This window comes from Cyphomyrmex costatus, unplaced genomic scaffold (assembly GCF_001594065.2).
Source record: "Cyphomyrmex costatus isolate MS0001 unplaced genomic scaffold, Ccosl1.0 scaffold100, whole genome shotgun sequence".
NCBI classification, from domain to species: domain Eukaryota; kingdom Metazoa; phylum Arthropoda; class Insecta; order Hymenoptera; family Formicidae; genus Cyphomyrmex; species Cyphomyrmex costatus.
The window spans coordinates 1671725-1743813 of record NW_017274955.1 but is presented as its reverse complement, the minus strand read 5'-3'; the positions used below and the strand labels follow the sequence as shown (position 1 = coordinate 1743813).

At 35.6% G+C, this 72089-nt stretch overlaps 4 protein-coding genes across 5 annotated transcripts in view; 1 reads left to right on the top strand and 3 right to left on the bottom strand.

Annotated features, from left to right (window-relative positions):
- Positions 1–33793, top strand: part of if (integrin subunit alpha inflated) — an 83455-nt gene extending 49662 nt beyond the window's left edge. Inside the window, exons 4-14 of the mRNA XM_018537596.1 lie at positions 4083–4248; positions 14995–15056; positions 25249–25297; positions 25624–25701; positions 26940–27115; positions 27587–27825; positions 28064–28375; positions 28482–28785; positions 28863–29762; positions 29851–32028; positions 32563–33793. Coding sequence (XP_018393098.1) covers positions 4083–4248; positions 14995–15056; positions 25249–25297; positions 25624–25701; positions 26940–27115; positions 27587–27825; positions 28064–28375; positions 28482–28785; positions 28863–29762; positions 29851–32028; positions 32563–32655 — 4557 coding nt within the window. The 3' untranslated portion in view covers positions 32656–33793. The remainder of the gene's footprint in view (positions 1–4082; positions 4249–14994; positions 15057–25248; positions 25298–25623; positions 25702–26939; positions 27116–27586; positions 27826–28063; positions 28376–28481; positions 28786–28862; positions 29763–29850; positions 32029–32562) is intronic.
- Positions 33794–37782: 3989 nt separating this feature from the next.
- PAN2 (PAN2-PAN3 deadenylation complex catalytic subunit PAN2) lies at positions 37783–48373 on the bottom strand. Its single transcript, XM_018537767.1, has 21 exons — positions 48251–48373; positions 47103–47290; positions 46730–46899; positions 46546–46666; positions 46188–46384; positions 45883–46096; positions 45651–45787; positions 45113–45259; positions 44944–45040; positions 42749–42994; positions 42421–42660; positions 41884–42130; positions 40769–40948; positions 40244–40410; positions 39952–40120; positions 39345–39879; positions 39051–39268; positions 38777–38906; positions 38415–38636; positions 38080–38341; positions 37783–37983 (listed from the first exon to the last, which is right to left on the bottom strand). Exons 1-21 carry the CDS (start codon positions 48330–48332, stop codon positions 37969–37971), a joined length of 3984 nt encoding a protein of 1327 aa, XP_018393269.1. The 5' UTR covers positions 48333–48373; the 3' UTR covers positions 37783–37968.
- A 1897-nt stretch (positions 48374–50270) lies between these two features.
- On the bottom strand, positions 50271–51755 carry LOC108772256 (phospholipid phosphatase 6). Its single transcript, XM_018537754.1, has 4 exons — positions 51544–51755; positions 51072–51206; positions 50880–50979; positions 50271–50656 (listed from the first exon to the last, which is right to left on the bottom strand). Exons 1-4 carry the CDS (start codon positions 51550–51552, stop codon positions 50271–50273), a joined length of 630 nt encoding a protein of 209 aa, XP_018393256.1. The 5' UTR covers positions 51553–51755.
- Positions 51756–53529: 1774 nt separating this feature from the next.
- Positions 53530–58088, bottom strand: LOC108772244 (uncharacterized). Of its 2 annotated transcripts, none has more exons than XM_018537741.1 (5): positions 57244–58088; positions 56587–56737; positions 54804–55008; positions 54088–54168; positions 53530–53987 (listed from the first exon to the last, which is right to left on the bottom strand). In XM_018537741.1, the coding sequence occupies exons 1-3, from the start codon at positions 57784–57786 to the stop codon at positions 54818–54820; spliced, it is 885 nt and encodes a 294-aa protein (XP_018393243.1). In that variant the 5' UTR covers positions 57787–58088; the 3' UTR covers positions 53530–53987; positions 54088–54168; positions 54804–54817. The 2 variants fall into 2 exon arrangements, with proteins under 2 accessions (XP_018393243.1, XP_018393247.1); XM_018537745.1 differs by having other exon boundaries at positions 54088–54163.
- Positions 58089–72089: the final 14001 nt, after the last annotated feature.

Genomic DNA, 72089 nt, shown 5'->3' with positions numbered 1-72089 from the left:
CGTAAAAATTAAATTTGGATGTTCTGTCGCGAAATTATTTATATTATTATTTAATTTTTACAAAATATATATTGTTTGAAATAATTCAATTTTAATGTAAAAAATATTAGAAAAAAAATAGATATTGCAGGAATATATTTTCGATTTTGGTTTTTTATCTTTTTTTTTTTACAAATTTTTAACATGTGTATGACGTACTTTGTACAACGAAAATGGTCTGTTCTAATTTCTCGCGGTATTGTATTGAATCGTTGCCCTAAATATATATCGGGTTTCATGGAACTAATTTCCGGCTATTAGCAGTGTTTGTCCATGGCAATTTGGTTGCGCAAAAGCGGTGAGGTCGAGCTGTTTTTTCTACCAATCAAAGACTCGTCTTTAGTGGCGTATCGTTAGAGGCATTTAGATTCTTCCGTCCCCTTTAACGAACCGCGACTTATTTGCACTTTTGAAAATTGTGAAGCATGCGTTATCGAAATGCATTCTTGAAGCATTTTTAGAGATTGACGCTTCGTTGCATCCTGCGTTATCTTCGTAAATGATAATTTATTATATATTTTCCAACAAATTATTATTATTCCTAGCTTTTGAACTTTTAATTGTACACATATATATAAAGGATTCCTTTCGTAAACATTATAGAATTCCTAATGGCATATGATGGATTGGCTTTTTAGATGGACCGAATGTCAAAGGCAGAATTCGTGTTTGTTTCTTATACTAATCAAATAATTTTTATTTTCACAGTAAACAAAATTCTAGTACATATTTTTTAACACAGAGAGAATAGTTATATCGTTTAATGAACACACAATGCATAAATTAAAGTAAAAAAGAAAGAAAAAATGAAAAAAGAAAAACCTTTTTACAGTACATTAAACAGGTCGAAAAAAAAAATTAGATTAATATTTAATTAAAAATGGAGTAACAGAAAAATGTATAAAAGAGAATTCTTATTTTGTTACCTCTTGTTTCTGTTTCGTGCAAATTTCTTAAAGTATACCATGTGCGAAATAATACATTAACTTTGTCGGCAGATCAGACTTATCAGAGACCCGTATCGGTGAACTGACGATGAACGATTTCGGCGTTCACAAACGGGTAGATCGTGCGCACTAAAACGGACTTGAGCGATTGAGCTAAACTGGCGCAATGGATAAATTGCGGCACTTCGGCGCGTCTTCTTTTTCTCGTGTCCTTCGTCTTTCCTCTTCGACGATCGTCGATAGGCGGGCAGCGTGACGATCATTACATTCAATCGGTAGGCCGGCATCGTTTCAAAAGCCGTGTTCTGCCGACGTGAACAAAAACTTTCGTGGAACAATCAGTTTGGGTACTTCCTCGCGAAGTAGACCTTGTCCACAAATTTGAGGTACGTCAATAATGACGCGTCGTTTAAGTACAGTTACGTTCCTGATTTCGTCTAATTAGTCCGCTTGAAACAAAACGGATCGTCATTAAGAGCGTCTCTTTTCGATAATGTCCGGAACCTCAGATCCATCAGACCAGTCTGATTATATTTTCGCTGGATAACGACTTAATCAAGACAGAGAAGAGTCCTTTTGTAATTTTCGATTAAGATTGGGTCACGGCGACCCTTTCAAGAGGGATGCGTATAATGACGTACCATTGTAACTTGCCTTAATTGACTCGCAATTAATAATGCATGATTGCGTGAGTGCATAGTTTTGTGTGATCATTACGCCCGTATATTTTCGCTCTGCTAAGAGCTCGGCTTCGTTCACGCGATCTTCGTGCATGCGGAATCAGCGTGCGTCTTGTTAAAGCTCATTTATACAAGTAGCCTTGAAAAATAGTTAAAATGTTGGCCAGCAGTGACAAATTATGCAATCGCATAAGAAACTAACGTGCTATTTCTAAAGCCACACAACGTCTCGAGACAATTTTTAGACGAGAGAGATGAAATTTTATCAACTTTATTATAACCGCACAGTGCAGAGATATGAAACACAATACCGACGTTTTCTTGACACATTCTAGAATGTCTTACAATAATAAAAAGGACTATGTTACACAACTTCGTATGCTATGTCTATTGGTAGCCTTCAGAAACATTTAAAGTATTAGCAAGTGATACATACAACGCGGTTCTTTATTTTCTTGATGAGGCTACACCCGCGGTAGCACTCGAAGAATGTAACCGCCAGTTGCCCCCAGTTGTGATTTCAACAGATTAATCGTGCTGAGATGTGCAATGTACTTCGCGATAAGTTGTCGGGGCAGATTGCGCGTATTTCGAGAGATTTATGACGTAGACCTGAGGCATCAGGCATAAATACCGTCGTTATACGCTTGCACGTTACGTCGCGTTATTAAGGCCATCAGCTGCTTCTGGTTGGTTGGCCAAGTACAGATTGACGTAATGCGACGATCATTGTGCGTGAGAGACCTCGCCGTTGGATCGGGCCGTCTAACAAAATAGTTTCTGCAACCGTGCCTCGGACCGGTCTATCCAAAAGAAGACATCGTCAGTGATAAGATCTTGCTTGAAATTCTATCGAACAATGTTTCACAATCATTCACATGACTCTAATGTACTTTTAACGATACACGCATCAGAAATTAAATCAAGAAAAATTGTTTTTACCTTGAGCTATCAGTTATATTTTATGTCGCAACTTTAAAAGACTTTAACGCGTGTATAACTGTATGTATACATACATATATTATATATACATTCTATGTAAATATATATACATATATGTATTTATATAATGTATTATTTTTATATATAGTTTGATTTCAATTGTATCTCCAGTTATACTTATAAATATATACTAAACTTTTTAAAGTTTGATTTAAAATTGTGAATTTATGATGAATAAATATACAAATAATATGAACTCTAATTTTCCGCTAAAATTAATATTTTAAATAGCGTTTTTAATGCTATTTAAAAGAAACCGTGAGTTATATTATGCTGCAACTTTAAAGAACTTTTTATATATACATATTCAATGTAATTGAGAGTCGAGTTTGTTTTTATTATAACTGTATCTTTAATTTTACTTAGACAGATCTAAAATTTTTAAAACTTAATTTAAAATTATGAATTTACAGTAATCAAATAATAAGAATTCTAATTAATTTTCTGCAAAAGTCAACGACTTAACGTCATATTTTTTAACTGAAAGAACATTTTTTATTTCTAGAAGAAATAGATTATGTGCAATAGATTGTAAGATCGTTCGTGCATTACTGGAATGGAATCAAATTACAGGTTGTTCATGTAAGGCATATTTATGGGGGAATGCCTAAAGCATGAATTTAGTATTAATGATACTTGCCTGCAATAATCGAATGCTTGGTAATGCATAATGTTTAGCGGCAGCGAAAATTATGCAGCAGAGAAGTGTTTTTACCTCTAAGGAGTCATCAAAGTGTACGAATTGCGTGAATACATCTGTATCCCGTGGAAATCTCGTACACCTCTAAATACGGCAATGATCCGTGTGAATTGCGCAATGTGCTTCCCGCGGTTAGTAAACACGTCTGTATTCCTGCTGTACGTTTATCGTTAAATGAGCCGTTAAGCATAATAGCAATACTGCAGTCATATTTCCCCCATTGTGAGAAACGGAAAGGTATGCGAAACTAATTAACGTAAAACCTACCCAATTTATCGCAGCCTCTTTACGATTCTACAAAGAGAAGATTCTAAAATCTTGCGGTCATGCCGAGATAATTGTGAAACGGTTGTATACGGCAGAAATCTATCTTCAGCGATTTACACCGGTATTTCCACCAACACAGTTCAGAGTTAAATGGGAAGTGAGAATCGAGTCTTAATGCGCGATTTGTCGACGGTGATGCCGTCACGTATAGGTGCGACTATAAACATACCACGACATGCGGTTTTAAGTTCGTCGTACGCGCGTTCTCTTTTCTTCCCGGTGCGCAACCGCTTTTTAACGACCGGCGGAACCGGCAATCAGCTGTGTGCGTGTTTTAATTGCGATCGAAGCGATCGTTAGAAAGTACGAACAACCGCGTCTCCGTAATAAAGGCAGTCGAGAGCTCGAGTCGTTAATAGCGACGTAATCTCTGTTTTATGTTCGCAGGCATGCGCGCCCAGGTACATTTGGTTCTCGGTGTCACAACCCAAGTATGATGATAATAGATGGAATAAGGATTCTACAGTGGGCAATAGGAGAGAACCGGTAGGAACATGCTGGATCGTCTCTAATAACTTCAACGAATCACAGGAATATTCGCCTTGTCGCACGAGTAAGTTAAAACCATATAACGAATTTTAACATCCTTGGTAATATTATTAAGATATATTTTATTGATATTTTATTGATATTTATTAAGATATATTTTATTGATATTTTAGTAATAATTTCGAGAAGAATATACTAGACTAGTCTCAATCATATAATTTTTAATGTCGAATAATATCTAAATTCTAGAAGTTTATTAAATTAAGATTTGTCACGCAGTGTGGGTCTTCGGAAAACCCAGAAAGTACATTGTTACATTGCTACCGTTACAAGTTACAGTAATACTGATACATTTTTTGATAACATAACGATTACATTTTTTTGGGTAATAGTAACGAATTTTACAATTGCTTCTATCATTACTTTTTATGTATTGAATCTTCAATAATTTTTGGCAGATATTCATAATTCGTTCTTACTTCAAAACCATTTTAAAAGTAGAATCTTTATATACTACTATTTTAATATACTATAGCTCTGTGATTTAATGACGTTTTAAGAATGTCATAAATCAATCACAGAGATGTATTAACGTAAGGACAGACTTTATGAATACTAGTATTTAAATTTTGACGGAACTGATGCCATATATTACAATATTTATTGTGAAAAATATCCTCAAACGGATTGTGTTCCAAGATCGAAAATTTAATTGACCCATAGTTTGTAAAACTGAATATGTATATATAATATATATATGAACTCACTATAAAATATTATTCACCAAGTCATAGCTCGAATTCAAAAAGTATTTCTCTTTGTAGCTGTTTTCACATATCGGTCATTATTGTTTATTGCTTTATTAATATTTAAATAAAAAGTATTGCAATTTTTTTAAAACTGATCTTATTTCAGCATTTAAAAAGTAACAAAAAAAAAATAACGAATTGTTTCTTTTTAAATAACGATAATAGTAACGAATTACTTTTGAGAATTAATAACTGCTAATGATAACTAATAGTTATTTTTAAAAAGTAATTTTTTTATTTCCTGAATAGAGTATTCAGGAAGGATTGAAAAAAAGTGTTGGATAATAATGATCAAATCTTGAAAAACTAATTTTAATGAAATATTCGGTTAATATAAACAAAAAAATAGTTTTATACTTTTTTAAATATTTTATAATTACCAAATGCGGTTGGTTATATTATTATGTTTAATAATACTTGCTACATATTTAGAAAATTATTTATGTATATATTTTTTATTATATATTAATCATATATTGATTGAAATTATTTTGCTTATTATTTAAAAACTATCACCATATCTTTTTTCAATATATATATATATGCCTTTCTCTGATAGGCTTTTGACAAAATTGATCGTGATTTATTATAGGGTCTCTATTCTATATTTATTCTCAATAAAAATAACATATTGTGCACATTAATTATTTTTGTACTTACATGGCGGCCTGAAGTACGCGATTTTATCACGTGCCTTTGTCCCTTCAATTTGTTAACAAAACGAAAAACCGTTCTCTGAAAATTTCCGTTCTTGACGAAAGCTTTGCCTCGCAGTAAAATAAACAGAGTGATGCACGAGCGACTGTTTAATTTCCACTCTCACCATTCTGTCCGTTGCCGGTATCGAACTTTCCCTCAAGAGTAGTACGATTTATAGTACGCGCGTCGGCGTCGTCGTCCGGATATAGCTTGGTTTACGAGAAAGAGTGGAAAAAAAGAAAATATCTTTCGAGATTTTTGTACATCTGAAACTACCTTCGCAACGTGAGTGCTATAAACATTTGTGAAACAAGCACTCTCGAAGACGCAAGACAGAGCCGACGTGTCCTCGAAGTGCAAGAGGGTAGCTCCTCTTGTTCTTCTCGCCGAAGATCTCATGAGGACGAATTTTCTCTGCGACACGACAAGGCTCGCAGCCTTAAGGTTGTGTTCTCTAAGTATTGCGACCGTAAATACGTCACGTAACAGGATACTTCCTGTCGACGTCGTAGGTTTGCGATGTGTGGTGTCTTAATGACAAAGGACATATCGATTTTCGGCACCGCACCGTATCGCTCAACTCCTGTAACTTCAAATCGATAACACTGTGTGACCGACTTCAACTTTTAAAATTTTCCAAAGGGCGCGTGGGTTTGATTGTATCGGGAACACGGCCCACTATCATTTTTCCAAGAGATTTGGTAAAGTTAGATCGTAGAAGAATGGGGTATTGAAGTTATTAATTTCGAGGAGTACCAGTTGCGCTATTATCATGGTTTTGAGATCAAATATTATCACAAATACGTGCACATACATACACATACACTCACATTTATGCGCTCGAGCGCGAACTTTGTTTTGCAAATATATGAGATAGCATTAGATAGTAGGATCTGTGAAGCTGGCACGATATTCTGTCGATATCAAAAAAATTACAACAGTTCCAGTAGCACTTTTTATAGTTCTACAGTTCTACCTAGAAATAAAAAATAGTTTCGCAGTTTTAATATGAAAAAACTAAAATTGAAAATATGGCGTGCTATCTATGCGAATCTGGCACGTCAGATTTCCTCTAAAGTACGAGAAAAAAATTGATATTTGCACTTTTAGCAACAGTTCCCGATAGTTCTACTAAAAACCAACTATGATATGCATTTTCAAAATAAAATAACAACATTTAACAATTTTTATACATTCTATATATAGAAAATGGCACCAATATCACTTTATAACGCGTTAAATAAACGTAAGAATGTTAATTGTGATTTCAAATTTTCTCGGGAAACATCAAGTTGAAAACTACCGTATATTAGTAGATGATATGATGACCGCTTTTAAGAATATTGGCGTTCATATGTCATTGAAAATCCATTTTTTACACCACCACCTTCAATTCTTTGAAAAGCAACTTGCTACAGAGTCAGACGAACAAGGTGAAAAATTTCATCAACAAATCATGCAGATGGAATGTCGATACAAAGGAAAATCTCTACTTTCCATGATTTCTGATTTTTGCTGGTCAATTGCTGAATAATAGTACATAGTGTAACAGTGGAGGATATTTGTTTATTGCGCAGCCGAGCACGAGCGCACGAGCGTCCGTGCCGATCTATAAACAAATATGCCCCCACTCGTTACACATAAAATTTTTCATTACAAGTGCTCGTCGTAATGTGCCCTATACAGCAACGTTTTTGCTCTGGCACGACATTCTGTCGATATCAAAAAAATTATAACAGTTCCAGTAGCACTTTTCATAGTTCTACAGTTCTACCTAGAAATAAAAAATAATTCCGCAGTTTTAATACGAAAAAACTAAAATTATATATATATGTAACCTCAAATCGCGCTACCTGTATTCCTCAAAATTTATAACTATAAATTGATTCCCCATTTTTGTACGATCTAACTTTGCCAAATCCCTTGGGGAAATGGTAGTGGGCCGTGCCCCCGACATAACCAAACCCACGCGCCCTTTGGAAAATTTTTGGGGTCACACAGTGTAATTAATGTTGACTACAGTTTACATCACAAGCACAGAAGAATATAACTACAAGCATCCTTAGCAAATTAAGATGTTATACATATATTATAAGAATTTAGAAAGATGTGTGGTTGAATTAAACGGAATTTTGGTTGAAAATAGACGAATTAGAATTTTTTGGTTAATTCTACTGGATTTCTATTTATTATAAAATAGAAATCTAATTGATACTATCAGAACTTTCTGATTTGTTTATTTTCAATCAAATGTTTTTCTCATTTTTTTTACAATCAATTAGATATCTACCGTTTTCAGGAGAAATAGAAAATAAACGTGTAAATAAACATGATTTTTTTAAATTTTCTAAGATATTTTAAAATTTGCGATAATCATCTAGAATTTCTCGTAAGTTTTTAGAGCAATCGCAAACTAAACTAAAAAATTACCTTATTTTATTTTAAATATATCTATTTTAAATTCACTTTCCAGCTTCCTAGTTTATGGGTTTCGTGTTTTTATTTCTCGTGATAAAATTACTCTGGTATTTTCTGATAACATTCCTTGAAAAATGCCTTATTTAACTTTTATCTTGTGGTTATCAATATGCAGAGACAAAGACATCGTTGGACATAATAGAGAGAGAGAGAGAGAGAGAGGGAGAGGGAGAGAGGGAGAGAGAGATTAGAACATTCAAATTTGAGTCCAAATAAATATATTGCTTCATATAATAATTGCAATCGGAAAATCCATTTTTGAAGTATAAGTTTTCTCTAGATTTTTTACAGACATCAGATTGGATCCGTCAATTCACAATTTAATTAAATTCCAGAAAGTTTTTTATGTGGAAATCTTACAGCAATTTTTATGCAGCCAAAGCTATATACAGTCTACATTAGAATAATTTACGAGTTTTTCTTCGTTTATTAGGACACAAATAACGACGCGTGTTTTTAGAATCGCACTTTCCTGCAATTAAAGTCGCGCGCTTCCTCACGCGCGAACGAACATTTCGGCAACCCTCTCACTATTGCGTGCTTTATGACGCGCGAACTGACGTATTTCCGGTCGTTCGGAGGAGGACTCAAATATTTGTTTTTTGTACATATTGAATTAAACGCAAATTAAAATTGAATAATTAAACCAAATAATATAATTATAATTCTAAAATCATTAGTAAATAACTGATTATAATAATTGTTAATAACAAAATGATTATAATAATTGTTAGTAACAAAACTATTGCTTTTTAATAATTTGAAAATTAATTTAATTTTTTTAGACATAAATTTGTCAATAAATGTTAATTTTACTTTTTATTCTATTTATTATCAATTGAATTCGATAGTATGCTTATTTTTTTTCTCTTTGAGTTAATAATTTAAGTTATTTTTGTGTTTATAAAGACCCAAATTATAAATACTTTATTATTAAAAGTGTATGAAAATATATGAAAATTTTGTATTACGTTAATTAAAATTAACTTATTTCTTTATACATAAAATTTGCATATCGATAGCAATATTACAGTGTCACCCTCAACATTGATGTTCTGGTACTAATAAAATTTCTATATTATATGACAAAATATAAGATTATATATAAAGATTTATAAGCTCTTGTAAAAAGTACAAGAAGAACCTTTTTATAAAAGTGACGTTAGATGCGTATCTTGGCGACTTTCCAAATAAATATTACTAGAATTCGCCGAAGCAAAATCTTCGCGGAACACATAAGTACGGAAGCGAACCCGCAGTCTCGATGACGACGGCAACGATGATGTGAGCTCATCGTCCAGAAATTCCGCAATGACCGCGCAATTAAACAATTTGCAGAAGTCGAGACAAGCGAACGAACCGCTTGGTGCCGCTTTTCCCGAGAATCGTAGAACCTTTTTAGCGAGACGTTAGATCTCACCCAGAGTTTACAACGTCGTGTCAACGTTACTTTAATACTCGTCAGAGTTGCATCAAGTCACTCATAATCGCCTTTTCTGGAATCAAACGTCCATCACTCTGCTGTCTGTTTGTTTAACCGTTGTTGTCCACTGCGAACAAGTAGAGGCGACAATGAGGCTATCAGTAACTTTCATCTGTAATTTTCTTCGTAAGGTCATCGTAATAGATCACTCACAAGTGGTGAAAAAGCTTCCACAATAAAAAGTTTCTTTATTCTTTAAAAAGATATATACTATATTAATATAAATATTACATAGTTGTTCCATAAATTTTATTTTCACGAAAACTATATCTTTATAAATACAATAAAAACAATGAAAGTGTATACTTGTTTCATGAAATTGATTAACAATAAAATTAAAATATTACTATTAAAAATGCTCACCTTTTGCTTTTACCTTGAAGCAATCGAGCTTTAAATTCTTATAGTATACAAAATTTCAATGATTATATTAAATAAATTTTTTTTAATCTTGATATTTAAAACTAATTCTTTTCTCTGAAATGTAAACAAAAGAGCTTGTTTAATTTTATTGAAATGTAGAAATTGTGAAGGCTGATTTGAAAGCAGTACTTAGCATCGAGAGTCAACATGCTGCAAAAGTTTGAAGCTGACTGTTTGTAGAAATTTATGAAGTCAAGAGATAGAATTTTTAATAGTACTTAATTTTTCTATTGTAATTGGTTAATTCAACAAAATGAGTATACCTACACATTGTTCTGCTATTTTTAGCTATGAAATAAATTCATTTTTCTTACAAGGAAACTGACCCTCTCCGATTTTAATAAACTTAGGATATGTTAAAACATATTATATAGAAATGAAAAATAAAAATTTTAAAGACAATAAATTTGTTAAACACAAATATACTTAAACTGTTTCTCTATCTCTTACACGATACTGACAATTCTGACAAGTTAAAGAGAATAATTACGATTGTAAATTAATTTCGTCTTCGCGAAACGCAATTATGCGGAAATTAGGTGGAGTGAGTATTATACCCATGTTCTGCTTACATTTTATAAAACGACGGCTTGATTCTATTTTGAAGCTCGACTTCTGCCTAACCTGTGAAAATGTAATTTTTAATCTATATTTTCTGCAATTATACCATAATATTCATTAAAAGAAGATGTTCTATAAAGTAGAATTTACGTTTTATAACTCATTTCGTAACATTAGTTGCGGTTACTTTCTAATTAGCTACTTCTCGTAATTATTATCTTATTATCTAATAAAAGATATATTTTTTATCTTGTTGCTACACTTAATTAAGTCTCGAAATAAAAAGAGCAAGTCAGGTAGAGATGTATGAGGAAAACATTTTTCACATGCGCAATTAACAAAAGGAAGATAGCAATGGAGAATTGCAGTAAGTGCATTCCTCGATGAAAGGCGCCCACTCGCTCGAGTGGTTGAGAAGCATTGGAAAAAAAGAAAATAATAATTGGAAGGCGCCTTTCGGACCAAGGCGCTAACTCGGCACCGTTCTAACGAGGCCAATTAGCACTTAATCCTACTTGAATTACGATCGAGCTACCGATCTCCAGCAAGCGACAGCATGTTCCTTCTCTTTCACTATTGCAGTTTCATTAGAATAGTTTTTTTTTAGATATGTAATTATATATTGAACGTATCTTTTCTTGTATTAAAAGAAAGACTGAGTCGTCCGATTCTTGAAGAGAAAGGATTTTCCCTTGAATTGTCTATATAAATTTTCAATATTACTCAGTATTTAATTGTGTGACTATTGAAATTTGTATTACAAAATATGAGGAATTATATCGAACATTCATGTGAAGTAAGATTGATCGAGAAAAGTAAAAAAATTCTAGTTTCCTTTGTATTCCTTAATTGAAATTAACCTAAAATCTAATTTTTTAATTGACGTAAACTTTAATTAAAAAATAATAGAAATGAATAAGAATACATATTTTCCTTACGATCGCGATGTCGCCCCATTTTTGAATAAAAGAAATGACCCGATAATGCATGTTGCGGATACATAATCACGCACCGACGACGCATGCACACACGCACGTGTGTTCAACAAGAATTACAGTAGCTCCATTCATTCCTCGTAACTCGATTAAGGGTCGAGTCATACAACTTGGGCTCGTCTCCTGTAACGCTCCGATTTCTTTATTAAGCGCTTCATCGTCAAAATTATTCACGGCCAAAATCATCTTCAGTTTGAAATCTTTCGCCATTCCGTTTATTAAATTAGTTTCTGACTAATTACGTCTAAAGCCAATACATATAAAAAAAGATACTTGTTTTATAAATTTCGGATTATTCCATGAACACATCCTGAGGCATCTTCCTTTGACATCAGAGAAAAAAAAACATTTGCTTGTTACATGCGAAAAAATTTTTCTCTTTCTCTCTTCTTGTACTCGATGTCGACTCGAGTTTGAAAGTAGAGTGGCCTCTTACCGACGAGAATAGCACCCTTGCAAAGCTCGAGGACGAGACGGATTATAAATAGATCTACCATTGACGATATCGCGGTCGAACGCACATTCGTTGTTACTTCACGGATGATACTATTATCGCGATTCGTCGATAATAACTTTCAACGATCCAATTAGCACCGTCACGCATTAAAAGCAACTGATAAAAAGTAACTCGGTACGGACATCCTAATTTAAAGAAACATGCAAATGCTATTCGTAATTTCTATTAGAAAATAGGTTACCCAATAGATTATCTAGAATAGATTACCTAATCGAAAGGTTTAGTTAAGCTTTAGTTAAGATCGCAGATATATCTTTAAGTGAAATTATTCTCGCGAGACCCTTTTTGACAGTCGGTGATTTAAAACTTTCATCGACTTATAAGTTGAGCTCCGCCACTGTTTTGAAAGCAACATGCGTGTCACCGATGTTCGAGGAGTGGCGCTCGCTTTATATCTACTTTTTCGTTGTCGACAACGACGGCGCGCTGCGACGACGAAGACGACTGCGACCGGATTGATGTAATTGCGTGACTGACAGCTCGTCTAAAGTGACCGATTGTTTGTCAAGAGAACCCGCCGGTGCTGCTACTGTGCTGCTGCTGCTGCTGCTGCACTCATAACGTAGACGCGTATGTGCACATATGTAGAAGAAGGTCGGATTCTGCGGGTCGAGTCACCGGATATTCGCACACATACACGCGTACGCACGCATTTTCTTGCGGACGCGCTTATACTTCGCCGCAGCAGCCGAGTCTGAATGGCACTGACCCTAGCTGTCAGTCAGTTCTGGCCCGATAATTTTCTACTTGTAGTTAGCGTCGACGACTAATTACGGAACTGACCGACGCGTTAACAAGCACCCGCAAATTCCTTGCGTCTATTGTGAAGTGTCGATCTCGCTGTAAAAATTGACAAAGTTAATTAAGATACACATTAATGTAGATTAATCAGTTTCCTCAGGCGTTAAATGATCCTTTCCAGTGTGGTCGCAGATGATTCGTGACTTCCGTATAACACTGTTTCTCGTTAGGTCGAGATGTCCACAGATTTATGCCCTCGAGTTAATTGCCTAGATTTATCTTTGAGTTAGCGATGATTTACCCTCATCGATAATAATAGTGACAACAATTAATCGCAATAACATCGTAATTATGTCGACGGGATTGATCCATTATCTTTTGACTCTTATCATTTATTATATATATGCTAATATTATACGTCTCCAATTAGTGATAGTGATTAGTGATAATGATAGTTACGGACAATGAATATTGTTATGCTAAGATTTTATCTATCTCCAAGAGAATAATTACAAAGAGGCTTGAATATTATTTATCATTGCTCTGATAATTGCATTTCCATTGAAATGATTCATTTGTATTATACGGTATAATTTTCTGTCACATTCATACCTAGTTTTTTAGAGAGACAATCTAATCTTCTTAAAATATTTAATTAGGATAAACTTTCATTTTCCTTTTAATCTTACTTGTGTTAGACTCTGCGCTTATAATTAACACGACATCGTTGCTACATTAAATTTCGTCTAGCATGGAATTCCTTTTAGCAAAGTTCTTCGCGTTATCATGTAGCAATTAATCGATTTCGTTTTAACACATGATAGAACAAATAGTAAAACAAAAACACGCGGAGCCCTTTTACGTCTTAAATCGAAAGAATTTCGGTGGAATTGCCGTCGATCTCTTCGACCTGCTGTTATTACCGTCGGTCTGAAAGTGCCTATCTAAAAGTGCTATTGCGTTATCTAGTTAACGAGCGTTAGGAACTCGATGACCACATTTCCCAGACCACGTTGTTCAGATTGCTGATGTAAAACGTGCAGCTTACACTATCGACTCGTCACGGCGGTTCGAACGGAGAAAACGGATCGTGAAGGCGTCACGACGGAAGATCGATCTGGAATTAATGACGCGTGTATATACGCACTACTTTTGCTCGTGCGTGCAGCCGGTCTGCGGTGCCACTCTACTTCCTAGTCGCTAAAGTACGTGGAATTCCAAGAACGTACGCGTACACGTCTGTTTAACATGTTTACGCAGAATCTTTTAGTTTAAATCTAATTTTTTAAAAATATAAATATAATAAAAATAAATATTAGCTTTCAGTATCTTGTTTTGTTTATGTTAAGGTATGGATATATAATATTAACCCTTGTCTCTATGTATAACCGGCCACCCGGATACCCATTTCATACTTTTTGTCTTAATATCGATGATTTCTACTCAAAATAGCGCCAAATGGCTCCGGTTCCTCATTATTTAGACAATTTCACGTAAAGTTAACTGGTTGTTAAGAACTGGTTGTTTTAGAATCTATACAAATTCTGCTCCTTTTTTATTATTTTTAAATTATTTGCTTATTATGTTTTTGTTCTTTCTCAAATGTTCATTGCATTCACAAAAACGCGTGTTGTATACAATCGCTCATAAAGTTACATTAAATTTTATTGAATGATCATGTAAAAATTAGGACAGTACAAAACAGTAATTGTATTATTTTTTCACGTACACATTTTAGGATACTTGAACACACCACAAGACCAATTACAAAAATTTTATAAATTATTTTCATTTTTATATGTCAAATGTCTTTTTCATAGAACATTAACAGTATATTAATCGATAAATTTAAAAAAATCGCGTTTGGTATATAACAAATAATTTACAAAGTTTTTATCAGCTTTTATATATATATATATATATATATATATAATTGTTTTAATTTTTGATCTTTAATCAATTATATAAAAATTATTTACAATTTATATGTATATATTGTACATATTACGCAATAGGAAACAATTTATTCAAATTATACCGTCGAGATATGATGTCGCCGAAACAATCAAGGATGGGACGATATAATTGTTTGTTTCCGTTTTAGGGTACTGGGGCTATCACAGGCAGGGTTCTTGTCAGGCTGGTTTAGGAGCTGCGATGTCCAAGGTAAGTGGACAATACTTAACTTTATCGTCTATAATATGTGGAGAATGTTCCTTTTTTTTTTTATATGAGATACCACTGCACAATGTGAAAAATATTGACCTAAAAAACTCCTGTGACTTTCACGATAAAACTATATGTCGATTCAAATGTGTTTCGTGTTTCAATATTCTGCGCAAAGATCCGCGCGTAACTCGGTAGTTTATCAACCGAAAGCGCATCGCACGAATGTAAATATACGGTGACGTGTCTCGGTGGTCGCGACATCCCGAAAGAGTTAGCAGGCGACGCGAGCGGGGGCCGAATATGGCCAGGAATGTGAATTCCTATCTTACGCACCTCCGGTCGTCGTTCCGGCCATTCGTATTCGTGCCGTGGTGCATCCGCACATGGTGCAACGGGAGTTTTCTCTCTCTCGTATACGATTGTCTTGTCCAATGCTCAATTCTCCGGCAGATCGTCGGGTCCGATGGGCCAGGGGACCGTAGGCGTCTCGGGCACCTTTTGCTCCCTTTTCATTTCGAGATACATCTCCGGGTAGGCCTGCCTCTGCATGTAGGATGTTTGTTACACCTGCACAATCCCCACGCGTTGATATCCCTACTTCATCTAAACGGTGTTGCCATAAATATCGGCAGTATAGTCACCGACAAATCGGTAGCTACCGCATCTGTCTCGATGCAATGATCGTTTTTACTTTATCTAAAAATTTTGATGCAAAAGATAAATTATGGTCGCACGTATTTTATTCTTCCTCTTTGTGGCAGGAATATTTATAGACATTTACCAGAAATGGTGTGAAAGTTGTACACCTTTTATTGGGGACATATGTAATTTGAGAAAAATTGAATCTCTTATAAAGAAGATATTTTTATTTAATGCTGTATTTTTATTCTTTTTTGCGAAGAGAGAGAGCTTTAGAACAGAAAGTTCTCGTGTGTATTTTTGTACAGAAAATTTTGTAAAGAAATTCAAATGGGTCTGAACTTGCACTTTCATCTTTAATACTTGAAAAAATCATTTATATCGTGAAGCAAAATTACTTTACGTTGTAAGATCGTTTTAGATAAGACTTGCGGCAAGATCGCGGCACAAAACGCGTGATACTTTGAAGTATGTCGCGCGACATTAAAATAATTTACTTTAGATTCTTTAGAAGTATGTCGCGTCGCGACATACTTCTATCATGCCATAATCGATTTTCCGAATCGTCTGTAACTCAGCGACATCGATCTAATTTTTTTTGCGCTAAAAAATATCTCATGCGCACAATTCTCTCGTACTCGTTCGGTGCACCGAGCATCGTTTATCGCGCATCGAGACTTCGGTTATCGCCAAAGAAGCAAACGCGGTGAAACAATTCCGTGGACACTCAAGTCGGCTATCTTCGCTATACGGATGTATAATTCAGAATTGCGCGGCTATTATATGGCATATGTTTAATGCATATTGCAGACTCATACCCAACTCCTAGCTCTGTTTCAGCATTCTATGTTAATATGTCCGCCCGCGTTCAATTCCAATCGCATATGCTTGCCTATGGTGCATACCTCGTAGATGTAATAATTTTAGGTGTACTTGATAGTTTCACAGACCGATATTTCTCTATTCTTCTATAATATTTTGTGTATTTTGAAATGGAGCTTCCTGATACTATTGTATACAATTTGGACTCACGCTTATTTATATTATCTCTCACATTTCTATTTATTTTTTTACAGTGGAATTTTTTTATGTCCGCTGCGTAATGATCTTTTATTAATTTTTATCATTGCGACATCTTTGTTAAGAAGCTCCTTATCGCCTGGTCAAAGATGATTTAATATTTTGTATTCTAGACTATTATCTAACGATTATTCGAAAAAGAGTCGAAACATATTATAATATATTTTGAAAATAAATCTATTATTAGGATATTTAACTCTGCGTTCCAGCAACCACGCTTCATAATCGCAGTTTTGTCTTCTATACACATCTATATTTACATATATAATGCTAAAAAATCTATTTGAAAAATTGTTTTAATTATACCAAAATTATAAAAAAATAAACAATTTTTTTGTGAAATTTTTTATAAATCTTTTATTTTTAGAAAACTTTTAATAAATCCAGATAAATTCAATCTTTTATAAAATGTGTGTACTATTCGCGCTTATGCGTCCATTTCTCTTTTCGGAAAACAAACGCCATTGTACGACAACTCGAACAGTAGCAAAGAGTCTTTGCGTATGCTAAATCCCGATGAGCGTGATTTAGAGGCCCTCTCGACGCCATCGAGAATGGAATCGACCATCGATCTTCACGTTAAATCACCGCTGCTAGTATCAACCTCTGTCGTACCTGGGTTACCTGGGTACCGCGGCTTATCCGATGGACGATCTAGAGAAGATCGATCGATACTCGATCGCTATCAATCGATACGACCCGACTTTCCGTCCAACTCCATACTCCAATTCGACAATTGAAATATAAGCCTTCAAGCTTCTTTAGTATGAACGTATTCTTTTGTCGACCTTCTCAAAGAGAAAATGTTCTGAATTAGATTCGACGTGGATCAATTGATCAGATGATGCTGCACGATTTCTCCGTAATTCATTGCAATCTTTGATGAAATTGATTAAATAATTATTATTTGGACGACTTTTTGAATGGTAAAATATTAAACATTATTTATTATATTTATCAATTATTTATCATGTTTAACATTATTTATCATATATATATATATATGAAAACTTTTTACTATATTTTATATATTTTAAATTAGTTGTTATATTTTAGAAAAGTTTCAGTAGAGAAAAGATATTAATATGTTTAATAGTAGAAGAGAATAATTATATACTTTAATAGTATTTGACTGCTAACAAACTTTACATTTCTTTTATTTCACGTTCTTTATACTATAAATCATCATGAACATTTATCATATATAAGTATAATATAATACAAAAATCATCTTTTATGATAAATATTGATTAATTTATTAAAAAAAGAAAACGACAATCAGTTTTTTGCAATTTTATTTTAACGCCAAATTGCTCTTGTAAATTGAGATACCCGTTATATACTTGCGATTGTAGCCTGTAAAAAAAATGCAGTTTATGATTTTTCTCCATCACTCGTCTATCCACGCGTGCATTATCCCACGTTAGTCTCGCTCGCAACAGTTTCTTGCTTCATCAGGGCTTCGGGCCTCGTTTCTTGCCCGGCGTCGTCGTTGCAATCTCCCGGCTGCATTTGGCGTGCACTTAAGCGCAGCATACTTATGGGCGCGTGTGTGCACGCGTATATACTCGCTGGAATATAAATTTCACCATGGTCCTTATGCATATTCGGCTGCACGGTTATATTTCAATTTTGGATGGAGCGCCCGCGTGTTTTTTCCCATCTCCTCCGTCCCTTGTATATTCCCAACCCCTTTTCGATTGGCGCCAGAACTCGTGCCAGTCGTGTTTCGCGTAGACGGGACGCAGCCCAGCCCATTGTCTCGGTTGCAAATTTTTCGCGTGTATAAGCATCGGGACCGACCACTGCTTCATGGGGGGTATATCGTGTAGATCCTTTCTGCTCCTTCTGCATTTACCGTGTCTCTGCGTGTCACACCGACTACAACGACAAATGCACGTATTTGCTTACTACTGTCTGGCTAATCTGTTTAACGTGTAGCAATTGAAGAAAGTATGGCAAGATGAAAAATATTTGTGCAATATTAACGTAAAATTCAGTCTAAGCGAAGGTACTCTATAATATAGGAATTACTTTCTATATTCTACTGGAGAAATTAGTGAGAAGATAATCAGAATATAATAATCAGAAATATTTTTGTATTTTATAAATATATATATATATATATATATGTATAATCTTGTAAACATATGTTATAATAATATTTTATTAATAATATTTTAGCTCTTAAAATCTACAAGATAAAAATATTCATAGCAAGAGATAAAAATTATCTGACACATGCACAAATTTGTTTTTTAATCCATCATTTTCTGACTATCCTAATTACTTCCCATACAAGAAACGCATCGATCATTGTCTTCCCACTTGCATGAGTCGCGCGGTCCGAAAGACAGACCGGGACCTGAGACCGACCGGGTCGACCTCCGATTCACCTCTCGACACGTCAAAAAACGCATTCTTCAGGTTCGACGAGCAGAACGGCTCGCTTTGCGTTCTCCGTGCTTGGCTTCGCTCGGGCCCAGCTTGGTGAAGGAGGGCCCGAGAGACGGATGGCGCCCGAACACAAAAGTTACGGCTATTGCACCCGGCTGTATCCGCACCGCCAGAGTACCCTATCGGGTCGCGATGGTGTGCACGTGACTCGATTGCACGTTTGACATTGTTTGGCTGGATGAGAAGGGCCCCTATTGTTCTCTTAACGTCGGACCATGCGAATCGTTCGGTCCGACCGATGTACCGCAACTCACAAATAATAATATTTGCGAGACATAAACAAAAAATTGCGCCGAAATATGGTGAACTCATCGCACTGCGCTCATACACTTCTATGATTCTAAAGTGATTCTCGTTGCATTTAATTGAGTAATAGAATTGTTTCAAATTTTAATGGTTGACACACGTAAAACATCAGGATAAAAGTTTATCTCCATTTCATTTTGTTTAAAAACTTTAGAATAAACTATAGTCTTTAAGAAATGTAAAAAATGATTTTTTTAATTTTTCCACAAAATTAAAAGATAACATTTCATGATATATTTGATCTTTTTATTGGAGAACTGGTTCTTTAAGCCGTGCTTTTGTTAACGTGACAACTTTTTAAGCTACATCAATGGACTGAAATCTTGCAAAATATTATATATAAAAGTATTGAGCAATCAAATATTTTCTCAATAATTGCGATAGAAGTATTACAAATGGAATATGTTAATTTTACTAATCACGTTGCATGTACATCCTGATTCTCAACACCTAATGCAGTTCCTTATTTAATATCTTATCTCAAGTAACGCGCGTGACTGCCCGTACGTTAATTTGCTCAGCGAGGAGTAACGCGTTTTCTTACGCTTCATACACTCGGGTATAAAGAGGCGAGGGATTTGTGGACTGGTTTGGGCCGACTAGAAGGAATGCGGCGGATGCGTTTTCGCTTGATTCTGATAAGCAATCGCGAGATCCATTAGGACCAACGCGGTCCGCGATTACACCGGCGGTTGTGTTACAAACGACGCCACAAATGCTGTAATTCTACCGGAACGGGGAATTTACATTGCCGAGTTGCTGCATTTATATCGGGCGGTTCTCTGATCGCTATATGCTTAAGCGAATTTTTGCGGCTGTAACCGCAATACTTATTCTCCTGTGTATCCGGAAGTTTAATCATATTCGCAGATATATATATATAGATACATATAAAGATTGCGTGTAGTCCTCCATTGGCAATGTGAAATTTTTATTCTTCGTCCTCAACATGAGCCTTTGAAATTTAATGTTGATTGTTATATTGTCTCGCGGACTATATAAATTTGAAAAATTTTTACATATGAGTTTTTACTAGCATGTAGAAAATGTAGAAGATAAACTTTAGGTTTAACGTTCTCGAAGAATTCCTATTCCTCTGCTAGCAATATTGAACTTTAAAAGCACAGTCAATTTTTTGATCGTGAATTTTAAATGTGTAAAAAATAAAATACAATTCAATTTCTGTGCTAGTAAAATTTTGTTGTTAGTTTCCATTGCAAGTATATAAGAATTTTTTATTATATACAATATATAGGTATACATATATAAATAATATAGTAGTGTCATTAATTCATCTTCGACGAACTATGATACCCAAAAGTTGAGAAATGGCGCTGTCCAAATTATCTCGTCTTTTTCTATTTTCAACGTTGAGGAGAAGATAATGCATCTCATGATTTAAGAGTGACGTTGCGAAATGAATTTTCTACCAAGACAACGACACCCATGGCTGTTCGTCGATGTGTTAATCACCTCTTCGTATATATCTGTTTTCACTTCGGTATCGTCGTCGCGTAAAACTGAAGGTGGATGATCGTTCGTTATCGCGTCACTCGAGAACCCTCCGACGACGAGGCGAAAAATTGACGCCACCGAAGGGAGAGGGTCTCGCTGTCCTCACGGCGACATTATGTCCGCGCGTTTAAAGCGCGCGTATATACACATATGCGACGCAATGTCTCGTCGCCGTCGCCGTCACCGTCGGTCGCGGAGGAAGAAATCGGAGGGAAGGGGCGAGGTGGTCGCAAAGAGGCAAACAGCAGGAGAGTTTCAGGTGGCCATTTAAGGCTCGGACATTTCGTTCTGTCACCGTGTTCTGTGTTCACCGTCGTGCGACGCCGCAAGGAGGCCACCTACGCGCCGGTGAGATCGTCTCTTTACCCTCGCGGCTGCATTGTCTTATAAACGGCCACCGTTTCTCATGATAAGCAGAGTAAAACGAAACTAGACATGCTCTTTTTCTCGTGAAGCGCGCACCTTCACCACCGAGCGACAATCCGTTCGCTTTCTATTCTGTGACTCCCCCTTCTTGAGAGACAGATCCTTTGATTACTTTATTGAAGATTGTGAAAAGTTTGTTTAATTATCTCACCGTATTGACAAGTCAATCGTAACAAATTGACAAATTAATCACTAGTTAATCACCGATTGCATATATGGTATATGTTCCCGTTTTGCGTTTGAAAATTATTTTCTATTTTAAATTATTTATTATTTTACTCTACTTACTAAACTATTTACTATTATTGTTTTAAAACTTTTAAATGACACTAAAATATTTACTTCTTTTTGCTGTGGATTAATGTCGAAAAATATTAAATAACATTTTAAAAGTATATGATAATCGTGGAATGATTTGTACAATTTATCTCGTTATCACTATTGCTACTAATACATTTATTACTGTTTGTTCCAATATTATCATTTATTTCTCTACAATCTCCATTAACTCTCGCGCGTGTCTAGAGTTACAGAAAATAATAATACGATTTTATTGTCTGTACGCAAAACAACTTCGACTATAATCCGATAATTCCCCCGGCAACGTTCACCGCGATTACGAGATATCGCGTGTCGTAAAGGAAAGTGCGTCACCGTGCAAAAATGGAATCTCATGTTACACGATTTGTTCGCGTTGCTCTTCTTTCCTACTCGCATTAACGCGCGTCTCTCTGCCTGCGTGCGTTTTGTAGAAATTGTATCTTACTTCCTTGCAGCAGCGGATCCTTCACGTGGGCGAGCGAGTCCGCGCGTAGGTGCACCCTAAGAGAGTGTATAACGACATTGTCGCGCGGTTAACACTTTGATCCGAGCGCTATTTGTATGAAGTCTTGACAAATGGACTTTTCGGGAATCTACCGTTCCTGTTGTCCAACACACACAGTCCTCTTGTAAAACTGGACATTTATTTACAAAGTATTCCAGATCTTTTTTTAGTGATTTAATTTGTCTGTAAATTTATTTGTCTTCTCTAATTAATTTAGATTTGATTAATCTTGCCCTTAAAAAAAATTGCTTACTTTATGTATTGTATTTATATTTCTGTATTGTCTATTTTAATATTTTAAATGTCTTAATATTCAAACTGAAAGTTTTATTAAAACAAACTCTGCTTGAAATTTGAATTTAATCAAAAATTCATTGATTACATTTGACATAATTATATCCAAGATTATCAATTCTCATGTAATTATAATTTTAATACTGCTATATTTAATGGACATTAGCAGTCAGCTTGATAACACAGACTGCGTGATTCGATCTTAAAGTATAATCGCGTAAAAGTAGCCAATGTTTCCCGTTCCATTTTCAATCCGTTGTCATCCATATTACATGATCTTATCGTATTTGTGCATTCAGTTTCTCTCGCGATCATTCATGTAGACCGATTAATATGTATGCGAGCTGTAATCTTCATTACTTCGACACCGCCGTTAGTTGGACGCGTGGGAGTGCACCGTTACGATACGTAAAACGTATAAAATGCATCGCCAATGCACGGTCGAGTACGCTGGTTTACAGGGTCGCGACCTCGACTATGAACGAACTTCAACTTTTTTCTACAGTTATATATACACGGAAGTTACCGCAATAGTTGCAGATCTAACGATAAGGAAAAGATAAATTAATTAGCTGATTATCTCTTCACATTGTGTGATATCATCTATAATCGTCTCGTAGATTTTTCTGAAATCCGTTCTCGGCGAGTAGCGGCACTGAGTAAACGAAAGAATTCCCGTATAAGTCAATGAGTAGGCGGACTTCCGTGATTTCATTTTGATTTAGTGAACTATCGAATACATTAGTATCCGTTTCGTAAGTGCTAACTGTACAAGTACCTTCAATACGTTGCATGGGAATGACAGGCGCAAAAGGGTCAACAGCATCGAGTACGTCAACAATTTCGAGAGCCACTCGAGTTCTCACGTACCGATTCAACAGAGGTCTCATATCGCAAGAGGTGCTGTGTGTGTGAAACTCTCGAGATGGTTTCTCTCTATCTCGCGCCGGAGTGTGTTACTTTAATAATAATTCCTCTTCCCTGAGAGGATATATATTCCCGTTTCGGGAAACAAATGAAAATAAATGCAACGTGTGTAGACTCGGAGGCGATGCAAATGAAATTCTTGCTTTATTACACGGACTGTGCCACACATTCATTTTCCATTCTGCGAAGCGACTCGTTCGTTACGTCTTACCTTTCGCGGACACGTTGAAACAGTACATCGATTTTTCCACGCCTCCGCTCGGGGACCGCCGGCGTTGTGTGAGTTATACGTTTTGGAGAACGTTTAAGTCATGACGTTGACGCTCCCATTGTCGCGTATCAGTTGCATATACTATTGCGATGATTAATAATTTTTGTATGGACGCAAAAGAGCACGCTGTGCCGCGTACCGCGAGAGGTCTTTGTGCCGCGAACTACTGCGGTTCGCGTACATTTAACGCGCGAGACAGATGTTGCACGACAAAAGCATGACTGCTTTCATTACATATTGCAGTCATAAATAATGCATACTGTACGCGATGCCATTGCAGATGTCTTTTGGCGCATGTACTTATCACATTTACTACGTCGGTCCATCTTCATAAATCGACATCTTTTACATTTTGGGCTCTTTAAAAAATAACAATTTTTTGGCTCTTGTGTAAGTTTTAAATAAACAATAGCTTACATGAGACTTTATGAATAATTTTTGAATTAAAATTTTACCAAAGCAAAAACAATTCGCGAAATTTGATGAAAAGATCTTGCTATATATAATTGGATACACGGAAAGAACGGTTTTGCTGAGGTAGCAAAAAATTTAACTAGATACAATTCTGAAAATAATTTTGTTGAACCATCAAAATATAATTATCTATATACTTAAGCATAATGATGATACTGTAATAAATGTTGCCATTCTAGCAAGCAATTTTGAGGGTTCTGCATAATTATATAGATAGTTAACGAAAGTATTTTGATTTGTATCTAGCTAAATTTTTAGGTGCTTCGACAAAACTATATTCTTTCCATGTAGAATTTGATTCGTGAAAAAAATCTGTATCTTCGATCGCACGTTAGGAATCATTGGGAATGGTGAAGATATTTCGTAACGGAGCTTATAATGTACTATAGATTTATGAGAAAGTCATCGACAGCTATCGTATTCGTGGTATCTCACGATATTTTATCATCCGATCAAGATGCCATCGATCCTTCTAATCTCGCAGTTTTTCCTTGCTGTGCACATCAAGAGGCGATGGCACTTCGTACCGAGAAGTCTCTATCGTAAAGGCCACCGCAGTTTCTCGTAGGATTTAACATGCGTGACGCGGTTGTGTGCAAACGCGTGCAGTAAATGTGCGGCTTGCATATACATATACAAGCAGTTGATTTATCGCATCTCGGACTCGCGCACGAGCCCTCCCTTCTCCTATCTTCGGTATTATCTTGTTAATTAAAAAAAAAAAAGATTAGACTTTCGTGAGTGCGTCCATTTCTCGGTTATACACACCCGAGAGGCATTAAAAATCATACGTACCATTTATCGCTTCTTTTATTTTGCGAGATACTTGTCTTCCAAAGCAAAATGATATAAGAACAATTGTGTGAATGCAAGCAAAAGTGTTGCCGGAGATAAATTAGATTTTAACATCTTTCTCATGCCTGGCAACGAGAGTGAAGAAAAATTCGCTGACGGTTACTTTTCTATTATTTCAGAATGGCGAGAGACTTTTCATAGGAGCACCAGGCAGTTATTACTGGCAAGGTGAGATCCTTTATCAAATTTTTGTCTGTAAGATAACACCTGTATATCTTAGGACGTATATGTGAACCGGCCGAAAAAAATCTGTCTTTTAAGTTTGACGTAGATGTATTTATTATTTTTCTTTTTTTCAATCAAAAATTATCTGATCCACGGGGTGGTGCGACTGAACGAGAACGGAGGAACGGATGTCGATTAGCGATTAGAGAGAGAGAGAGAGAGAGAGAGAGAGAGCGAGAAAGAGAGAAAGAGAGAGATAGAGAGAAAGAGCGTCCGACTTCTAGATCTCATTAATAATTCAGAGGGGAATTTCCTTTAACAAATTGCAGGTCAAATATACTCGATCGCCGCCGCCATGAGGTTGAAGTTCGTGGCGACGATGTTAATCACCGAAGCCGAAGCATCAGGTATCGCGAACACTTGCAGGCGTTCCCCGTAATTAAAGTACTGTCCACCCTTACCCTGTCGCCCCCCCCACCCTCTCATTTCTAATAAGCTACCATTCTCTCGTATTGACGACTTCTTACTTGCCAAATTAACAACGTGTTGCTTGTCGGCTTTTTCCGAGAGTGCGAAAACTGAAGTGAAAGCCGGCAATAATAATTTGCATTTAATCGCAAAAAATCGTCCTCGGAGGCAGGTATCAAGTAACACGAGAGTATTTTCCACCCTCTTTGTACTTGCTTGGCAGTAACTCTAATCATTTATCCTTATGCTTAATATATGACACTTGTTATTAATTATATATAATCAAAATCGATGAGTACAGTAACTGTGCTTATTATAATCCGAAAATATGTGTAAATAGTTTTATTAATTTCTTTATATATATAATTTGGGTGATTTACAGTTCCTACAATTGATATTTTATGTTACTTACTTTATGTTGTTATAAATTAAATAAAGTAAAAACTTTTATATTAAATTAACAGCTGTTTTTGTGTCTCATTTTCCTGATAAATTAAAAATCAGCTGTAATTATGACAATGTACACTCTTGTTCCTTTTTAATTACTGCCAAATAAGTGGTGGGTGATCATTTCTAACAGGTGCGGGCCCGCTTTTTACAGCTTCAGCAAGCTACAGATGCAGCAAGAGCCGTGGTAATACGGATCCAACTAGAAAGCTATAATACCCTTATAATCGGCTCGAGAGTTTGCGCCAACGTTGCTATATAGTGACGATCGCTTGACATTAATAGCGAGAACAAATGCTAGATTAATAATAGAACAGCTTGTCATTCCTATGTTTATATAGTATGTTATTTTTTCACAAAATCTTATAAAATTAAATATGTACACATACATGTATAGATATGTGTGATTTCTCCTGATACATATTATTTCTTCTGGAAGTTAATTAATATTTTCAAGAATAATTTATTTAAAGAAAAATTTTAGTCTGTAGCTAATTATTTATACATCAAATTGTTCTTCATCCAAGAAAATTCAAATCGATCAGTTGTACATTTACATTTCAATGCAGTAAAAGATTTTGTGAAGCTTTTTGTGCGAGCTATTTCCTGACTGCAGCAAAGGCCGACAGCCTTTCAGAGACCTTTGACTAAAGCTGTGATCATAAAAACACTCGCATTCCCGTCACTTCCTAGGATATTTTTCTTATTAACGTCATGGAATGTTTTATAGGACAAGCGTTTTCACAACCCTTGAATAGTCGATCAAGAATCATGTTCACCAAAGAGGGTCCTGCGAAGGAGGATGATAGTTACATGGGTTACTCTGTCGCGACAGGAGATTTTATTGGAAACGGAGATAGTGGTACCGCGGTTGGCGTCCCGCGCGGTTCCGATCTTCTGGGCAAGGTGTGTAGAAGAGTATTGTATTACAGATTGAAATCTAAGGACATGACGTACAAAAAAAGTGTAACGATGAAAATGTAGAAAGGATTGAGAAGAAAGGCAAGAAAAAAATCGCAACATTAACATGTTGAAAATTCAAATATTTATCTAAATGCAAAGATTTTGATAAACGCGAGGAACATTGTAAGATAAATTCAGTCAAGTACAAATACAATGCGGTGACCTGTACAGAGTATTTAATGAATCTCTCTGATGTATTAAAAAATGCAAAGTTGTGTACGTTATATTATATGTATGCTTCCTACGAATCTAAATTATAAATATTATTAATTAAATTATATATATTACATATATTATAATTAATAAATATTGAGTTGTGACAAATATTATATACATCGCATGAAATTTAAATCGCGATGAAATTTGTGTACATCGATATTATCTCGTTATTGCAAATGTAAAATATGACCGTAGGTCTTACTTTTCACATCGAACATGACGAATCCTCGAAATCTTACTGGTGAGCAAATGGGCGCTTACTTCGGTTACGCTGTAGCTGCTTGCGATATAGATGGAGATGGGTTGGATGACCTGATAGTCGGTGCACCCATGTATACAATCCCAGATAATCCGGAAATGACCATCGAAACTGGAAGAATTTACGTTATCTATCAGGGCGATGGTGTGGAAAAGTTCCGCAAATTCGACACAAGGTAATGAAGCTTCATGAATTTTTAAGAATAAGAGAGAATAGAGAGAGGGGAAGGGGGTAATATATTATATAAATTATACGTACTATATTTATAAAAATGTATATATTTAGAGAAAATTCTTCCGTAAAACGGATATCTCTGCTGGTCCCAAGTTCATTAACTCCGACCCGAAGGGTTAAATGAGCCCTACGTCACGTAAGTTCGTTGAACCGCGGCGATAAAGCTTATCGTTATCCAGGGACGGCGAAAGCAACCGCGGACGTTTCGGTTTGTCGCTGGCCTCTCTGGGGGACATCAACCGTGACGGTTACGGTGACTTCGTTGTCGGCGCGCCCTATGCTGGTCCAAACGGTCGTGGTGCCGTCTACATTTATCACGGTTCACGGACCGGGGTCCTGGAAAAGTATTCCCAAGTAATCCACGCAGAGGATCTGGACAATCCGGTGCAGACCTTCGGATTTTCTGTAGCCGGTGGCCTTGACCTGGATGGCAATGTTTATCCAGATTTAGTAGTCGGTGCATATGAGTCGGGAGCAGCAATGTTTTTCAGGTTGTTATTAATTAATTATTCTTTGATTCTCAATGTCTTGGTTCTGGATGTAGAGAATGTTTCAAAATTGTATTTAAATTTTGAAGTTAAACTGTGCATTCTTCAGATCACGACCGGTAATCAAGATGGACTCCTATGTGTCCTTCGACTCCGAATCTAAGTTGATTTCCTTAGACAACAGAAACTGCACACTTTCGGACAACAACAGAGTCACGTGTTTTCCACTTAGAGCTTGCTTCAGGTATACGGGAGAGGGTGTCCTCATGAGGCACAATTTCAACATACAGTATGTACTCGACGTAAAGAAGACAAAGAATCCGAGACTATTCTTCCTAGAGTTGGAGAACAAGAACACGATGAATCACACGATCTCGGTAGAACGCGATCGCCAGTTCTGTCGCACAGTCCAGGTAGGTAAACGGTTGATTTCTGCAATATTCTATATACATATTTTTAAAACTTACAACTTTGGCATTATTTTTTGAAGGTCTACGTGACTCCTAATATTCGTGACAAACTGACGTCGTTGGATGCCGAGATGCGTATGAGTCTAGAGGAAGAACGGATTCCTGACAATCGTCGTCGAGATCCTAGAATGCCATTAAGACCAGTCCTTGGCGCGACGACCTCCAGGAAGGACACTCTCTCCATCAGAAAGAATTGCGGATCCGATAACATTTGTATACCCAATTTACAGCTCAAAGTGAGACCCAATGTTGGTAGATATTTGTTAGGATCTGGTAAAAGACTTGAACTCGAAGTCTTGGTTGAAAACGCAGGCGAAGATGCGTTCGAGGCAACATATAATCTGCAGCTACCAGCCGGTATTGATTACATCAAAATCGAGCGTATAGAAACCTTAGAAATTCCTGTTCATTGTTCCGCGCCCAAACAATCAAATAATAATACTTTGCGTTGTGATATCGGAAATCCACTGCCACAAAGAAAGCTGGTGAAATTTAAGGTGTTACTTCAGCCTGTAACATCTCACGGGATGAAGCCTATCTACGAGTTTAATATGCATGTCAATACTACAAACCCTGAAGATCCCAACACTATCTATGATAACAAAGAGTACTTGTCACTGCCGATCTGGATTGAGACAGATTTACGCATTGACGGTGAGAGCAAGCCCAAGGATCTGTATTATAATCCCGACAATTACACTGCCGTAAATATTACAACGGAGCTCGAATTGGGACCAGCGGTGACGCACAATTATACGATTCGCAATCAAGGTCCATCGGATATCGTCGAAGCAGAAGCGTTCCTTGTATGGCCTGCGCAGACTTTATCTGGAAAGACACTGATGTATTTATTGGAGCAACCGGAGACTGCGGGGCCGATCGCTTGCGAATCTGCCAATTCAAATTATCTTAGTTTGAAGGTACGTATAAAATGGAAAATTATTTTTTATATTACATCATATAAATGTACATATATATAGCAATGTAAATCATAATAATATATTACAGTTGGATCAACGCAGAAAAGCACACCTAAATTATCCCGATTATTCTGGCGTAATCTTAGATGAGTCGCAGTCAGGTAGAACAATCAATGTTCAAAGAGGCTTCGAGATAGATCGTAACAAAGTGAATCAGAAGGAAGAAGCTGAGATTAGTAGTGGCGATAGTTCGAATATTCAGAAATCACGACACTCTTCCTCCTCATCATCGTCGTCTTCTCCCTCTTCTTCCAGTATTACCGAGACTAGGAGGATTCAACTAAACCCAACAGGAGAAAAACCCGAAGTACTCACTACAACATACACGCACAATTCTTCTGGAACTAGCTCGATCAGTAGCAGTAACTTATCTAGCAATCGCGGTGGCGTTGTTTTTCATACGGAATCAAGTGGTAATTACGGTTCTACAACTTTAGGCGGGGGATTTCGTGAATCTGAAGAAGGAACCTTTAGTTCGAGATTGCCCGATCTCGAACAGTCCTATGGAACACGCACGAACCAATCTGTTAGGGTAGAAAGTCGTTGGAAAGAGAGCGGTGAAGTGCTAGGACATACAATTTCACCTCCAGGAAGGTACGATTCGATTATGACAGAAAGCGAGAGAAGATACCAGGAACTACTGAGAGAACAAGAGGAGGCTCGTCTGCGTCAGGAGGAGGAGACCCAACAGAGGAAGCTTCAGGAAGAAACTCGTCTACATCAGGAGGAGGAGACTCGACAAAGGAAGCTTCAGGAAGAACTTCGTCTGCGTCAGGAGGAGGAGACTCGACAGAGGAAGCTGCAGGAAGAGCAAGAACGTAACTTTGCTCTACAACGTCACCGAGAAGAGATAGAGCGACGTCGACAGGAAGAAGAACGAAGAGAGGAATGGCGAAGAGAAGAAGAAGAAAGACGAAGACAGCAAGAGGAAAGACACCTGCAAGAAGAGAGAGAACATAAATACGACGAGGAAAGACGCTATGGAGTGACCACGGGTAGTCACCATCCATCTACGGATGATGATTTCATCACTAGCGACCATGAAGAAACAGTTAAAAGTCGAGAATTTGATTTGCACAATGTCAGCTCTACGCAAGAATTGAACCGAATCTTTGGCACATTGTCGAAGGATGCAGCTGGTTACCAAGTATATAGTAGACAGGGACAACAGTATGTGCAGTTTAAAGCAAGATTCAGAACATCTGCTGATAGGAAGGAGTACATAGAGTTTCAGGATGGTTCTATGTTTCCTCTTCAGGATCGTTATGGTGGTCAAAGCTACATCTCGGAATCCGCAGAGCCTCGCGACAGTCGATTTCTCAGAATAGAAGGTCAGCTATTTATTGCTCCGGATAGTAAAGGTTACATCGTGTTGAAAGATGGCCGAAGATTTCCTCTTCAGGGTTCTTTCACGCATACAGAGGAAAGAACGTACACTTTACATGGATCGCACGATGATTATTTAGGTAGCAATGCTGATAATCAAGGTCAAGGAACTTACAGTCAATCTTGGCATGAGGAATCATCCAGTGCAACTTCGGACGGAGGTTACGAAAGCAGATATAATACTCGTACGCATGAAGAGAAACGGACTGAAGACAGAACGAGCAATACCAGAGTCTACGGAAGAAATCGTGACCGGTTTAACGATGACGAGTTTCTCACTGACAGGCCCGATTTTCCAAGCTCGAGGTATAGACGCGAGAGCGACATGGTCGATATTGAGGAGTTCAAGAAATTCGAGTGGCTTCATAGACACCGACGAGACCTCGACGAAACAGACGATCCGTCAGATGCAACTACGTTCCAAGATGACGATTACTACCAGGAAAACGATCCTGAATTACAGATACCAATACGGCCGTGTGATGCAGCAAAGTGCGTTATGTTGCGATGCGTGTTAGGTCCACTGAAGAAAGATCAAGAAGTATGGATCAGCGCGAGGTATCGCGTGGATGCTAGGACTTTGAAGGAAGTAGCTCTTGAAGAGAAAGTGAAAGTGTCAACAAAGTTGGTGGCGCGTGTTACGAAGCAACCATTCATCGGTACGCCTGCTGAACAGGTTATTAGGAGCGACGAAGTTATGACGAATATCGAACCTAGTGCGGCACCTTCTGCTCCGGATATGATTCCAATATGGGTGGTAGTTCTGTCAGCCTGCGCGGGAATGATTATCCTCTTGCTACTCATTTATTTGCTTTATAAGGTTGGTCAAAAGTTTCCTTAGACAAAATTATAAAAAATGGATTTGAGATTTTGCTCTAACATCATTTCAAAATTACTATTTTGGGTCTAATCGAACTGAAAATTAATTGATGCAAAGCAAACACATAGTTGTTTACAAAATGTAGTTTGTGAATATGCATATTACAAATTGTATTTTTTTTAAACAACGATATGTTTTCTTTATATTAATTGATTTATCTTATTATTCCGTGCAAAAATTATTAAGATACTATTGCCAAAAAATGAATAATTTATTAGATAAAGATACTTTTCAGTTCATTTAAATAAAGTAGCAACTTTTAAATGTCCATTTTTTATGGTTTTGCTTAAAAAGATTTTTTGATCAGAATAATCTACAAAATATCACAGTCTTAGCTTTTTCGACTGAAATCATTTTTTCATGTGATTTCATTTATTGTATAGATAGATTGATTCATGCCATGTCTTTGATATTGATAATGATTAACTCAAAATGAATCAATAATAATCAACTCATCTTATCTATCATTTACAGTGCGGTTTCTTCAAGAGGAATAGACCTTCCGACGCTCCAGAGAGACAACCGCTAAATCGAAACGGCCACTTTCAACAAGGCGAGGATCATTAAAGGAAAACTATCACTGTTCACCTTTGTTCTATTAAAAATTTCGATTTTCTGGCTATACTAGATTCAATCGTAAGCGAGTTAAAATTTTGACTACGTAGTCGAATTGAAAAATGCCTTATAGTTCGAATAATCGAGGGAACACGCGCGTTGCATGGATTTGATTGGTGTTGTCTGCGAATACAGTTTCGACTTTTATCGAATATCTCATTAGCGTTCAACAGTGCCTTAATCCGGGTCTAGGCAAGACGAGATTGCCATGTGAGGTACATTGAAACGTTGGTTTTGGGTGAGTGACGATTGATTCGTCACTCGTATACTGCCGTCGAATACTCCTTCCAGCTCCTGCAGCTCGACCACGCAAGTTTCTAGTCAGGAGACGTTCTTCTTTTTTTTTATTATTACTTGTAATTACTTAAGCCGCGTGTACAGTCGGCAGATACGAATGAATATCTCGACATTCTTCGACGAATCGTATCTTTGTGTATATAAGTAATATATAATGTTATTTTTTGTATACCGTTATTCGCGGTAAAACGCATCGTCGCTTCCGCTATCTTTTTACGATAGAGTACAAGTAATTATTTTTTTATCCGAGTTCGGTTGGCACGAACTTTAAAATGATTTCGTATCTCGCCGGTGATTAGAAGTTAGCAGAATATATTCAGTGCCGAAAACATCATAGATAATCTCTCTTTTAAGGCCTCTTTCACACGAGCAGTTGTATAGCCGGATATTGTGTCTTACATATTGGACACATCATAGAAAATTCTTGTCTTTTACATGTTTTTTTTTGCAATTTTGTATTTTTAGATAGTGTTTTATTAACAGTATATCGAATTTAGACCCATGTGAAAGGGGTCTAATCTCCCTGAAAAGCGATTTTTAAGTCGCGTGGGATTTTTATTTATTAAATTTTTATATTATATACATAATACTGTAACGTATGCTTGAGCGCTGTAACAATAGCGTGATGCATCGTCACGCGTGCAAGGTGAATGTGTGTACAATCTGTAAATTATAAATTTACGTTACTAAAACTGTCCACGAAAAGTGGTTTAACGCAATAATATTTTAATTAGAAAAGATTTATATCTTTCTAGTATAAATAGAAAACTAGAGAACTGACTTGTACATATAACGCGTTAAGATATATAATTAAAAAAAATATATACATATATTAAATTAACTATGTACTTTGCGTATATTGCTAATTTCTTCCCCAAAAAGTCTTCTGAAGTATTGTTTTCCTTGATGTCGTCTCGTACAAGGTCATAGAATGGGTCGTTGACTCTTTCGGTCCTGTAAGTGTTGTGTCAAGTATCGGGCACAACGGGTTCGGGATCCGCGGAAACGTTGGAATCGGAGTGGAATAACTTGAGCACTCACTTTTCTTAAGAAAATAGCTTTATTTTCACTTCTTATCTATTTATTTTCTAATACGTTACAAACTTTTACGAACGGACCGAATTTAAACGTTATGTCCTTTAACCACGGACTGTCTTCGAACGAGCGATTTCTTCCTCCGATTTATATCCTCTCCTGCTTTTCCTGTGTCCTTGCTGACGAGGCGTCTCTCGTCAGCATTTGCGGTATCCTTTTGGGATCATCATGCGGAAGTATTACGGCCGAACGTGATGTTATACTTAAATTATTGTATCTATTTTTAATATAAAATATCGCGTTCGTATAACGCTCGTGACAGCAGTTTGGGTCATGCGTTAGTAGCAGTAGGTGTTAATCGTGTTGTTTGCATCTTTTCTCTCGTTTTCCCTTGTATAGTTTGCTCGGCTAGTTATCAGCCTGATACTGCCCGGTTGCATATGTCTTCTCTCGTACAAAGACAGTAATAGAAGATTAAAATATTTTTCTTCTGTCCGTTATCACTGCGCGATTCTTATTGCGTTTCCTCTAGCGGTGAAGCTTGCAGGGCAATGCAGGATCTTCTTGGGATTCTCCTGGGATGTTTCGTTGATTCCACCGCTGCCATCAATTTTGTTGTATCTTTTGGTGCACAACAAAGAAAATTCTTTAGGATCTTTCCTCTCTAAAGATTGGGATCTACGAGAATCGCGGATTAGTAGATCTTGAAGGGATGGAAAAACTTACTCAACACTTGATTATACTTTGTTTCCCCATTAATAATATCGTTACACTTGATTTTTCCTTGGCTATGAATGTGTGAACTTCACTTAAAATTTTAAAAACTCGTATTTTTAAAAATTCTTCTACCGCTAGAAAAATCAAATTTTTATTCGATTACTATATACCTCTCAATAATAGCAAACTATACTGAGGGTATCTTTGTCATGAGAATCTGCCACTCAAAACTAGTTAAAATTGTACTATATATCTGTAGATATATATATATATATATATATAAATTTGTGACAAGAGACACTTCGAACTAATTGTAAAACGAAATACATGCACATTGTCTGCCGATCGTAATAATTTGATATAATTTATATCAGTGCATTTCTTTGTTTCTCGATAACAACCTTATCGTCACATGTAACAGACGACAACAGCATCGAGAGCATAATATACTGTATCTTTTTTAATATTACAAGAGATTTGTACTTTTCATAATACTTTTTACAGATAAGCTTCGTCTTCCGTGTTGGACGCTTATTTCCAAAAAGAAAAATTACATTGCATGAATTTGTACAATGATTTATTGTAAAATTACAATGACGTAACAGCGATTGGCATAAATTAGATATTTGATTAACGGTCAATGTACTATGTTCTTGGTTACTGATCGCATTGACCGTTGAAACCAATATATAAGTTATATATCGTAAAAATTATAAGAAAATTCTTCCTGATATAAAAAAATATATTCATTAATCTCGAGTTTTTTTTTAATACTTTGAACAGTATCCTTCATATTCTTTTATTGATAAAATGTATATAAAAATAATTTATAATGCATACAGTTATCAGTTTAAAATATACTACCGCATTTTCGTCAATAGATTTTTTCGCGTTTTGAGTGCCTTTCATTACATATCATAATGGATCAATTTGATAATCAATTTGAAAAACGACATTGAATATCATGACTGCAAACGTGACTGATGTTTGCGCAAATCTGAAGGCGACCGTGTGTGTGATCGAGGAAACTAAAAAATCTATAAAATATTTTTATAAAAAAATTCGCATCTGAAATTCAGCTTCGCAAAATCGTACAAAAGTTAATGCACTAAAAAATATGTTCTATAAAAAAACAGTAAAATATTATATACTTAAAAATACATAATTCAATTACTGCTATTGTGCTATAACTATTTACGTATATATTCGACAATTGTTTGATGGATTGAGACGGAATACGTATACTTTGGGATACAAATAGATACGAATGGAAATTAAACTGATAAGGAGATGGCACGAAATACGAAATGTCAAATACTGTAGTTCATTCGAAAGAGGGATTAAATGTACTAAAAATGTAAAGGAATTTATTAATAGAGAAGCGACTCTAGAGAGTTTATGAAAATTGCACCTAGCTAGCAATGTATCCATCTTGTTGCTTGCTAAGTACGTGTTGCTACTAAAATTGCAGCAACTGAGTCATTATATATTGGCAACTTAATGCTTTCACAAGATATAACAACTTGATATAACAACTTTGAGTAGCAATTTGCCAACAATTTGTCAACAACTTTAAAATTGTCATCATCAAAATTCATACTATTGCCGTCATGTTGCCAAAATGATATACAGCATCACACAATGCTGTCATATTTCCGACAACGCAAACAACTAATATCGATGCAGCTATCTTGCCATTAACCTTCATGGATCAAAATGTAAATTATCTCAAAAGTATTAGGCTAAAACTAAACTTTGAAAATATTATAAATTTAAAAAGTTATAACTTTTTAAATAAAAAAACTCATTTTTCGAAGTTAACACGTTTACGATTCTTTTTAGTATTAAAATTAAAGTTTTCACTATAACGCCATTGTTTTATTTATTTTCTTAAAAGAAATTAAATATTATAATTTCAATGGAACTAATACTATTGATTTAGTGGTAACATTTCAAAAATAGTTCGGGCCATTTTAATTTAGAATAACCATTGTTTAATTCTTTTGAGATATAATTATGAAGGGTTAAACTACTGGTAGTACATATACACATTGTTGCCTGCACGTTGCTACAATGTCGGTATATTCAAAATCGTTGAAGACAAATCTACCTTGCACATGATGCAAATTACCAGAATCATATGCAATTTTATACAGATTTGTGCTGAGACACATTTTGCTTTCTGGGCAGTTAAAGTTAGGATCTGATGAGCTGTACGTTAAGTAGTAGAATCTTGCAATAATAAGCAGGAAAGCTGAGAGCGCTGACGCACACGTATCATATTTTTCCGTCCATAACCATCACGACTGACAGAGTGCAAATGCACCAGTAGTACCAACTTTTTTTTAAACTATTATATTTTACAATTTAATAAATTTTTGTTAGTCTTTTAAGTAAAGACATCATATAACATTCATGTGTGTGTATGTATATACATTAACAATTTCAGCTATACTGCTTTGTTCTTTGCCAATTTAAGATTCTAGTACTTATTGTTAACGTGTAGCTGATCGAATTCCCAATTTTAGTTACAATTTTCTCAAAAATTCTTTTTAACTTCTTTATTTTTAGTACTCAATTCTTTCGAATAAACTATTACTTACTTCATTTGATATTTCATATTTCGAGCCATTTGCTTGTGAATATTATATCGGGCAGTGCAAGATCGTTACTGCTCCTCAAAACGCTAATATGTTATTAGACAATATGTACAAATTCGTATTATGCTTAATTTCTACTTAAAATCACGATCAACAATTTTTTCATTCAATTCTTTTAACGAGCTATTCATGATTGGTCATCTACCAGTGTTAAAAAATATGTTGATCTGGCGTGTTACCATTGAATGAATTGTACATGTATATATTTTCGATATATGGATGCGACAATGATCTAATACGTGCAACAATAAGCGAAATTAACTATAATCTAAATGAATATCAATGTTTTCAAATCTGCAATTCTTTTAACTTCGTGATATTGCAATATGAAATCTCGAAAAATTCCGTCTAATATAATGTTACGTGTGCGTTGAGTAAATCTGTTTCCTGTGAATGATCAATAGGCGAGTCCATCTTTAACACTGGATTAAATGATACTGCGACGAATGCGAACAGCACTCGCTGAATACCTTTTGAACAATGATAATATTCATATTATCTAGTCATCATTATCGCTATTGATTTCATTATCTATATCATTGTATATATCCTCATATCAGCTATCGGGAACCTAAAATCAAATAATGTGTTTAAAGAAATAAATTTAACAAGACTTAACATGATATGATATTTAGTAATGTAAAAACGTAAAAATTTTCATTCTTACTTTCCATTGTAATTGGCTGCCCACTTCGTAAAGTTCTTTTAATGTTTCTGTCAATGTGCCAGAACTTTCCAGTTCTCTGTATCTGCAATACAATTCTAAAGCTGCTCGCGCATCTTCGGCTGAATCGTGAGTTTCAGACTGAATGTTTTTACCCAAAAAATGCCAGGTCAAAAAACGTAAGGAGACCATACGATGATGAGGTAAGTGAAACAACAAAACTGTATCTACTATTTGGTCCGGCGGTACTACTAAATTTATTACCCTACAAAGTTCACACATTTAAACAAAAAATATTATTGGCAAGCCGTCGTCGTAGATATCATGTAGTATTTTACCTGAAATCGTTTTTCAAGCCGTGCCCGACGAAGATTATGCCATTGTCCACTAAGAACCTCAACTTTTGATACGTCGACTTCAGAGTTGTGAGATGTTTGCTACTAAAATTCGCATCTAAATCACCTGGTTGGATTCCACTGAATTTTGTTAAGTAATCAACCACCTGTTCCTGAGTGCTTATATAATCGTCTATAAACGGTGTACCTTCCAAAGGACCTTGTCTACTCATTAAAAACAAGAAAATGTAAAGATTTAAAATAACTCGAATATTGTTATAGTAAGCGCATTTTTTTATCTAATCAGATCAAAATCTTTCCGTTTATGAAGCATTACTGTTTACATAGCAGTTCATAAAACATACCCGCGTATACAGGTTATTCGCGCGACCGACATATGGCTCGGCTTTATAGTTGACATCTTTCCATCGCTTCGTAGCTCGGATTCTTCCTGATTTAAGGTAACGAATTCTGCATCGATGCCTACCAACTCTCCTGCAATTACAATAATTCGAGTACACTAACGAGAATACAGGACAAGCTACATTAAAATTGTGCAATTAATTAATTTTCTCTCTTTTTCTTTTTCTCATATAAAGAACGAGAATATAAAGAGATGATTGCGATAGAGGAATCTACCTTTCTTAGGCATTTCGTCTGATGCTAGAGGAGTAAACGTAATTCCTCTAGTTCCACCACTGCGAGCAATACATTTATCTTCTCCAAATACATCGTACGTAAGAGGACTGACGAATTGTGTCGGTTCAGGAGCAGGTATCGCTGTGTAATGGAGTACACACGGCACTTTCCAATCGAGATTAAACCATACTGCTTCCTGAGGAGTTACTGGTTGTATACTGTAACAAATGTTACGTCGATAATAAATGATGTTAAAGCATGGACAATTTTTTTCCTAGACTTTAAAAAACTTACCAAAAATCATTAAAGATGTACCACTGCGATACGGCGTTACCTGCTGATCGTTCATGATAATTTGGTCCAACTCGTAACAATGCTACAATATTCCTCCGTTCCTCGTTAGTCTTATCGTCGATATAACAGACGACAGCACTGAGACCATACTGTATCCTTTGAGTATTATAAGAGATCTCCAGATTTGTATTTTTCACAGCTTCATCATCTTCCGTCATACTGCAATTTCCGATCTTCGACGCTAAACAATTTTCAACATTTTCTTCACCAATATTTCCAGAATTCTCAGAAATAACTTGTACTGTTTTGTCATCTTGACCGTTCTCCATCATGCTCGTTTGTATGAATATATCATTCAATTCGCTTCTTGGTTCGCTGATTTTTTTAACTGTCATCTCTCCGTTTTCTTCAAGAGATATCTCTATATTGTGGGGTATCCACGAATGCAAGTAATATAAATGACTAGGAGGTGATGTAACGGGCGCTGTCGACGAGGTAGATGGTGTGGAAAATGATGTTAATAATTTTTCTGTTTCTACACAGTAAAATATGATTAGTGTTAATTCAATGCGACGTATTTAATCTCTATATCAAAGTATTTATGTACCTGAATCGCGTCCAACATGTCTAAATCGACATCCAGTTCGCGTGCAATTGTTGCCATATCGACAAGGCTTCGTAGTAACAGGCACAGGACTCGAGTTGGGACTACTTTCTTTTCCCGTCAACACGTTTTGTACCACGATGTCCATTTGATTTTGCCAAAACGCCTTGTCCTGTAATAATTCGTTCTCTTTGGACGAACGTGTATATGCGTGTGTGTGAAGCATAATATGCGATTTTTGTACTTTGATTCTGCACATGCTACAATTGTACATCTAATCTGATATTGTAAGTACCTGTTGAGTATCTAAGCCACAATTTAGAGCCAGTATTTGAGGTAGTTTAGTCAATTGTCGAGACTGGAGAGTAGGTGTAAATTTCTGACAATTGTCACACCATGCGGGTGTAATTTTCTCAGGTCTTAAACTGCGGGCAAGAACATTTGTGAACGGTACCTCTTCAGCTAAAAAAGGTAAATCTTGTGTTCATCCGCGAGAATAAATGTGTGCATTGAGCTAAGATTGTACGAAAAATCAGATGAGCGTGTAGAATATTTGAACTCTACTATTTTTTGAACATTGTATCATAATCTTTATGGAATTTTGAGAATACTTAAAAAAAAATATAAAAATATATCTGTAAATATGTATATATATATATATATATATATCATATTATTAGACTACAATGTAGTTAATCTTCTCTATGCTTTAAAATATTCGAGAATGACTAAATATATATAAAGTAATTAATTTACACGCTAAACCCATTTTCCGTCCAGCCAAAGCGTTGGACATATATTGCTTGACAATAGCTCTTACAAGGATTAATTATTTCCGGATAAACTAAGTTACAAAGTAACATGATAGAATGTTTTGTAGCTTCTTGCCTACATTTGAGACAGCGATGTATGTGCATTTGTTCGGATCCAAATAGACGACTGATCTCTGTTTCATCATCTCGCACTTCACTCTCTTCGGCAGATTTTTTGGTGGTTTTGTCTACCCGTAATAAATACGCATTTGAAGATAAAATAAACGAATATTATTAACGATATCATTAGAATTGAGTATAAATATTTTCACTAAAGAAAAATATATGTAACGATTTTATCACAGTATATATCAGTAATGTGATACATATGCGTAATTTCGTACGTTTGTAATAACAATTTCAATGTTTCGGTTTATTTAAAATATTATATCTCGAACTTAGAAAGATCTTGACTTTTTCATTAAGTAATGCAAACTAGATATTGTTGAGATAATTTTGATTATTCTTTAAAATATGATTAGATAATTTGACACCTTAGTGTTGCATGTTATATTAATACTTTTAATGCATCGGTATTAATCACATATATTTTAAATCGCAGGATTTTATAATAATAATTAAACGTACATAATTATTATCATAATAAAATCCTGGAATTAAAAAAATATGTAATTTATATCGACATATATACACATATAAGTATAAAAGCAAAATCATGCAATTTTTTTAAAGTAAGATAGAAGGGACTAGCTGCTCTTCTTACTATAAAAACACATATATATATAATATAAAATAAAGCAATCTAAGGAGTAGCAAACATATAACTTATTGGTTTAATAAGATCAATAAAGATACATTCTAAAAAAAGTATATGCGTCGGCGTACATTAAGAAAGTTGCAGTTGTAAAATATCCTAGAAATGCAAGATCATATTAAAATCGGAAGGTAGCCTATTAAAATGAAAACAATGTTTCTGTATCGTTATAAAAAATTATAATTACAATTATACACAGTAGTCATATGGTATTTTCAGTCATCCCTTGCTCTTCGGATATAAACCGTTGCAACTTTAAAGCGAGTAAAAAATCAAATAAATCACATACAAATTGAAAAATAAACACAAAAGTGCCCAGTGCAAAGGTTACACATAAATTGTGTTTACCTTTCGATGTGATCCACATATATTTACCATCCTCCTCTTGCTTCCTCTTTTTTTTTCTCTCATCATCGTGACTTCTGTATCGAGAACCGAGATCCTCAAGGATGCTAGGAAAGTCCTGTTCGTTATAGATAAATGGAGGATATTTGGCATCTGATTTAAGTCGCGCTGCTTCCTCTTCTTTTTGCTGTCGCTTCCTAGTTTCCAGAATCTCGTAGTGAATTTGATGTAGAATGAATCTATTCCAGCTCTAATACAAAATTCAAACCATAATTGATCTTTTTGTCAATATATTAAATTTCTAAATATGTCATGCATGCGATTTTTGATGCAATTTTTAATAGAAATTTAAACGTTTAGTAAAAAGAGTACATTTTCGACAATATAAATTTATAAACATTTATATTAAATAAAGTTGTAAAAGTCTATTTTTTTTTCATTTCAAATAAATATATATTTTAAACATTCATCCTGACGTAAGCTATTAAAATGTGTAATTTGTATTTTTACGCTTGTTATTATATTTATTTATTATCATACTTGTATGAGCACTATTAAATTGATCTTTTTCTTCGATTCTATATCGTTCAGTATAAGTCCTAAAGCTGACGCTTCCCGTACTGTCCTAAAAGCTCTAAGGAAATTTGCAGCTTGGCAGGGAAAACCTCGTGATGTATCCAGCATGTGAAACAAGAATCCCAGTTCGCACGAAAGACAAAACTCTCGTTGGCATGAATGTGAGAGCAATGCTACCCTTACAGGTTCGCAGTAGTAAAGCAACTACAAAGCACGAACGTGTGTCTGATTTGTAATTTATTTTATTCATTATCCCGACTCATCTCGGGCACTATAGTTTTCTTGGGCTTACCTGCAGCATAGCATTGCAATAACTGTTAGGAAGTGTAGCCTCCAGGCCGCAAAAGCTGGTTCGATTATACTGATCGAAATCGAAATCATCGTAACCAAGCCGTGAGTATTTCAACTCAATTTTACGATAACGCTTAGGTATGGCTACAAAGGTGCCGTCATCTGTTTTAGACCGTGAGTCCCCCACGAAAGGCTTCGCGACTAAGCCACGTCGTGAAGACGTACCCGTCCCCAGATTGTACGGAATCTGCAAAAGAGGTATTATTTATTTTTATTCCACTATAAAAAACGTATCGGATATTTTTCGCCAAAACAGTTTCTATCTTATGGAATTTGCCATGCGTTATACGTGAGATATCACTGAGACAGTTTGTAAGTTTGGTGCACGATAGAGAATAGACTTTTGGATTGTGAAAAAATAAATAATACCTATAAATTAAAGAACGCGTTGTGGGAACTGAACCGATAATATGGCGCATCATATTAAAGTTACGCATACTGTTGTATATCATACAACCTTTATTATTTCACTCAAGTACAATTTCGAATATACATTTCATGCGGAACATATTTTACATGTAAATTTATTAATTAATCGCCTATCGAGATTGTTCATCGGAAATCATGAAACAAAAAGACAAAATGCAAACAATCACAAACACATTGCGCGAATTGCAAGAATGAAGGTAGTAAAATATCACACGATAAGCGCAATCAATAAGCTATAAGGGAACTGGAAATTTTGGCAGAAGGTATAATATATTAGAAACATTTTATTCATGTTTCTTCTTCTTTATGTCGGTCATTCTGTAAATGTCAATAGAAATAACTATAAAGGAAATTAAAACTTATACTATAGTGATATACGTATTTCAATGCACACGTTTTCCCTTACATGCTACTGTATTTGTTCTGCAAAGCAAAAAAGTAATAAGGCCTCAAACTTCGTTGATAATTAAATTGAAAATCCAAATTTTTAATTATGTAATATACTTCATTAGCAGTTCTTTAAAAAAATATTTTAGTATTATATTATATAGTAAGAAAAAAAATACATATACTATACACGTAATATTTAATGATAAAATTCGTCAATTATAAGTAACTTGTATATTTTTAATTATTTAAACAAATAATAAAAATATATTTAGAATTTAGTGCGTGCGCGAGTGCGCGCGCGATGCATTTATAAGCTACAGCATGGAGAGATTCTGTATTTTTATTACGTATATTATGTATTGCTTCTTTATATGTATAAATTTGTTGGCACATTGTTAACGATATAGGATATCTATAAGATTCAAATCTAAATAAAAAAACAAAACTATTTTATATTTAATATAAAACACAGACTTGTTTTGTTTCAGTGCTTGTCAAATCATAATTTTGTTTAACTTCATGTAATCAAAGTATCAAATAAAAATAAACAGATTCCTGTAAATGGTACTAACAAAAAAAAATATTTATTATAATACAAAAAAACTGATAGTACTTTCATTAATGTGATAATATAACGATATTAATTTCATATTAGTTGTCAAAATTACAATCATACTTTTTAATATTTTTTAACATTTTAAATATTGTTTAATTATGTATATAGAATAAACGATAAAAATTGATTATATATAAAACAAAATAACGAGAAAACAGATTTCAATATTTTATATGTGTAGTATAAATGATACAATTTGAAATTGTTAAATTTTTTGTATGCTATATTACTGTAAAATCAGTAGAATACATTGGACTAGTTTACGAAAATATATCACGTCTCTTTATAGGCTATAATAATTATCACCAAAGATTATCAGTCTTAATCACACATAGCAAGTTATGCTTTTTCTAAAAATTAAACACTTCAATACCACACATTGATCCTTAATTTTCATGTCAATAATATGTATATTGTTTTAATTGATCAATTTAATTCCTAGTGAAGCCTCAAAATCATGAAAGAACACATTTGTGTATTAATATACTTTTGAAATATATGTATGTATATTAATTCGGATAGTAATTTAATAACATACAAAAGCAATATTAAATTTGATATCAAGTCAAACAAAATAGATTTCAAAATTTGGTAAACAAAAATAGAAAAAATTATTAAGGATTTATGAACGGAATTTAAGATAATTTAAGAAGAGATGGAGGAGAATATTGTAATAGAGTGGGAGAATATTGTTTCCTCACTTGATTTCTGCGAAAAGCCTGAGGATTTGGCGCGTATCCTATTGTTCCCTGCATTTTCATTGTGCGCAAAATTTCGGGATCTATTGGTGGAGTTCTCCTGTAAAAGAATGAAAATCAAGTTACCTGTTTTTCAGTTGTATAAAAACTGAAATATACGGGAGAGACCTACCTATAAACTTTTTTCAAGTATTCTTCAGGCCAATCACTTAGAAATGGTTGATCTGAATATACCATTGGTATTGTACTATACGGCGTAACATCGTCATCAAAAGGAATCGATGGTAATGTCTCAATTGGATCGGCAAACTCCGTAGGCCTAAGCAAAATAAAAAATCCATACCTAATATATATTTTATTCTTTCTAATCTTTGTATTCATCTCCTAATTGTTCTAAGGGGGCATATACGTTTCAAAAAATCGATTTTTTCTTTAATGCATTTTTTGACAGTTTAAACCTTCAAAAATGTTGTCGTGAAACCGTTTCCTAAAATTCCAATAAGTAAAGAAGTTACAACACATTTTGCAAAATGTCCCATTTTTATAATTTGTCTCTTGGTCCTAAAAAAAATTCATGAAGAATGCCTTTTTTTGAGGCTCCAAACGTATATGTCCTCTTAATTTTATATATGTAACATAAATTATACGTGTCAATTACTTTAGTATATAAAAATTAATTTGGATCAAAATTGATTAAAATAATTACCAACCTAGAAAATGTATTAAATTGAGGTTCCGGGGTGTTAGTGGACATTAAATGTATAGAGCCCGCCAAATCTCCAAAGCAAAGACACTGAGATGTAGAAGCTACATCAAATGATAATATCGTCGCACCGCCAGTAGCAACCTAATAACATATGACACAATTTCTGTATTTATTCTCTATATCATCTATTTTAAAAAATTATTTTAAATTTTTTGTTCGTTTACATATAAATTTACCTGATATAAACAAGTCACTGAAGGTTGTACATTAGCATATATTGTATCAAGTAATTGCATTTGTCCAAGTGGCGATACCACTGCGAGCCGACTGGAATAACTTGGTAGGAACTTCAATAAAAGAGGATATACCATAGTTGTGACTGGACTTAATGCTCTCATTTGTCTCAGATCATAGGCCATTAAAAATCGATCGACGGTAAGACCCTGACGACTAAATAATATAATTCATAAATAATTATAATGTATGTGTGTTAAGTATAAAAAAATGATTAAAAACTTTCTAATATTATCTTATACCTCACCTGTTGCTAAATCCACATGTAACAAGATAATTTCCTTGAACATCAAAATCACTTAAGGAACCACTGTGTGTATCCAAAGTATGTTCTATTGATAATGTATTTGGATCCCTGAGATCTATTCTTCCTGCAGGATTACCAGCACATATAAGCCTACTATGTTGTCTCAATATCGCACAACCATTCTCATCTACATCCACCTACAAATAGCATAGGCCTAAATTTAATAATTTTCTCACATTATCTAGTAAACTTGCAGTTAAGCTTAACCACAAGTCAATAAAAAAATGAAAATCCAGGCCATAAAGCCATCGCATCTCGTACTCGGAATCAATTTAACATTTAGTTGATAGATTCTTACTAATCCAGTCTCTTTTCCTCTAGTAAGGTTAAAATCAATTATTTTATCCTGATGTCCGCCCATGAGTAGTCTAGCTGGAGAAATTTGCAACATACACTGCATGTCGTTCATATTCACCGACCTATAAGAATCTAGGTTTGCTCAAATTCATGGATAACATTGCTAATGTAAAATGTAAACATACGTATGAGTAAATATAGGTATGCCTCTCCGTAACTGGCATCTCAATTGACTCTGAGACAATACTAAGATACCCTCATCTATAGTATGAATCTGTCGTATCTCCTGCGTTGCATGGACTTGAAAAGAGGTATATTTTTGTAAACCAGGCCCATAGTAGGATGTTACGTGACCCTACAATAAATTGTTATTAAATTATAATAGATATTGATATAATAAATAAAAAATTTAAGCCTGTCTCTCCCATTTTTGGCTGAACTTTTGCACCAGTTCATCTTTTTTCCTTTAATCTTCTGGAGAGAAAAGAGGAAAATAAACTGGTGCAAAAGTTCAGTTAAAAAATCTTTTGATATAAATAAATAGTATCAATAATATACCCCTTGATTTCCCATCCACATAAGTTCTTCGATCGTGTCGAAAGTGGCAGTGGAAACTCCAAATCTATCTCCGCCATCAGCGAGCAATGTTCTAGTTTCATGAAATTCAGCCCCGGAAAAGTCTTCTCCAAACTGCTCTGTCGCACGTACGTATTCACCTCCAGGTACGACATAATTACAATCGTCCCCTGGAATGAGAATTAATCAGTCAAAAGTTGTATATCTTTCTTTTATGCACATAATTCCAAAAGCAGAAAGATATTTCTTTCTTACTATATAACGCAGTTTAGCAACATTTTCTTTTTATTTGCAATTGACATAAATAATTAAATACAAATATAAAATGTAAAATAATAATTTAAATATTTTGACAATTTGTAAATTTTTATGTAACTTAAATTCTTATCAAAATGCGATGAAGTTATCTGTAAAGGCAATTTCTAAAAATAAGCCATGCAAGTGATAAAAAAATACAAAATACATACATGCTCTTCAAGAGTATATATGCATAGATATAGATTACAAATATCCAAAACAATTTTTTTTACGTAAGCAAAGGTTGTATATTTACTCATTTACGACATACAGAAAACACAGAAAATTTTCTAGAAAATAAGTTTGAATGTTTTAAATCACAAAAATTTTGTAATACTAACGTTAAAAAGCACAACTTTGGTGTAATAACTAAATTGTGAAGCAATAAAAAAAGTATGTTTCTTCTTTATTTCTTTACTCTTTTTCTGCAAGATAATAAAAATAACAATTTTTTAATTATGTCGTTATTGTGAGCAAATAAGCAATATATATACAAGGTAGAATATCAAGAAACAATTAAGCCGTTTTTGCTTCAAGGGTTTTCGTATCACTGGATTAAAGCTTGGAGATAATAAAAAACGATCTTCGCGCTCGTGCATGTTGGAGAAACAGCTGATGCCAGCTGATATTCTTGGCGGTACTCCGCACGTAAACGTTCGAAAGCAAATGAATGTCGTGGAAAGTAGAAGCGGACGCGATGCGAGGAACAGTTGAAGGTCAAGCGCAGATAGAGTAATGCATGCGGCGAAGAAATTCCGGCGCTCTTCCACCGAAGGCGGCTCTCCCGCGCTTCTTGGCGCGTGACGCGGATCCGTGACAAACAGGGTACTTACAAAGCAGATCTTGTTCCTCTTCGCAGTTGACGTGATCAGGTTCTATCGAGGAATCGAAGAGATCCAACACTGGATAGTCCATGATGCGCACGGTAGTTCTCTTCACACTACGTCGTTGCGAGACATCGGAGCGACATGAGGTTGACACGAGAATTGCGTCCCAATAATAATGATCGGTCTCTTAACATGCTACACCGCAGAGGTACGCGGCGCACACAGTCACACACGCACGGCGAAACAGACGGACACAAGCACGTTAGTCGTCCTGGTAACTGTGCAACAAGCGAAACACTTTGTGCACTACTATGCTATTGCGAGCTGCTGACATGAAAAGCTCAATGTTCAAAAATAAGTACATCGTAACGTAACACCTTTTGTCGATCGTGTTTGTTGCGTTTCCGGGAAAACTGCGCTTTTCGCAGCTTCTCGCAGTTTGTTGAGATGCGATTTAATTCATGATTGCGTGCTTACACAGATTTCGCGGAACAGATACAGATTGGAAACCTAGGCCCATATTCTGTATACATCTACTGACAGTTGTCAATATCGTTAAGTAACGATAGCCAATATAAATCTCACTTTTCTCCTAGAACAGTACTTGCCATTGGGCACGTTGAGCGGACTCAACAGTTGAGTGAGCGCTCGTTGTTATTTATTCTTCCAGATCTAAAATTCTGATTGGATGATCTAAAAGAATACACCAATAACAGCGAGTCTGCTCATTTCCTCCAGCCAATCACGAAGTTGGTCACGTGATCAAGTTGGCGATCTCTTTACCAGAGAGAATCAAGGGAGAGTGGAGCGGATAGTGTTCTCTCTTCTGATTGGTTCCGGCATTTATAGTTCTACTTCCGCAAATGTTCATGTATTTAGTATTGTATTAGGGGCTACGCAGAATAAAAGGAACAGAGAATAAGAATTTCAACCTATCAGAAATCATATACTGTGGAATAAACAGTGTGTATTCCATAGTACATGATTTCTGATAGGTTGAAATTCTTATTCTCTGTTCCCTATTCCTTTTATTCTGCGCAGCCTTAAAGTGAGATACTCATAGAACAGGCTGACCGATGTGACGGTTAGTGACAGCTTTTGTCAACTTTAACGCTTAGGGTCTCTTTCACCAACGCCGATTAACTTAATCGACGATTAGTCCATTGGAATTGACCAATCGCATTTATCATTTAGTTTTGACGACAGACGCGATTGGTGAAAGAAGCCTTTAATATCTCGGACAATAAATGGCGACTTCCGGTGCATCCGCTCCACTCTTTTGATTCTCTCTGGGATACATGGTCCTCTCTTTCTATCTTATGGAAAAGATAGGAAAAGTGGGGGTAACTAGCAATCACAGTATTTACTAGCAATCCAGAGGTATATAGTCAAAGGTATATATAATTAGCCTCTTTTTCAGTTGATGCTAGTATACGCGAAGGAATTTTGCAATTAGAAAACTGGCATGACTATTTTCACGCTTTTCTAGATTTATCTAGGTTCTTCCAAAGTCCATAGTCCAGATTCTTTCGTAAGACAAAAGTACGTCCCGTCCCCTTAAACTCTAGTAATCTCTTGAAATGATGAATGCGAGATCCTAGAACCACCCCAGAGTGAAAGCGGCAGAAATTAAATAAATAATTAACGGAAAAAATAATAATAACTCTTTTATTCCTTTCTCTTAATTGCCAACCAATTCAATTGGTTGAATTAGTTCTAAAAAATTGCATAATTTATCTTTGATCTCTCTTTATAGAAAATTTTTTTTGCTGTAAACTATTGTGCTGATTATAATATCGGATTAATTATCAATAAAAAAGAAAGTACATGTGATATACAAATATTTTAATATTCTTGGAAAAAATTTGACAAAATAATTTTATTTACATTGTATAATTATGAATATTCTGAACTTGTAGATTTTTCTAATTAACATTATCTTAGTATTAATAAAAAATAAAGCTAATTATACAAATTATAAGTATAAAGAATTCAATACATTTTTTATATCACGATAATATGAATACTATTCAGACCCAGGTATTTTATCATCCGTAATCCATGAAATTAAATACATACATGTCTCTTGTTCCAGATAAATATAACCTATAAGTAGACCCTGGAAGATACCTAGAAGTACACCACCAAACACATCCAACATATAATGTCTTCTCATCAGTAGTCTGGACATGCATACAGAAAAGGACCATGCCAACAATGGTGGTGTGTATATCAATGATATAGGCCATAGATTGATAAAGAAATATACAACAAATGCAGAACGAGATGCATGTCCTGATGGAAAAGAATATTTATCAGGACCCAAAGAGAATGGATCATCATTAATGGTTGGTCGTCTCCTTCTTGTAACTGCCTTGAGTACAGCAACTGTTATGATGTCGAGCAATAATCCTGAAATGATTTTTTTTCTATTTATGTATCTGAATCAATCAATCTTATAAGTGAATCAATTTTAATAGAATTTTTATTTAATTAAATGATTAAAAAATGATCTAAATCAAGCTAAATAGATTTTACAATAATAATTATTACATCTTAAAATTATTTACAGTAAAGATAGGCATCAACAACGGGATTAACCTCGCCATTGATCGTAATTTTATTTAAATTTTACCTATTAGAAGGTTCGTTTGCATTTGATACAAGGATTTGATGTTAAAAACCCAAATTGAAACAAGAGATACTGCAAGCCATGGGATACCGTGACATGATATCTACAGATATAAAGATAATTAATGTATAAAAATAATTAATATTATTAGAGAAGTTTGTAACAGTTAATAAAGAAAGAAAGAAATATTTATACCTCCAATAATTTGTTGTGCACTTTCAGTTGTTTTAAAGGTAAAATTTTTTCCACTAATTTGACAAACTCATCTGTTAAATAGGCATCTACTGCCAATATTTTCCTTAATGTAGTTGAAATCTCTCTCTTGTTAGACTTAAAGTATAAAAAATAATAATTACTTATATATTTTTTCATAAGTAAAATTTATAGAGAAAAAGGAAAACAATATATGTGTAAATAGTTGAATATATATTGTCCAATGCATCTAAGGAATACAATTTGGATAATTACTTAAGTGACCAATTGTATATAACATTAATATAGTAGAGAATAGTTGGTTCGCATTGCTTGCACTTTTTGTACTAAGCATCTTCGCTTTCTTTCTCTTTAAAGTTCAAATATATATTTATTTTACTTTACATATAAAAATGTTTACTCAAATGTATAAATAATGAGTTACAAAAGATCTCCGAAAGATTGAAGTAGTTACCGTTTCCATTTTGTCTTCCACTGATAATAGTTGCAACGTAATAAAATGTATCGGAACTATTTATCTTTGATGAATCACATTATCTACAACGTTAAGTAAACACAAGAGGAAGCCTGTGTTAAATATCAGCTGATTCATATATTTTTTATTATTCTTCAGAACGGATCGAAATGGATAACCAAAATCCAACCTGATCCAACCTTGGTAGGTTGGATCAGGTAAACCGCAGCGGTAACTTTTAGTACGAATAAATAACATCACCGCTCGATAGATGGCGCGCATTGATAAATACACGCTGTTTTTGCTCTCAAAATGCTTCCTGATAATTTCCACTTTACCAACAATTAGAAATAATTGATGATTTAATCACACAAGGGACAAATGAGAATTTTAATTATTATAAATGTTAATCCACAAATGAAAAAAATTATTTTATTTCTTTAAAAAATTTAAACGTGAAATATAACGCCTAATTTATTCCTTTATTTTTCATACTTTGTCAAATAATTTGAAGAAAGAAAACATATTTTGGATTGTTTAATTTTATATTATTTTAAAATATCCTCTCTCTCTCTCTCTCTCTCTCTCTCTCTCTCTCTCTCTTATATTATTAAAAAAATTGTTCATCTTCAATATTGAATCAATAACATTTTGCTCAAGAAATAACATATTGGCTAAAATTTAAAAAATAATTAAAAATGCAAGCCTAAAAATAACTTAATTCACAAAAATATTAATTTTCTCGTAGACTGACTAAAGAATTTGAAGAATATTATGGTATAAAGTGATATAACACGGAATTCTGAACAATATACAATTTCAAAAGGTTTAATTAAATTTAATAAAATCCTTTTTTGTTGTTTTTATAATATGAATAAAACTGTGGTTAACTCTATGCCAACATAACATTCAGTTACAATAAATATAATGTGTATATGCACTATATATTCATTATTGCGCATTGGTGTGACGCCGATTGTATATACATATCACATGGAAGAGAGACAATGATCAGTTTATTATGAGGCTGTGTAAGTTTGTTGAAGATCCGTCGAACCAGAGATACAATTATATTTTACGAAAATACATCGAAACTATTCTTTTAATCTTATGTATAATCTTAGAAAATTACAATATTTATATTTTTAGAGTTCATTATTATAACTTTTGTACGGACAAAAAATGATCTTTATAATTCTTTCATTGAGTATAATAGATTAATACACGTATTGAAGAAATAATGAATGCGTTCAGAAAATTGAGAGAGCACCAGATACTTTGTACACGGTTTTAAATTATCCGGTCGGACAGTTGAATATCTTGAGGAAGAATTTTATTCTTTTCAGCTAAACTTTTTATACAATTCATCTTTTTTACGCAAAATAAAGAAAATTATTATTTTTTTCTTTACACTATTTTTTGGAAGTTTTGTTTCAGATATCCATGGAAATATTTGGTATCCGGTTGGATAATTGTCCTACCGGATATCGGATATTAGAAAAGAATATAACACACTGGACATCCGATATCCGCTATTCAATAATTTTTTGATCCGGTGCATCGCTAAAGAAAACGATATACATGGATAAGGATGTTCGGTCGTTGTACTGTCAATTTGAGAGTGCACATTATACTTATAATATTCTATTTAATTCGAATACCTCCAAAAAAATTTATACACACACACACACACACACATACGTACACATACACATCAGAGTAGTGTTTTAAAAAAATATTTTTTTCTTTACTTTATCTCAAACAAAAGTTTTGCTTCATTTACTTATGCTACAGTTTACTTGATGCTATAAATGCTTAACGCATTTTTTGATTGATCAATTAGTGAAACTTTTTCTTCAGGAAGATTAATTTTCGATCAACGAAATACTTCGAAGTATTTCTATAGCACCAAGTAAATTGCACCTTTAGTTGCAGTTGAATTTAAGAATACACATTTGACTTCTTATACATTTTTAAAACGTCCATTAAAAATGTTATATTATTCCGCGATAAGAAGATTGAGAATAATTTATTAAAAGTTAAGATCGATTAAATCGATTGCAGTTACTTCGTTTGATTAAATGACCTTAAAGCACGTTGTGCGATGAATATGGAAGAAATAGAGATTACTTTATTAAAACATGTTAGTCCAGGCATGTACTGTGTAGCAATTCAGCTTTCCACCGTAGCTCACGCGATAGTTTTTGATCCTGAAATTTGATTCTGTATATTAATCAATCTGAAATATTTCAAAAATTGCTTGGCTAGAAAGCAGAACTTTAGTGAGCAGCTTGATATAAAAGCGTCGTGGGAATGGAGCACTATTGAAGCCGCCGCGCCGTAAGGGATGCGTTGGAAGATACGGAAGAATTGTGTTCCTTAAATTTTTCGACGTTGCGCAAACGTAAAAGAAGATCATAGGATCATTGTGCGTTGCGAGTTACCTGTTGACAAGTGACATATCTATCTATATATCTTTTGAAGTGGTTGATACGTTAACTCTTTATCTAATTGTGTAAGAATTATTACGTGAGAGAATATTACCTTATAATAATAAACGTGTATCCTGTTAGTTTTGTTACCGATGTATAGATACAAGGCATTTGATGGATTGATATATCTATACTGAAAAGAGGTCATTTATTGATTTATATGAGGGGGTTTGTTGTCATACAATCTATCGTTTATCTTTCAAAGAAAATTCAAGATTTTATCATGCTTCTAGATACGATTAATCAGCTCAGTCACAATTGGATGATCGTTAATTGAATTCGGTATTATACTTTGCGGTAGTCTTTCGAATCATTGCACGATTATAAGCAGTAAATTATAGGTTTGAGATCTCCATAAGTTTTTCTATACAGAGAAAACGATTATATTGAAAAAAAATTTCGATATCCAGTAATTAAAATGATTTTCAGATCTGTATCTAGTTGAATTTTTAGATTTTTCAATAAAATTGTTCTCTCCGTGTGATAAATAATAAAAATTCTTTAATTTATTAATTAGATTTCGCTCATTTTTTGCAATGTAAAGTATAAAGAAAAAACGGTCTAAATCGAGCAGTAATAAGATTTTTTAAAAAATAAATTTCTAGTTTACAATGTTAATACAACATAAAAATAAATAAAAAATATAAAATAACCTTTAATTTATATTATATCCATTGTCTATTAATTAGATTAAATATCAGACGAAATATTTGATTTTCACTAATTTACGAGAAATAATTTGGACCTTAAAGGGTTAGTAATCTTCACCTGTTCTTGCCGCTTTAATGGCGTCGAATTAGACGGGTGCGATGATGAAGAGTGTTAGTGACAATCCTGATTTCTTCTTCCGATTCAGCCGATTGGCGCCGTGTCAGCCCTTTACTCGGTGTACCGCAAAGAGACGAAGTAGCGGCTTTCTTCGCTTGTGGCGTTGGAAATGAGGAGCGACGGATAAGCGGGGGCGGCCGCGCTCCTGAGAATGGATAATTAAATTTTATCGTCTTACCGCCACTAATCAGATTAAAATGGTTTCGTATTTCTGATCGCGATACTCCACATTGTGCCAGCAATACTTGCTAATATCTCGATCATTAAAAACGTCATTATAAAATATTTATTTTTTGTTTATATATTTTATCGTTAGACCCGTTATATGTGAATCGGTTTATAAAGACGTGAAGCTTCTTCTATATGTTTTTGCTCTCGTTATTGTCTCAACAGTTTCTGACTTTCGCATTATATGTCAACCGAGTCATTAACACCGATTTAACATCTTGTCAATATGTAAGTTAAAACACAGTACTCCAAATAATAATCAAATAAGTGAAATAAACGTTTTATTCTGATCAACTTAATATACATTCACATAATTTATTATATTCATATAACATTATTTTTTACACACATGATAATAGAGATTAAATTATTAATTTAAAAGTTACTTTTAAACAGTAAATCAGCCAATTTAATATATCAATCGATGCAGTGTAATTCGCTCATCTTATAATTAAATATGTATGTCACAAATTTGTTTCCTTTTCTCTTCTTACTGTTATTTTATAAGAACATAATTAATATTTGACTATGTTTCATATAACATTTCAAAAAAATTTGAATATTTGAGAATAGAATTTTTTTCATATTATTCAAAATGTACATCCCACAGATCATTTTTGTATCATTTTTATAAATTCTGGTACTTCGATTAAACTTATACTGATGAGGACCTAAATGAAAGATCGAAACGTTTATTTATATTATTGTATAATTTTTAATAAAGTTACTTTACACGAAGCTAATTTACACGAACAACTAATGTTGGCTCACACATCGGCAATAATTTTACATATTTTTATTAATTGTTTTATTTGTTAAAACTATAAATAAATATCTGGAGTACGATATTATAGAATATTGCAAAGACAGACACATGGAAAGTAACAAAATTGAAACTTCTAATCAATTTCGTTAAAGATCGCACAAGATAATAATTGTATTCATAGAAATTTATCGACTTTTTGTATATTTCGCATATTTTTTAATTGTCTTCTTGATCATGATAAATATCTGTGTTTAGAAGTCTTGGCTAAAAATATAATACTAAAAGAGCAATTTTGCTGAAAAATCTAAAAATTTATCTGGATACAGATCTGAAAAATAATTTTGTTGCACCATCAAAACAATTAGGTAGAACAACAAAATTGGTTATTAGAGTATTAAAACATTTTATAGCATTGCTGGTCATGTTTAAGATTTCTGTCAAATTATTTGGATGGTCCAGCAAAATTATTTTCAGACCCGTATCTAGCCAAGTTAGATTCTTCAACAAAATTGTTGTTTCAGTGTAGGCACCTATATTTTTTTATTAATCTAAAATTCTTTTACCCGTAATATGTCCCATTAATTACCAACATAAATTTAAAGGTTTTTTGAAACAAAAGAATAATTCACAGCAAATAATATAATCAATTTTTAAACTAAAACGTGAAAGAATGTACCTAATATTTTAGGCCAAGGTTGTATATGATTCCTTATTACTTTGCACACATACCTAACAGACGCAATGCAGAATGATGTACTCCTGGTATGTCAAAGGACTTTTGGCTTCTAATTAATTCTCTTGAAATGGGACGTCTTGTGGCGGGTATGTCCACGCTGGAGGAGCATCTCCGTGAAATAATCGTGCCTGCCCTAGACGAATCCTTATGCATTTTTGAAAAGAGAAGGTGCAATAGTTTCACGAATGCGTGTCTATCCGAGCATCGAGAGACGGTTTTTACTAGCTCCGCAAGGAAAACAGCGAAGCGCTTATCCCGTCGGTCTCTGCCGAATATCGCAATTAATTCCCCAATGGTGCAAACAACAAAGAATCTAGCTCAATCTGGGTTTAAACTTATATATGGAGATATAGTTGAGTGCAAGTCGTGCATAATGTGCTCAAATAATTAAGGATAGTAATTAACTGCTTGCATTAAAACAAAGTATCTCCAAATTATAAAATTAAAGTGTCGATTTTATTTAAAATGAGCGTTTGAATAATTAAGAGAACTTTCGAAAATTATATTGTGCTACTTTTTCAAGAAGCGAATGGAAGATTCTAAAAGTATATTCTTCAAATGACATTTTTCAATAATACATCCTACGCTTTAAGGATACCAAGTTCCAACGCAAGCGCTTAAAAGGACTTCTGTAATATGTGACGCAATACTTTTTCTCTGGCGAAGCGTATTCGCAGTACTTCAACGAGGGCAGCTATTACTGATACGAGCAACATCGTCACGAGTATGTGGCCTGCCACCGTGACGGACTTCATTTGACGCGACTTCAAGATCTCTTCAGCGCTTTCTTTCATTTCTTCGATGCTCTTCTTGGACCTGTATGTTTTCTCCTTCTTATCGTCCTCTCTACTATCCTCTTCCTCTTCAGAGTCGCTGTCATCATCGTCGTCATCTTCGTCATCGTCGCACTCGTCTTGCACGTACGTGCAATTTCCGTCGTAATCGCTCATAAAGACGGACATCAAACGGTCCTCGTACTGCAGATTCGGACAGCGCCTTAATTTTCGATGATCCATTGGTATCAAGGGCTCTCTCCCTTTCTCACCCGGGTCACTGACACCACTTTTATCTCCGTGGTCGGAGTAATTCGTGTCGAACAACAATCGCAAAGGCAAAGACAGAAGCACGCCAAATATCGTCAATATCAGCAAAATGCTTACGTTGATGCCCAACGACAGTCGTTTTTCTGTCATCTTGACGGAGTATATGGTATACCACGTCGTTTACCTAAATATTTTCGGTCCGGGACCGGTGTAGTTATTTTTGTGGATTTCCATAGTAACGCGAGGTATATTAGGCGGCATTCGAAGTTACATGGCTTTCTATAATTGAGAGCGACATCAACTAATTCAAAATGTAATTTGATGATAGGGACTCGATCGAAACTCTGAGGGCGCTGCACTTTCTGATTATTTTTGTCCGAATAACTCGGATGTCGGCACGTGACGATGCGTTCGACTGTCGTACCTCTTCGTGTCTTGTCTCGACGCAACTGTTGCGCGTACCGTCGTGCAAAGCAGTTCGTAGCGTGAACCTGGATTGCTGTGATATTGATTTCTCTAGGTGGACTGAGCACGTACGCGCAAGTCTAGCTGTGCCTCGTTGGCGGACACCTCGCACATGCCAGTAATTAGATTACGCTTATGGTGAACGAGACGTGATAATGTGCCACGGGGTTTTGAGCATATTGAAGGACGGCTAAGAATATTTGCACAATAGGTCAGACATTATTAAGGGGGAAAGGGAGGAGGTAAGATTTTTTTCTTGGAAAATAAGTTTGCGAGGGAACGCTCTGAACCACGTGCTTGCACGTCGAAATCGATATTATTAAACAACACGTATTAAACAATTGTTAAATAATATATTCGTTGCAATATGTTTTGTGTTGAAAGAATTATAATTAACGGGTAAAGCTCAAATAATGTTTGCGAATTCGAATTCGAGCGACGGAGAACGAATCCATACGAGAACTTCCATGTGAAACTAAGTCGTTGCGGGATAGATACGACTACGGTTTCTCATTGAATGGGAGAAACGGCACAAGATGTGAGACCGGCATCCTTCCGCAGGATTCTCTAACCGCATACATAAATAATATTAGACAATATCAAATTAAAATTCGCATCTTTCCGTGAGCAACAATGGGAGCGTGGTGGCGACCAACAAAGGAAACGCCTGCCGCGCCGATTCGCGAGCAAGTGGTAGTAGTAGCATCGTGGCATTTATAAAAGTAATAAAACAGCCGAACAACAACTCACGGGAGTGAGCGGCAGCGGCGGAGACAGAGAGGAGCAGTCGCGATATAGAAAGGGCGAAAGCGAGCAGGATAAACCGGGAGGTGAAAAGAGGAAGGCAGCGAGAGAGGAGCGAGCAAAACAGAGCAAAAGAGAGAGAGATGAAACACAGGAGAACAGCGACCCAACCCGACCGACCGGTAGCTCAGCCAGCACACGTATATCTTGCTCTGCTACTCCGATTCTTCGAGGTTCTCATTGATGAGCTCTCTCCCGCGTCTTCGCGGAAGCCCCAATGATCGCGTGCGAGAGGCTTTAAAAATAACTACGATTATCCATGATAGAGCTCGGGATGCACGGACGCAAGAAACGATTCATTAAGCGAAGCGGTGACGTAAGTCGCGGATAAAAATTTGCGAGAGAGCAAGATTCTCTCACCTATCGATGTTTTATAAAAAAAAAAAAATACACGATGAAACGAACAGATTTATCTGTGGTGAAATGACATTACATTAATTGATTAATTACACGCTTATATTGCGATATTATATAACGCACTGCAAATCCATGTATAAAAAAGTGACTACACTATATCGGTGTGTGGTAATTGATTTTTGTGTAAAAATAACACACTGCACTTTATACAAAACTGGATTTACACTCGTACTATGTGTATATGTAACGTCATTTTCACAGGAAGAACCAATTTTTTTTACTTAGATTTGCGGTGCAGTAACACGATTTAGGTCTTTTCGTATTCAACTCTTGCTGGAAAAGTTTCTTTATTTCTAGCGAATTTGCCCGACTCGAGAACGGAGTAAATTTATTGTCAAAGCATGTACGTGTCGCAAAGAGAACGGCGCGTTCATAATCTGCGTGAAAGCTATAATTATCCCGTGCGACACAATTATTTCGAGGAGCATGCGGACAACGTGCGCCGGGGAATCGATTATCGCACGCACCACAGGTGCGAAGGTGCGCTTCGAGGTCATCGATTGAGCGATTTTCACAGGTCGTCGATCGACGACGGTGCGCGCGTAGGTAGATACATAGGTTGAGAGCCAGGGTATGTAGAGCAGATGCTGTGCTCCAGCCGCGGCGGGATGCGTGATTTTTCACCGCCGACAGCTCCTCCTTCGAGAACCGCGCGCATTCCACCTCTCCCCTTCTTCTTCGGGGCCTTACCGTCGTCTTTTCTCCCTGGGCTTCTTCATCGTTCACTCTCGTGGCGATCGTGGCATAGAGAGTTACGCGTCTGCTCTCCGCGCCAGAGATCCGGGTTCAAATCCACCTAAAACGCATCGTTTATCTGATTGTCATTAGAAGTGATAATCCAATAGATGTCTATACACATAAAATAGCGACTTTATGATGGTTTGACAGTTTTCGTCAATTAGGACCAATTTTTGGAAATTTATTCTTGTTAAACGTAATCAGTTAATTAGTTTAGTGAATATACTAAAATTTTATTTTAATTTTTATTTTATTCATGTTAATATTATCAAACGATATAGTTTCTTTATAATACCCGATCCTTTCTGTATTTTAATGAGCTGTATTTTAAGTATATAGCTCTCTCTCTCTCTCTCTCTCTCTCTCTCTCTCTCTCTCTCTCTCTCTCTCTCGCACGAATTTAACAATGTCGAAGCCCTTGTTATGATAGACTGATTAGAGTCTCTAGTCGTCACTTCAGGCGACGCGTGACTGCATTACGTAGTCAATTAGTAATCGACGGATTCCGAGTTTGATCCCAGCCTTCGTCCCATATATATCTCCTTAAAAAGGTTAGTGTATTTTCATAATTAAGAAATTTGCATCCAATTTATGCCCGTTACTACCGATATAACTTAACTTTAATTTTAGTTTAACCTACTTTTTATCGTTTTTTAGTTCCAAGTATAAGAAATAAGCTAAACCGAGGTTGAAATTAATCTATATTGATGGAAATGGACATTAATGGATTAAGAACATATATCTTCTGTGACTTTGTCCATAATTATGTATTCTGCCCTTATATCGTTAAATGCTCTTTCTGTAATCCTATATAAGCAGAATTCTGGTGGAGTATTGACTCTCGTTCTGAGGGCAGGTGCGTCTAAAAGAAACAAACAAGCAAGCGAAATCCTTCACTCTTCGTTCCTTGCGCTCGGCTGGCGCGCGCCTCGGCTCGCTCGCTAGCCGATGTGTAGCGACTGTGGACACGCCATTGGACACCAGTTGCACGATCTTAGATTTGCCGATCTCCTGAGTGCATCGACACACTGATACAGGGAGATGTATGCAGGCGAGGTGCGGTGGGCCTGATGCATAGGGCGCGCCCGCAAGCCACTCCTGCAGTGTCGCGTGTAGCTTGCGATGAGCGCGCGTGTACGCACGCGAGTCATGCAAAACGAGCGGCTGTCTACTAACTTTTATCTTCTAATCGTCGAAAGACGATTAAGCGAGTGGTCGGTCATTCTCTTATTAAATTTCAGACAGAGTGAAACGAGGTAATTTGGATAGGTTAACAGAAACTTGAAAATTGTACAAAAGCTTGAGATTGCATAGTGTATTCAATCATCAACAGTATATTTTGCATGTTTAATTGGACATACTATATGCGGCCTTGATTTTATATATAATTTCAAAATTTCTGTTAACCTATTCAAATTACTCCGTTTTACATTTTATCTTACATGTAACACGTAAATTGCCGAAGGTAATTACAACAGGGTGAACAAGAAGAGAAGGTTGAACGTAGAGGTGTCCTCAATAAAAAAATTTAATTGCACGCAAAAATTTTTAATTTATATTTGAGCATTAGGATATTATAAAGTTTTTGCAGGAATTGTATTCGATATTTGTAATCAAGAAAAGAAAGAAAAATTACACTGTTAGAAAACTTAAATATTTTAGAAATAAGAAATGCGAGCCGTGCTAAACATTTTTATTCATTACTAATTTAAATATATTTGTTAAAATGAACCAAGTTTTAGTTTAGAATATTTCAGATGAATATTAATTTAGTAAATAATTAACATTTTGAGAGAATTTATAATGAGAACATAATTCTGCGAACATACAGGTATAATTAGCTTCTGATACAGATCATGTCAACTAGATCCAGTTTTTTTCAAAGATTAATAATAATTGCTAGGAAAATCCAAAATTATAGAAACTTCGGTTCTTTCATCCTTTATCAGAGATTTGAATGAAATGCTCATTGCAATCGATATCATTCCGTTTCGAGTATTCTCAAAAGTCATCGAAGGCAACACAGGAAGGGACAGGTGTTGGGTATCATCTTAAATACGGCTTCGCGTGTCGCGTCACGGCCGGAATGTAACGAGCACTTTTTCCGCTGTGCTTTTTGCAACATCGATATTGACGAAGAGGTGGGGATATAGTCTGTTGCAACTTCGTGCTTAACTACCGGTATATTCCACCGGTATTAAATCACTCGCACTTGTAAAATATGTGCATCCAATTTGCGCGATGCAACACGCGTTCCGCTAGACCGCGATCCGAATAATTACACATTTGATTAGGTCGATAGCGTATAATTACCGGTTTTCCAAAAATTGATTTGTGCTTTAAAGGAGATAATGTGTTCGAAAGAATTTTAAAGTTATCTATTGTGTCATGTTATGTGAATTTATGTGAATAACTTGACCGAGAGGAATGCATGAATAGGTATATTTTATGATGATAAGGATTGATCATCATAAAATATATTGCTATTTAAGTGGCACGATTAAGCACGATTACAAAATATGGTATGTAATATCCTTTAACTCGCGCATCAGAAACTTAAATGAAATTAGTCAGAGCGGCCTGATATTTTAATAGCGTGATAAACGGCCGGACTCACGTTTAGTGTCATTAGAATTTAAACTCATCGCAAATAATTCGCATACGAATTACGAGAAACAGCTTTATACCTCGCGTTGCGATTCGTGCGTTCGTTTTATCGGAATTACCACTTGGTTGCGGCACATCCTCGCATAAATAAAATTAATACTTACACGCCGCGTGGACACCTCGCCGCGAAACGTTTCGTTGAGCGCGCGCACGCCATTCATCCACCGCCAACATCCCCGCGGCCGGATTATCGAGAGCGAGGAGATATCTTGTTCTGTAAATTATAATATTATTATGCAGATTTGAGTGGTGCGCTCTCCGGTAAATAGGCGTGGACGACGCGCGCATACCGCTCGTCTCTCTCCTCTTTTCACCTATCGTCTTTGATCAGCATCGCGGCTCGGCCGGAATTGCGATTACCGTCATCGGAAATCACACCCCTGGCACCTGCGCCTGGTGCAGAGGGAAAAGAGGACGAGGCGTGAATGCAACTAATTGGCGTTGCCATCGTGTGCTCGAGGGGTAGAGTATATGGCTTCGAAATGGCCGCGAAATTTCCATCTATAGCGCTCGTAAAATACAGGGACGGGGGACGGGCGAGACGAAGACGGAGACAAGGAGACGGGGGTAGGGAAGCGTCCGCAGGGCCGCGGGAGGCATCCTGTCGCGGATGCAGGGGAAAGGATGGATCGCAATTACGCAAATTGCGGCTCTGTTCTCGCCCGCTCCGGGCTCACCGCCCGCGGAAGAGCGTCATGACGGGCGGCGGCGAGCCGCTCCTCTCTCGTCGTCCTCTCTCCCGGTGGCGGAGGATGGCGTCTCGGAGAAGAGATATACCCGGGACACGTTCACGTGCGTGCACGGTATGTCCGCGGACGCGCTCGATTACCTTCGTTTCACTCCGCGGCGCGGCGGTTTGAATGGATAGGCATCGCGGATGCGCGCCGCGCCGTGTCGTCGGATGCTGCGAGCGAACGATCGAACCCTTGTCGCCGCGGCAACTCTCATGACGGAAAGAGGACGTTCGCCGGAGTAATTGGTATTTCATTTTTTAGCGGTACTTGCGTGTCTTCATCGATCGCGATAAAATTGCACGGATATGTCTCGAGAGCCGCAAGCAAATGATCGCACTGAAAAGAGAGTAAAAATTATTAATTACAGGAACAATTTTTTAGATTCTATAGCATGTAAACGATTATCGAATTTAGGAGAGTCTAAAGCCTCTATTCTTTTTAACTTGTGCGTCTCTTGTATTTGTACAGCCACACGTTCATAAAGTTATTATTATATTATTATTATTCTTTATGAAACGTGGAATATTCTATATTTATACATATAAACCTTTAATACACATTTTGACAATAAGAAAGTAAGTTACTGATTGATCAGATACTGATCAGAGTTTTCCTTTTTCCACGTGGAATTAATACCTTTTAAATTTAACCTGGTATAAAATATGCGGTCATTCGTTATGAGATTGCATCAGCTCTCACGAGTAATTGATGCACGCTCGACGAGATCGCGCGAGTGGTTTGAATGGTGGGTACGAAAAACGAGTTTGTCGTCTTGGACGAGCTACCGTTCTGAGTGGTATTGGACAAGTCACACGGAGGTATAGCGCGTCTGGCGTGGCACTTCATTGGCGGAACAAGAGGAATCGGCTCGGCTCGATGAGAAATGCCGGTTATATCGGGAAACTGGTCAGGGCGTGCGTTCGTTCGAGGACGTGTGGCTTATTAGCGTTGATCAGTTTTGCGATAAATTTATGTGTCGTCTTGAGATATATATATATATATATGCGTACGCGCTGCACGCAGAAGCGTGACGCTGAAAAATGTATTGTTATTCAGGATACTCGCGGCGTTCCGTCCTGCCGCGAGTATTCTACCTATGGACGTTTTTGCCGTGTGCGCGACAGTATCCTTAATAGAAAGCGACAGAGGATCCATTAGCTTTCATTGATACCATTGTGGGTAATCGTAACGAGGATGTAAGTCTCCCTCCCGAGGCGGCGCGTGTGGATGTAAGGAAATGGTGAATCCAAGCCCTTTAGGTATACGGGAAGAACTGCATTACAAATAATTTCACAGTCATCAACACTTAAAGTATTATGGAAATATCGTGGAAATTAATTATAGTCGAAAATGTTGATACAAAAGTCTAAAATCTTAAACTTGAAATATTCATTTTAGTAAAAGGTTCTTTTTTTTATGAAAGTGAGGAGTAAATGCGGATTAGAAACTTTAATGTTTATACTGTAATTTTGTATAATATCGCTCTACGTCTGTTTTGACATTCAAAATATGTAGAAATTAATTGTAATAAGAAATTTTGGAGGATGAGAGAGCCGCAGCGAGCGATGACCAAATCAACCGGAGAAATTTAATATTTATTAATTTTTATTTATTTATGTATTGTTAAATACAGAAAAGATAATAGTTATCGCGCAGAAATTTATAGAACAGCTTCGCAAACATTTGCCAACCGTTTGAACCATTCTATACGCAAATAAAATTTTTACGAAACTATGGCTGAAAGTATCATAAAGATAATAATTTTTGCTAGCGAGAATATTATTTTTATCCTTTTTTGCATGTCAGATTCGCTTTCAAGCGGAGATACACTAGCTCCGTATCTTCATTGCATCTCCCAGAAGATGCTACATTACTTCAAATATCGTGAATTAATTTTCGATTCGCCTCGGATATCTCTTTAATAGCGAATTGATCCCCATTTGCGCTTGATGCGAAATAAATGTTCTACTCGATCCGCGCATCAACGTGACGTTTTGTCTGTATGCGATTCGCTTTACTCGTATTTCCCTTCAGTGAACTTCGCCGACCGCGATGGATCTGTCACAACGGCTGAACATGACGAGCCGTAATGTTTTACGATTTTCTTAAGACAGGTGTCTAGCTTTTACGATTCGAGCGAATCGCTCCGATTCCGAGCTCGATGAACTATACATGAGCGCGTTAGCGCGAGCAATTCCCCAGCCTCGACGCGCGATTTTGCTCGGCTCTCTCGATAAAACCTCGTAAATTCAACTTCGTTACGCGACGAACCTGCACGCTTCCAGGATATAAAGTTCTTACATTCGCTCAGCTTCTCTCGGTAGGTTTTGCATCGTCGTTGGTATTCGCTCGTCCATAGGATCGAGATAGCGCATCCGATGTGTAGCTCTATCTCGAACTTTTATGCTAATCTCTCAATGCGTGCGGTTCTTTCCGCGTTATGTCCGCGTGCACCTGTTGAGCACATGTCGTACATCGCGTACGCACAGGTTTTTTTTTTCCCTTTCGCGTCGATAGCCGGCGTCAAGGGGCGATTATATAGCGAGAGAGAAAAAATTCTGCAATCTGGCCGACGATCTGTGACGGTACCAGTAGCGAGGAGCGCTTTTAAGCGCCATATCGAGTCGCGCGCGACGAGCAGAGCGGCTCGCCAGAAGTGTATTAACGACCGGAGCCATAACGCCAGCGTTTATTTCTCTATCGGCGGCGTCGGTCCAGTCCGAAAGGATCCGATAGAAACGGTGGAAACTTGCACGGGAAGCCGATAATTAGCTGGAACCGAATCGGCTGTTGAGGGACGAGAGAGAAAGAGAGATGGAAGAAGAGAGAAAGAGAGGGAGTGAGAGCGCGCGTACCCCAGTGGTCGGCGTTAATCGCTGTAATTTATGCCTCGAGACGGCATACTCGAGGGAGGACACGAGGGTGGCTCGTTGAGATAGGCCAGGAGCGTAAAAAAGGCGTACGGCGAAAATGTCGCCCAATTAACCGGTGAATTGGAGCGACCGAGGTCGAGTGCGTACGCGCGTGTATGCGTGTTTACGCGCGCGCTCCCCGTGTGTACCAACATCCACCACGTGGAGAGGAAGCCGGCCGGCCGGCCGGCCGAGCGAAGAGGAGGAAAGCTTAACGAGTCTTCTCGCTCACGCGAGCAAAAGCCGCCGCCGCGTCATTAGCGCGGGAGCGAGCAGACGAGTGAATCGGTTTAAATATCGCGGTGCATTCGGCCGAACGAGGAGCAACGGCGGCGGAGGCCCGGCTTCTTTTGAACCTCGAGCCACTTTTACGATTTTATTATTGGCTCTTGCACTCGCGATATTTATGCGACGCCGCGCGATATTTTCCACGGCGCTACGCGTCGACTTTAATGGTGGCCACCTTATCCCCCGAAGAGAATGCTCTTTTACCGTCGCGAGTCTGACGCGCGATGCACAACACGCTTCGAACGTGTGTGACTTAATTAGAAAGACGGCCGCGGTCATTTATCGCGAGGAAAGCTTTTCGCACCGCGACATTTTACGTCCCGTTGATGCGAACGCGTGTCTGTGAAAAATAGACATTAGTTTGAAGCAACTTACATGGTAATTAGGAATTTTCAAATATGTCCATTTCAAAGAATTATTGGCTGGAACTATTTACTGTCTTATTTCATTAAATAACATAATTAAAATTATAATATATGTAACCGCGCGCGTATGAGGTGTATGGATGATGAGTGAATAATTTAAGGCTATATATATATATTTATAAACCAAGTTCCCCCCTTCCTGGCTTGTATATACTGAGTGGTAATAAATAAATTCTATTTATAATAATAATTGATCGAAATATGTTATGGTATACAAACACGTACGTTAGAAACAAACATAGATTTTTCTAATAACCTCTAGTATATCAAGTCGAATGGTTTTTAATTATGGACAGATGATCGATAAAATGGTAATGCGAGCCAATGGATTTTCAAAGTATCCATCGATCAAGCGAGAATCCACTTGATACCAGCGCCCTTATTAGATGTTAATGGGTCTAATGAATGTAACCAGAGTGGGCTCGACACATTGACATTCGAGATAAGTCATTCTATATGCATACATATCTCGGCACATATATTACTCTTATGCTGCACCGATTAATATTTATTCATTTACACATCTTTGCCGAGGTATCTTCGAAACCTGTTTAACGAGAAAGTCTTTACCGCGCCTTCATTTAGAAAAGATCCACGACAATGTTATTTGAAAGTAAACACGTGCGCGTGTGTGTGTGATGTCATATGTTAATTGTCTTGCACTCTACAAATAATTTTGCTTTACAAAAAGAATGATTTTGCTAAAGTAAAGTCTGAAAATTTTGTTTGTTGTATATTATATAATTATTTTACGTGTGTGCGATAGTTAATAAAATTATTTTCAATAACAAAAGTAACATTCCAAAGACATTTTATATTTAAAATTAACAAAGAAATTAAACAGGCAACTGAGAATCAAGTAGAAGATAAAACGTAAGGCAAGAAGGAATGTAAGTCGAATGTAAAGGGAGAGTGACAGAAGCGTAATCAAACGTTTTAAAGAGCATAGATTGGAACAATGGGAAGTAAAAGAAGCGTTAAAACACTTCGTAAATGTTTTACGCTTCATTTATTTACATTCCATTGTTCTCTCATTGTTCCATTTATGCTCCGCTTTGTATTTTTTGTCAGGGAGTTGGAGGAGAGATTAAAATAATAATTATAATATTAAAATTATATTTATAGATATTCAGATTATCAGTAAATATTTGTATCGATTTATATTTAAAATTCACATGTTTTCTAAATTCTAACTTGATATAGCAAGAAATATCACAAAATTATTTTTATATCTATATATCTAATTAAATTTTTAGATACTTAACATAGTTGTTCTTTTCGTGTTCACATTGTGTAAATTTAGCGAGAGAGGAAATGGTTCGTGTATTATATCTATTATTAAAAAATAAACATTTATAATGAAATATATATTTATTGAATTCGAGTACAAGACATACTTTTTCTTGTCTATTGCCTAAAGCTCAGCTTCATAATACTATTAAGAGTGATGAGAAGAGACAGCGCGAAACTTCCAGAGATCAAACCAACTTTCCTCAATTGAGCGAATTATCTCTATTAGTCAGAGAGGCTTTAATATATCCTCCTATCCTTCAGAATACGAAACCTGGAAGTCGTTTCTGCCACCATTCCGCATGGCTGCCCATAGCTATGCCACCATCACCACCATCACCACCAGCAATGCTGTTGTTACCACCGCGCGATTAACCACCGCCTCTTTCCACATCGTCCTCTCCTCCCGTAGCTCGATACGCCTTAACTACCGCGATACACTTGCGGCGAGCTCGTTTTTATTCACCGTGCTCCGCGTTCCTGACACGACAATCGGTGTTAACCAGTAATTCAGATCTCGGCTAACGGCCCGTAATTTAGACGCGCGAGCGCGCTCTCGCGCACGCGATGCTATAAGATCGTATGGATATTTGACGATTTCCTCGGCGTCTTGCTGGCGGTTTGGCGATTCTGCCGAGAAGTCGCTCTCAAGATCATCCCGTCTCTACTTTCAAGAGAGTATCGTATTTTGTAAGGATCAGCAGTTACACCGTGACTGCAACCAGCTGACATCTTAGACATAAACATCTTATCGCTGTTTAGGGTATCCATCGTGTTGATATAACGTTACCACTATAAAATTTTATACTACATTCTACATTAACTTTAGATTAACTAAGTTCAATGAAATCTTGAACTTTCAACTTACGATTAAGAATATTATGTATCATGTAATAGATAATAACCCTGTTTTGTAAATTTACGTTTTTTTTCTAGATCACGAACGGAGTAATAAGAGTAGCAACTTTTGTACATCTTTTTGTCGCTAAAAACGCGAATCTATATATGAAATTGCTCTATCACGTCACGTTTTTGAGATACTTTAATTCAAAAGTATCAAATAATGTGTTATTTTTTCGGAATTTTCAGGTTTAATTTTCTTAAAAATGTGACGTGATAAAGCAATTTCATTTACAGATTTATTTTCAGCGACAAAACGTCTGTAAGAATCACTTTGTACAATTTGTGGTCTAAAATCCATGTCGCACAGTGTATAATAATTTATGCAAATATCATTTTTATGGAGTTATATTTGTTTATTCTCTTATCGTCTTGTAGAATATTTAATATTAGTAGTAATGATTTAAACCTATATCACGAGGTTTTAATACATATAAGTATACAATCGACGAACACTCTTCGATTATCGCAGATCGTCGACCCTCTTGGGATCGTACATATAGTAGTAATCGACGAAGGAGAGTCGTGAATTATATGAGAGTCACGATTCTTTTGCCTTTCACTGCAATAAGATGCTTTAATGCTGGCTATCATTCGAAAGTAACGATTATTGACGTGTCAAAATTAATAATTTTCTTGTTAGTACAGCTATAATGCGATGATTATATGTACGCTTAGGATGATATTTCTATATTTGCGATATATTCGAAAATTATTGATGAAATCTATCGACAATATTAGCCACTTTATTAGAGTCATGAGAAGAAAGTATTTGTAGTTTTTATTTTTTTTAATTGTTATTTTATAAAATATTGTACGTTAATTATAAGTTGCATAATTAAAACAGATCAAATCTAATAATATCACATAACAGTTTTATTACTAAATTTGTAATATTTTCTTAATGAAATTTTCTAAAATATTAGTCACGTTTGTTATTTTCGAAACACGCATATTTAGATAATATTACAAATAATGATGCGAGGTAAAACAGTGCAAGATTAAATCGATAATTTAATATAATAAGAAAATAATTATATATTATATATTGTATATATAATTACTTTCTCTTTTCATTTAGTACGGGAACTTTTAAATGTTCTCCAAATAGAAACAAAATTCATATATGTATATTACAATATAGATGAATTTTAATCTCGCGGTTCAGTTTACTCCTTATATCTATTCCTATAGTTTTAAAAGTTAAAGAGAGATATTGATTCCTTAAAACGTACTTATATATATATATATATATGTTCGTATACTAGAACTATGAAAAAATTTCGCAAACGGTCATCTAATCGCTTGATGAGCTCTGACGTTTTTCTAAAAAATACTCATCTTATTTCTTAACATAACCGTCTTAATTTTAATTTTAATTTTGATTGATTTACTGCGTTAAATTTTGTACATCTGAAGAGGGCCTAAACATAAGGCCAAAACTTGTTATGCATTACATTCTGTATCGAAACTATTTTTTCGTATAGGTATATTTATATTTGTAGTTTTTTTTTAATCTTTATAATTTTTGTATCTAGTACATTTGTTTATGGTTTAATATAAATATTTCCTTGATTTGCGAATGACTCTGATTAGCCTTTTTATATCTCTCTATGTACGAGTATCTTGAATATTAAGAGTCCTGTAATTTTTCTTAAATGTGTATCAATATTTTTAAGGTAACCCTACACGGTCAATAATACTGCTTAGTAATATTGAATAGTAATACTGACGGTATGCATCAATGTTTTCAGTATTTTTACAATCTTACACGATTAGTATTATGGACAATATTCACTTTAGTTGTGCGTACAATATCTGCACTGTGATATACTATGACGTGAATTCTAATAAAGTAGCAACCCACTGATGCTCGAGAATCAACTTCTAGATCGCTATCAGTATTCTACATTAATCCATCAATATTATCCATACACGATCAATAATATTATCAATATTTGTTAATATTGGCTGTATTAATCTATGGGAAGGCTTCACTACCAATAAGAAAATTACCTATAATTTTATGTGGAGTGGACCTCACTTTACGTGAAAAGTCGTACACTTCTAAGCAGGGAGAAGGCATGGGGTGGATCATGCTTCGCGTGGAAATGTTGGATCCTTCTAGGAGAAGATATGAGATAGATCTCACTTTGCTTTTGTTTATGGATTGAAATACTTTCTTCTTTTTCTTTCGTTTATTAGTTATTTTAGTATCGGATGATTGGACAATTTTTTTTACTATTTTTCTCGTATTTATCGATAAAAATGCTACCGAAAATCACCTTTTTTTTTTTATGAGCCATAGTTATTATAATCGTCCCTTATTCGGAGTTCGTGAAAAAGATCCTTTCTTTCTTTTAATTTGATTTAATTCACTAAAGCCCAAATTCATCAAAAATATGTAAACATAATTGCATCAGTAAAAGCAAAAAAAATATATCAGTCCATTGTTTTGTGGATATTTAATTATCTCAGACATTATATGTTTAAGCCAGATCTACATTATAGGACGCACAACGCGGATCACAGATCGTGAGATTAAACGCAGCTCGACCGGCGTGACGTATTTCCGGCTGCAGGATGCAGTGAACGTATAACGCAGAACGCGAAACTTCATCTAACTTCGGTGCGTCCTGCGTTCTGCGTCTACAGCCTATACAATGGCCGCGTTCAGCAGAGAAAAAGCAGTTTTGCAATTGTTGCAAAATTCTTTGATATGATTGGTCTTGCCCTTAATTCCTTAATGGATTTAAATATATAAATCAATCATATTGAAGAATCGTACGACAGTTGCAAAGCTGCTCTTTATT

What these genes read in the sequence shown, in the direction of transcription:
- LOC108772256 (XM_018537754.1), bottom strand. An exon ending in TGCACAACAAATTATTGGAG is followed by an intron (nt 50,980 to 51,071) that starts GTATAAATATTT and finishes TTATATCTGTAG; the next exon opens with ATATCATGTCACGGTATCCC. An exon ending in GCAAACGAACCTTCTAATAG is followed by an intron (nt 50,657 to 50,879) that starts GTAAAATTTAAA and finishes AAATCATTTCAG; the next exon opens with GATTATTGCTCGACATCATA.
- PAN2 (XM_018537767.1), bottom strand. Translation starts at nt 48,332, where the DNA reads ATGGACTATCCAGTGTTGGATCTCTTCGATTCCTCGATAGAACCTGAT. An exon ending in TACTTGAAAAAAGTTTATAG is followed by an intron (nt 45,041 to 45,112) that starts GTAGGTCTCTCC and finishes ATTCTTTTACAG; the next exon opens with GAGAACTCCACCAATAGATC. An exon ending in GTGGCTTAGATACTCAACAG is followed by an intron (nt 40,121 to 40,243) that starts GTACTTACAATA and finishes GAATTATTACAG; the next exon opens with GACAAGGCGTTTTGGCAAAA.
- LOC108772244 (XM_018537741.1), bottom strand. Translation starts at nt 57,786, where the DNA reads ATGACAGAAAAACGACTGTCGTTGGGCATCAACGTAAGCATTTTGCTG. An exon ending in TACGCTTCGCCAGAGAAAAA is followed by an intron (nt 56,738 to 57,243) that starts GTATTGCGTCAC and finishes AAAATGCATAAG; the next exon opens with GATTCGTCTAGGGCAGGCAC. An exon ending in TTCTGCATTGCGTCTGTTAG is followed by an intron (nt 55,009 to 56,586) that starts GTATGTGTGCAA and finishes ATCCATTCTCAG; the next exon opens with GAGCGCGGCCGCCCCCGCTT.